At 34.9% G+C, this 55,862-nt stretch overlaps 1 protein-coding gene, 1 long non-coding RNA gene and 1 pseudogene across 2 annotated transcripts; all 3 read left to right on the forward strand.

Annotated features, from left to right (window-relative positions):
• Nucleotides 1-6,643: 6,643 nt before the first annotated feature.
• Nucleotides 6,644-7,710, forward strand: LOC132045565 (uncharacterized). Its single transcript, XR_009412464.1, has 4 exons — nucleotides 6,644-6,761; nucleotides 6,841-7,046; nucleotides 7,232-7,295; nucleotides 7,541-7,710. It is a non-coding gene; the product is annotated as an uncharacterized LOC132045565 (long non-coding RNA).
• Nucleotides 7,711-25,658: 17,948 nt separating this feature from the next.
• On the forward strand, nucleotides 25,659-28,313 carry LOC132045564 (ankyrin repeat-containing protein ITN1-like; annotated as a pseudogene).
• On the forward strand, nucleotides 28,220-50,777 carry LOC132045563 (uncharacterized). Its single transcript, XM_059436157.1, has 2 exons — nucleotides 28,220-28,341; nucleotides 50,159-50,777. Exons 1-2 carry the CDS (start codon nucleotides 28,257-28,259, stop codon nucleotides 50,572-50,574), a joined length of 501 nt encoding a protein of 166 aa, XP_059292140.1. The 5' UTR covers nucleotides 28,220-28,256; the 3' UTR covers nucleotides 50,575-50,777.
• The last annotated feature ends 5,085 nt before the right edge of the window (nucleotides 50,778-55,862 follow it).

Consider the following 55,862-nt stretch of genomic DNA (forward strand, 5'->3'; position numbering starts at 1 on the left):
TGTTCGATTTAATCGTTTTGCTACGGGGATAGAAATATACCCTTTAGCCACTTAGTTGAATACGGAGAAATAAATGCGTTAACTTTACCTCGATGACCATAGAGATATAGGCGTTATAGTAACATCTACAAAGCTTGTGAGTAGTTCGAGAGAATATCACAAAGTATAATTAACCGTCAACTAGTAACCCGGAAATAAAATAGGTGGAATTGTACGAAGATCAAGCTGGATTGTCGAAAGCCATGACCTAGATCTTTCTCTCGTCGATAATTCTTACAATCTTTGTCAAGATATTCTCCACTACAAAACACCCATCACAAATTGTTTACTTTTCGGTTTAGTTTAGTACAATAAACATCTTGATTTTCATTTTCTTGAATAGTTTTCATTTGAATTAGCTTAACGGTAGAATCTAAGTCTTTGTGGGATCGATATCTGGACTTAACAGTCTATATTACTTGTACGACCACGTATACTTGCGTGTGCGTTTGGGAGCAACAGCCACCATATGTGTCTTGGTACCGAAGTCAAATTAACCTCAGAACAAACAAAATTAAGAAGCATACCTTTCTTTGCACGCCAGGCGTGATAGTTAGAGCACGCAGCTTTGCGGCTCCGTAAAAGAAACAACCGGTCACGTAGATGGTTCGCATGTTGTTTCTTCGTGGTGCCATATCCGACTTCGTTATTCTTTCTCTTCTTGTCTTTTCTTTTGTCCTTTGGAACAACGACTAAGTGAGCACTTTCTGTCTTTTTTGCTTGATCTATCCTCTTCCGAACACTGATGTGAGATGAGCTCATTCGGAGACCGAGTCTCTTTACGACGATTATAACTCGCCTTAAAATGACTAAGCTGTGATGGAAGGGATATTAAAACTAGATGCACTAGAAAGTCCTCAGAGAGTTCTAGCTTAAGTGCTTTCAACTTTGAAGCAAGATGAGACATCTACATTATGAACTCCCTGATGTTGCCTTTTTCTTGGTATCTCATTGAAATCAGACTTGTCAAAAGTGTACCAATTTTAGCCTTTTCACTCTTGACAAATACTTTTTCAATTTCAGCGATAAATTCCTTAGTTGTCTTAACCTTGTCAGACATACTGCCCCTAAATGATTCTGGAATGGCCTTCTTCATGATCATCATACATATGCGATTTGATCTCTCCCACCTTTCCATCTCTCCCTCTTTTCATCGGATGTACTTGTCACACCAACCTTGGGGGAGTGGCGGCACCCCGCGCTCTCGGCACCGAAGGGTCGAGCGAACCAAGCGTGATATCTAAACTGCGTAACGTGAATCATAGGCCGACAAGGCATTTGAATAACAATAGTAAGAAGTATATCATAACAACTTTCGCAGCGGAAAAGGCCCAACAACACATATATGCATAACTAGGGCCAACAAGGCCACAACCAAGAAAGACAACTAGTCGGAAGGCGGCAAGGCCAAACACAATACCCGTACACTAGGCGATAGTCCGTAAGCCTCTAAGAGCACTAATATGCATCAGGCGGGTCGGGACGGTGGCCCCGATGTATTCTCTCTCTCTCTAGCTCTCTCTCTCTCTCTCTCTCTCTCTCTCTCTCTCTCTATATATATATATATATATATATATATATATATATATATATATATATATATATATATATATATACACACACACTTGCATTTAATGACTCGACCAAAGCAACTCGGAGAATGGGTGCGAACATCCTGTTTCGAACTTTGGTATCCTATCTGAAAGGTACAACAATCCGTCTATGCACCGTGGGCATGATCACGAAAGACAAAATACGTCGGTACGAAAGATGTCCGAGTATGTAAGGCAAGAAGCATAAACATAACATAAGCATAAGAGATACGGATAACTTGGGAAAAGATATAGAGACAACACCGAAACTCTCAACCGAGGCCACCGAGGGCGACCATAATCATGATATAAATATAAATGCATGCCCGTAAAATCATTCCTCACGCAGGCATATATCATATCATATAACAATAATAAATCCCTCGCGTAAGGGTGAGCTCATCATCATAACATCATCTCTGCCCAACAATGCACGGATGCCTAGTGGCAACAAACAAAGAAATAAATACAACGTGCCTACCGGCCGCCTACAACACGGCTCGGTAAAGAAAGAACATGTCTAGGTGCACATATAAGTGCCACGGCCGACTATAGCACGGCTCGGTAATGAAAATAAATACATATATATATATATATATATATATATATATATATATATATATATATATATATATATATATATATATATAGAAACATATATATATGTGTGTGTGTGTGTATATATATATATATATATATATATATATATATATATATATATATATATATATATATATATAAAGTACATATATATATGTGTGTGTGTGTGTATATATAAGTGCAATGCAAGACTGACCTCAGAAGAGACATCATAGAAAGAGTCGGAGTGACTTGTCGTCGTTACCCTCCGATTTTCATTATTGTCGCTACGTTCTTTAGCTTTCAATCAAGAAGACCATAAATGTAAAGAATATGAAATATACTTGATACGGATTACACGTGAGGTAAAGATCAACTCAAATGATTGGAAATACAACTGCCTCAACTTTGACGTGAAGAGTACCATAATGAACATCATTCTTCAATTGACAAACAATAGATACGAACTGCGGGAAAGTATTCCACTATAAGCTATTCATGAGAAGAGATGATCTTAACTATTTCGGAATGTGGTTGATACAAGTTAACGGAAGGTCGTTAATCGTTAACCAAAAGAGATGTGGAACCATAGAAAGTACTTTGACACAAGTCATATATGAAATAGAGATTAGCTCGATCATTATTGAACGTGGTCGACACAAGTTAACGGAAATAACGTTTCAATGAAAGCTCATTTGAATTCTAGTCATACACATACCTCGTCGATTGGAGTTATACACATTTCCATAAGCCTTGAACACTTTATACCGACTTCCTACAAGATACTAACAATTTGAGATCAACTTTTGAGCATATAGCCAATAAAAATCTTCATTTAGGCATTTTATGGAGCAATTAAGTAGCACGAGTTTGTAAGATCTTTTATAGTGTAGCTTATTGTAAAACACTACCAAAAACCTACTTTTATACTCCTCCTTACTACCATGATTCAATCCATACCATCACGACTCCAAACAATACAACAAACCCAACACAAATAGCTCAACAAGTTAGCCATGTCCATGGAAGCTTCAAGTTTTAACCATAACTTATTCATATGGGATTTTCCCTCTATTTTCTCAGGTTTAAAAACTTATAAAGCTTAAGAAGAGGAGAAAGGGATCAAAACATACCTCAAACTATGCAAATCACTCCAAACTATAAATTGCTTCTTGATGAAGTTTTGCTTCCAAAGATCGAATTAGCAAGAATTTACCGATTCGAAGATCACTACCTTGCTCCTTGTGTTAGACTTGTATAATTTGCCCTTTGATTATCTTGTGTTTGATGGGGAACTATTTAAGGATGAATTCTAGGGTTTTGAGGTCTTAGGAAGAGGAAAAATAAGAGACAAGTCGTGGAAGGGGTGAATATATACACAAGGACAACTTTGACCACCGACTATGTCCACTCTTCCCGCGGCAGTTTATGTCCCTGGACGGAAATGCGAATATCTCTCTACTCTGATGTCGTATCGACGAACGAAAAAATGCTCTGGAAACTAGACTCGTAGACCTTCGATTTGGTAGGTGGATCACCCCGTAACTCCAAGTAGATTGAGAGAAAAGCTCCAAGACATCTGATCCAAATTTCAGTAAAATTTACAAACTTAACTTGCGACGCCCTTTGTCGACTTTCGTATTACAACTCGTTTGACTTTCAAACTTGACAAAAGACCATTATATGATTAAAATACTTCATATAATTACTTGCTTAGCAGGTGGAGCACTCCTAATCTCACCCAAAAGTACAAGTTATCGTATTCCCAACTTGCCGACTTTTGACGAAACTCATGCTTCTTTGATTCATTCACCCTCCAAATCTTCCGCCACTTACTAATATTATTTATAGACTCTTGTAACCATTTTTATTAATAAACTCAATCCCTTTTATCCTCAACATAATTTCTTTTTGAACTTACATCGACTAACTCATGATGCGACTTTAACGTCGAAATCCGAGGTGTCTTGATTTTGTCAGAAGAGGTGGTGGAGAGTTAGTCCTTAACGCAAGGTCAAGATCCATGACTCCGAGAACTATGCTAAGGTTCTCTTGCCATGATTTGAAGTTGGTGCTATTTAGCATGGGAATGGAATTGATGTTGGTAGTAATACTTGCTGGTGTAATTTCAGCTGAATCAAAGAACAATTACAAAATAAACCCACATAAGTTTTATATCAAAACTGAAAATAAATTTGAATAAAGGTAAACCCCATCTCAAGATACCTAGCACTCCATTAACATTTCATCTTTGGACAAAATGTTAACTTGTAAGTGATATCTTGTCGTAGTAATCAAATACTGATAATAAAAGAACATGCCGAATGGTAAATCTTCCTTTGGGCCGATTTAATTATTCACACGTAAAACCAAATAATTATTACACGTTTATTACCACAAAATGCACATGTAATTCTGTTAAACATTAATCTTCCTTTGGGCCGATCAATGGTCACATAGGTTACACACAAAACTTTTTATATTTTAAGACAAATAAATCTTCACAAGAGAGGTCACTTTGGCGACATCTAGCTTTAACTTTTTCATCTCAAAATATATTTATAACTATTCCAATATTCAGATTTAAATTCACAATACGAGGAACATATAAATTTCCAAGCCAGATGTTGAATACAAGTATATTTAATTACTGAACTACTACCAAAGGAAATTATCTAAAAAATTATCACATTAATAGTTCATGGCAGCAAGCATATGTCACAAAAGAGACACTTAAAACCAAAAAAAAAAAAAAAAAAAAAAATTTACGTAGTTGTAGTTTCACGTTTGTCCTTAACCAGAAAGTGGTGGCTGCCAATTTTTTTTTTTTTTTTTTTTTGTTGATTATTAATATAGTCCACACAGAAAATCAAAATATTTGAGAAAAAAGATTCTCCTTTAACCAGTATTTACATGCTGCAAAAAAAACAATTCTTGGTAATTTGCTGAAAATCAAAATTAGATAAACCTTAAGCACTACAAAAGCATTTTAATGGCTGAACATGATTTAATACCCCCCACCCCCCACCCCCCGCCCAAAAAAAAAAAAAAAAAAAAAAAAAAAAGAAAACAACGAATGAATCAAGTAGTACTTTTGTTAAAGTCATACCACACCACATAACTCTGTAACTGAAATAGCCATGTAATAGTGCCGGAAGAATTTTTCAGAAACTTAATAACTTTTTCTCAATGATTTAACGTGATAAAGGCTCTTGATACCAATTGTTAGAACTAAATAACTTTAAGATGAAATTCTTCATCTTTTCCCAAGAACTATCATGTCAAAACATCAAGAATGTAAAACTAGATGCGGAAGCGTACCTGAATCCATGACAAAACCGGATTTGGTCAACTAGCGGTCTTTGGCCTTCCAAACCTAGATGTAAGCCGTTTATTCTTTACTGAAGACAGAAAATTAGAAAAGAAGAAAAACCTAGGTCTGGTTTGGGGACCATAACCTCTTATTTATAATTGCACAAGTTATGTTAATATCTAGTTTAGCCCATCATTAAACTAGAAACTACAACTGGATTTCTACACATAGTAACTCATACTTTATGAGGTATTTAATTAGGCCCATATATTTTAGTCTTTAGTAGATCACTTTTGATGAGGGCCAACCTTCTAATGATAACTAACAACACACAACTATTATTCTACTATTCTACTATATAATAAGTGTGAGCCCTTGGACGACCAAGGGCAAATCCGTCATTTACGACCAAGGGCAAATCCGTCATTTAGCTCAAGGACAAAGAGATATTTAGCTTTTCTCAACAGAAAAATTCCAGAAGAATCTTTCCACTTCTTTCATCTTTTGTTCCAACTATGGAGAAAATGGGGTTGGACTTCGGCATTCTCTTTTCTCCAAACTTTAACGTTGCTCTTCGACATCATCTTCTCAACTTGATGTGCAATTTTAGGTCGATTTTTTGTCTCAATCTTTGTTCTAATCAGATTTTTTCAATTTCATAGCTAATGTTATTCTACCTAACTCTCTCTTCGTGTTCCTCCGAATTCATTTCATTCCTTTTATTTCTCAATTTCGTCCTTAATCTCTTTGCGAGAATGTTGCTTTTTTTCCGGACTAATACTACTTTAATTGACTTTTCTATATAGGAAATATCTCATACTGATTTTATGGATTCAAAATTTAGTCGGTGTAGTCTATGAACAACCAATGACGGGTTTTCTTTTTCGGATTTTATGGTAGTGATATGTGTGTGATTTATTTATTATATTTGTTTCAATTTTGTTTTCATGCCATTTATAGCATTTGGAATGCTTTTTGGAACATACATTTTCACATGAAGAGCTCGGCTATTTTCCTTAACATTCAACAAGCTAGACACGTAAAGCTTACAAATCAAACCAAGAAAGATTCGGGTTTTGTTTGCCTACCTCCTCCGGGACCTCTGAGTAGTTGTATTCTCTTATGTTTCTCTTTGTTCTTGATTCGCTTGATGTTACTTCTATGCGTAATCGAGGTGTTTCATGGGGTAATTTGTTTTAATTTATAATTTTATGCGGGATTTTGGGATTTGAACTTAGGTTTTGAAATTGGAGGTTTCTATATATTTACAATGCAAGATTTGAATCTCGTACGTGACTATTGATGATTCCATACGAGCCCAGGATTAGATACAAATGTAGTCGATTATCAATTTTTTTGGGATTTAACTAGATAAGTCCTTTTCCCCTTATGGATATGATTATAATCAACTATGCATGTCTCTTAGTTTCTTTTTGAGTTTCAAAGAGATAGAACTATGAGCGTGGAACTCATTCGGAACTTCACTAGATATCTTCACCATCAACATGGATAGCTACAGACAAGTAGGGAAATGGATAACTTCTTAGTGTTTCTTCAGATTTTTCACCCATGCATTTGTTATTTTACAGTTAGAAACACCAATTGAACCTCCATATTGCAATTAGTCCTTATGAACGTTGTTTTGGTGAAAATTTAATACATGAGCCATTACCAAATATAATGCTCTCAATTTTTTTTTATTTCATAGGTCTTTGAAAGTGGAAATTGCTCGTGCATTGTGGGGAAAAAGGGACAACGCTTCAACTATAAGAGTTAATTTCTATACTCTTTTATTATGATGTTATGTGTTTAATTATGATGTTAAATTGTTGTACTTTATATTTTCTATGCATATTGTACAGATGTGCCTACTTTAGAAATAAATTAAATGCTAGCTTAAGATTAAAAATTTAGACTTTAATATAGAAATATCATGAAACACGCGAGATTGTTTATGGTTGTATTATTCGTGTGATTCAATATAGTTATTTCGATTTTGTCTTTCATTCCATTTTAGCGTTCGAGGGGAGCTCAATTTATAGATGTTGAGTCTAGCCATGTGCTCTATTTGGAAAGAGTCACTATTACCGAAGAAACATTGTCTAAGGAAGCTAGCCTACTATCCCAAAAGAGAGAGGGAGACGAGAAGAATGTGAATGCAAAAGGAAAGTTAAAAGTCCCGAGCTCTGCTGGTTGCGAGTCTTCGTGATCTCTTTGGATTTACTTTCTTTTTTATCATTTATCACGTTCAAGTAATGTTATTCTTGAGATACCTTGATGAAATTTCCAAGGAGCTATCATGGTAAGAAATTTTGGTGTTAGGATGTCTCATTAAGGTACCCTAATGAAAATGTTTGGTAAATGTTTGACATGTTACCTTCGCAAAAAAAAAAAAATGTTTGGTAAATGTTTGTTGTTATGTCGCGTGTTTATTAGACCATAATGCCATGATGAGAGCCTATTTGTTTACCACGGTGGTAATCTACAAAGGAGGTTAATTACATAAAGATAATACGTAATTAACCTTATACAAGTTATGTTGCCTCAGGAGTGGTTTTGCTTTGTTTGTGTGAATAAGGTTGTTCTCGTGATTTGTTCTTTACCATTCTCACTAAAAGAGGGAGGTTTATTGTAAATGAGTGTGTTTTCATAATCGGAGCTTTCTTCAAAAATTACGTTCAATGACATATATTTATCACACATTCATGATTCACCCTTCAGCATAACATTTATGTTCAAAATTGAGCTCGTCAGGAGGTCCAAGTAGAATAGAAAGGTTTGTGTATTATTAGTTGCATCAAAGTTCGGGGAAGTGAATACTAAGTTATCTTTGTCAGGAAATTATGAAGAAAGGACTAAGAGAAATTATAGAGAAAAGAGATTCCATTAGTGAAATGGCAAAGTGCTTCGGTGAGAAACATTTATAAGGCACCGATTTGATAGTCAATGTATCAAGCATCATAAAAGCTGAGAGGTGCGGTGAATGTAGCCAGTGGTCATAAGTATAAAAGTTTCTATGTCATACTTCCCTAATGATTCACAAAAGAAGAGCCTTCTAGACTTTTAGGCGTTTTGAGTTTTTAAATTACATTTCGCTATTTTCCAAAATATTCACTTTTTTTTTTTTAAACGTTAAGTGCATTGCAAGTAAGATATGAAGAATTGAAATGGTAATGTCGATTTTTATCCGATACTAGATATATAAACTCCTCCGTAAGGAGTCTTTAGATTTTCTACTCACGTTATCGCCGAATTCATGGGCCATTACCACAAAATGAATGTGATAATAATTTTGTGTAGTGTTCTCGTCATTTAATAAAATAATCGGTGATAATCGCTTTGATAATCAATCTTTGTTTTAGAATTATGGAGCTTCTTGATAGTGCTCCCAAACTCAAATTCTACTCGGGGCGCATCATCGCTGAGCATAAAGAGAAAATTTACCGATGTATTCGTGCCTTACTTCGGGAGAACCTAAAATCTAAAACTACGAGAATGGGTCGCAACAATGTCACTTTTCTCGTTCACGGGTTTGTGTGTCTCTCTTTTTGAGAAACATCATGAGGTACATGGTACATCTACAAATAATTTTTATGTCGTGTTCTTAATTTTATTGGTTTCATGGACACAACAAAGACGGAAAGAACTAAAGAGGACAAAGCTTGGTTTGCTTTTTAGTAAAAGCTCGGTAGACTTACAAACTAAGGCCCGTGAAAGAGGTTGATGTGAAGAACCATTCAAGTGGATTTATATAACGACATCAAGTTAGCCACAAAAGGTGAGTTATAGAAGGATAATTATCTTATCCGTACATGGATGTCTCGAAAATAGATGTTGGTGTATTGTAGTTCTATATTATTTTTATTACTTTTGTCGTTGATGCCTTTTCAATTTTTGGCACTAATTAATTACGCAAATCGATATGCCCATGCAAAAATCAGTATCAAGCTTGTTCTTGGTTACCGGGTTGATATATGTGCGGCAATGCAAGTTTTCCTTCTTTATTTGTAGATACGAGTTTCGAAATATATGCCTAGATGCATGTTTTTGGTTCTACAAAAATCAAATGGTATTTGAGTATGAAAATGGGTCCTTTACGGTCTTATTCGAGGGTGAAATTAGTGTTTAGCAATACAATCTATTTTGGGGGATAAATAACCATCGAGTAGGTTAGTGTCGGAAGAAATTGAAATACATTCGTTTTAAATGATGAAAAAAATATTCTTTCTTTTCAATAGCACCTGCCTTTAATATTAATCATTGGGACAAAGAAGTCCCAATTGTTGAAGTGATGCAAAAAAAAAGATACTTCCTAAGATGAACACCTCAGTTTCGAAATGTATGAAGTGGTCGATGGTGTACAAACAAAAGCTTGCAATGATGTTGGCCATACCGGTAAGAAGAGCTTTGTAGGTGTCGAAACTATGGGATGGTATTGGCCATAATAGGAGTATTCCTAATATTGATGTAGGTGATTTCTGTCCTTTAAGAAGTGTATGTTAAGACTTCTCCGAGAAATTGTTACAAGGGTTCTATTTGGTGGTTTCTCTTGTGCATATGCATTAAATGATAGAGGACGGTAGTTGTGGTTAAAGAAATTTGCTTATATTGACTAGCGAGGTCGGGGTAAAATAATTTTTGTCCTCCTAAATAAAGAGTTGTTACTCTTTGAAAGAACTCAGTGAGTGGGAACTGGGAAGTATCTTCTAATTGTTTCGGCTTATGATACGGAGAATCTTTACAATGTCCTTTTTAAGACATCATGCTGTCGTTGATCTGCTGGATCTAGGTGTGAGGAGCGACCTTGAAATACTTTAATGTCATAGTAACAACCATGGGTACATTTTGTTAATGTGCAAAAGGTTATGCTTAGCGGTACTACGCTATGTGCAAAAGGTTATGCTTAGAACTTTCTTGATCGTGGTTTGTTGTTTTGCTTTATTAGTTCACTATTATGAAGTGGCGGTAATTTGTTTTCTTATCTAGATTTTTTGGGTGTTTTATTGAGTTATTGCTTATTTGGTGGACTATCATGAAAACCAAAAAACCGAGATGCCTATGGAAGGAGATTTTGGTGCTTTAGCTTTATTTATGAGTAATTAAGTATTTTAGGACGATTGAAGTTATATTGGAACGGATCCAAGAGAGTGAATGCAAAGATATAGTAGGATCATGAACAGTTGATCTCTAATTTGGGATGGCGAGTAGTCGATTAATTACCTCAAAACCGATTCGGGCTCTCGGTGGGATTTGTTGTCATTTTTTAATATCTAACCGATATTTGCTCATTTACCATTGCTAGACGTTGGAATTAAGGCGAACCGCGTTCAGAGAAAGTTATTGAGGAAAGATGAAAAATACCGCGAGAATCAACACCGCAATGTCCAGGAACAAGTCCTAAGCAACAAAAATCTTAGAAAGTTCGAGGTCGAATCTTAATTTGAATGTACGAGGCGGAAATACTACATTATTTGGCTCTTCTAGAGACCTCGTGTGCTTAAGCCTCGTAGAAGAAAATCGAGATTCCCATCAACCTGCAGCGGGCATAGTTACACGGCACTGGTGGTGACAGAGGTAGTGGTATTCAGAGAATAGTTGATGTGCGTGTAAATTGCGCCGAACACCACCATTGTCAAAGAAAATCAAAGTTTAAGGGAGTTGGACCCTCATGTGGAGATCAGAGATGTTTAACGTTAACAATAACATGGAGAGGAAGTTCCTCGGCAGCCCCGCAACGATGTAAAGAAAATTTTGGCCAGATTGATGCACATGATACAAGATAATTATTCCTTGTCTTTAGCCTATAGTCACCCTCATTACTGCAAATGGCTATGTTTCGGTTATAATGTAGCTGATTGTACAAAAAAAAAAAAAGGAAAGATAAAATGATAATTCATGTAATGTTGCGTAAAAGTAACCTCTTCATGATGACTTGCATGTATTAGATGACACTATAAGTTTTTAAGCATTGAAATTATTCCTTTTGTTAAATATACTATAAGTTCTTTTATCCGATACGCGATGGCCGTGTCAAATATATTTCTCACGAAAGTTGAAGAGTTCCCGAATCAAGCGGAACAAGATTATTTATACGATATGTTGTCGATTTCTTCTTTTGGGTAGCAAGGCTTTAGTATTAACTATTAATTCATTTTTACATTTGATATTTGTCCCAACAAATTCAATCTTTTTTGTCTTTATAAGTTATGTTTTTTAGAAAGTGAAGAATGATGTGATATATTGCATTCCTTTGTAGCTTCAACTGTTCAACAAGGGGAATTTTTCATGTTCCTGTGCCGAATACTAGTCTCAAGGTGAATGAATCAAGATATCAAAGATATATAATTGATGAAGTATTATGATGTATAGAATAAACTTTATATATAAAAGATATAAGATTTCCCGTTTTTTTTCTGCTTTTAAAAAGGTAAGTTTTGCCCCTTTAATATATTGAATGCGGAAAGAGGGATCTAGATTTTTACATAGCACTAGGTTGATATTCCGTAAAAGATAAATTTCGATGTGTTGTCTAAACTTCTTATTTACACAGACCGCAATGTTTATTTGTGTTATAACCAAAAAAAATTGCTTTTAAGAGTTAATTCTTCGGGAAGTGTGTTTATTCTCACATCAAAGGCTTGAATCTATAAGAAGAAGCAAGATTCTGAAATTGAGGGAGCACAGGTGTGTACTGTCATTTCTCATTACTTTTGACTGAATTTCATATATTCAATGGTTTTGATTTAAAAGATTAATTAGTGTTCATGAAATTATTTGTAATATCCATGAAATCATCTAATTGAATAGTTTTATTACTATTTAATAATCGCAGTGGATGCCTACGGAGGAATTGTGGTCACCGATTTGGTTTATTGTTTTCAAAAAGAAATTAAAAAGTAATCACTGGGATCTATCATTTTTTGGTACAAGAAATTTCCTTTCCTTTCCTCTCATTGTACTTCTCCGAAAGTAATTAACGACAGTAAAGTAACATTAATAGGAAAAAAAAGTTTTGTGGTTTTAATAATACAACACCGTAAAGTCTAGTGACTTTAGTGAGACAAAAACGATAGGCATGGAGGTAACATAAGTCATTGATTTCTCCCTTTGAAATTCCCGTTTTTCTCAATGTTTTTCTTAAAAGTTTAATTGTGTATTTAGTTTTTATCCTAGGGATTTGAGATTTTTTGTTTTTGAATTTATTGGCTTTTGTTTGATTCGTATATATTTGTTGATTTGTTTTTGTAAGTCTTTATTGTTTAATGTTCGTCTTTAATTGTTGCAGTGGATGCCTTATGGTGATTTGCAGTTTCAGCCTTTTTAGATAGTTCATGAGGGTTTCAATAAAATAGCATGTTTGTACATTTTCCAACAACACAGTGCATGTTCGGAACTAGACACTGGCATGATTCTGGATTTAAAGATAAGATGTGTGATCTTTTGTACTTCGAACCAAAACAATTTTTTACCTGCTCAAAATAATGCAAAGTACATCTTATCAAAGAAGGCATTAACATTGGGACTCAAAAGGAAATTTTCACATGTATATGCTCATGTGACTTTGTCATCGAACACATAACTACGTGATCCTTAGAACTCAATGAGTATACACAAAAAGTCTCCCTAAACATATATTTTAAATGAAAGAAATGTACTTATGCTCCCTAGCATATTTATTCTAGACAGGAGTTTGCTTCAAATTCTTTTGTATAAGTTGAAAGTGTTATTTTCCCTTTTTTAAAGATCAACAAAAGAGGCTTATTATAAGTTCGACTTCACGAGACTTAACGTGACCACCAAGCAGAAACAATTTTTTGTCTTATTTAATCTTCTTTAAACTGTAATTAAAAGTTACAAAGCATGTTCTGCAAGTTCAATTCAGAAAAAGGCCATTTTTATCTCTCTTATTCGTTCAAATTGAAAATCGTTGAGTATAGTAATAAGAAGACCGAGGGACCAATTGCCTAAATCAATGTTTTAGAGATCATCTAGGTAATTGGAGTAGAATGTTCTATTTATCATGCCCGGCGTTAGCCCTAGGCACGAAAGTTCTTTTTCATTTTTTTTTAAAGAGAAAAGTCCCAAAATGTGATAGGTCTTGAATTATTCAATGAGGTTGTTTTTGGTTACATTTACAAGCTTAAAAGTTTTCAATGAAAGCGGAAAAAACCGAGGAAAGGTAATTGCATCATTCAACATTGTTATAGAGAAGGAAATCAAGTGGGTGAAGCTCGAGCAAACCAAGTTTGATAATACCAAACTAAGTTTCTCATGGCGTGGTAATGAAGGACTAGCTACGCTAAAGGTCCTTATAGGCTTGACCGGATAATGATGCCATCTTTTAGATACATGCCAACAATGACATTTTTTTTGCTTTGTTTAGAATTGTACTAGTTGCCCCTATATCCTCTACTATTTTTTGTATATGTTTCGAATGAGGGTAATTTGGTTTAGAATGTTATTCCTTCTTATGTAAGACAAATTTTTTGTTGGGACTTTGTTGATTCATTATTTTTCGCGTTTTGGATAATTTTTGGTAATGATATAAAGGACATCGCCACCACGGCTAACCTGCATTAAAATAAATCCGAAAAATGGTTTAGTTATTCGTTCAATCTATTCCACCGTATGATATAGTTGGAACTTGGAAGTTAAGTTGTTTCAGAGTGTATATCTTTTCACCATTTATATATTAATGGTTGACAATATTAAATATTCTCGTTAGTCAAGTTAAGGCTAGAAAATGCCCATCAACTACGTTAAATATCTTTACTTTATCCTTCGTGCTTTTAGTTGGTGCATTTTTAAAGATAGAGATCAAATGAGACCAATTTGCTCTTGAACTATTTAAAATAGGACAACTTTACCCTCTACTTAAACTCAAGAAAAACTATTAAGTGTATAAAAACTTGAGCAAACATTTATATGAGAGATTATGAGTTTTATATTGATTATTTTATCAATCATTTGAAATTAATAGTACAAACTTACAAAATGCCAATTTATGTGATATAAGGTTTGATTGCCTAATCATTAATCTTTTATATATATGCTTATTCTATTAATTCTCATATAACTATTAAAACCTTGTGTGCAGATACATAAAGCAACTTACAGATTGTTTACCAAGGTATACATGAAATTTGATTTCTTTTATATTTAATATATATCTATAGATTTAGTAATTAGTTAATATAATCATGTTATTATGTAGAAAATAGATTTTTGCCCCTAGTCCAAAGTTATCCAAATATATATAAAGACAAAACTTAGGTAGAAACAAAAAAGAGAATATAACTCATTAAAAAATAATACTACTCTCGTTTGACTGAAGGATTTGTTAAAATATGTCAATGTGTTTTTAAAAATTCACAAGAAGATAATTAAAGGCATTGAATAGGTCAAGAAGAGTTCATAGACCTGAAAGGAAAAAACAAAGTAAATAAAAACATAGTGTACTTGATATTTTTTACGTAGAATCATTCTCCAAGACCATGGATGTAAAAGAGAAAAAAAAAAGGTTCAAAATTACTGCATAAAGCAAAAAAAAATAAAAATTTTTTTTCCGATTAATCGTACTAAAAAGGAAAAAAACAAAACGTAAGAATTATCCACCTCTTAGTTTTACTTTTGATTCCTTCAATTTTTTTTTTTTTTTTTGAAATATCTCCCCATGTAAAGCTTTAAAATACATACAAGCATTAAAACCCCCCACAAAAACTCAAAGGAGAGTATCTGAATTCCTTAAGAAATACAAAAATGAGAAAATGGGGATAGGGAGAATTATTCATCTATATAGTATCTATTTATAAAAAAATAAAATTTATTGAAGAGAAAAAAGTATTTTGCTTTAATTATTAAAGTAATAGACGTTAATCACATTAATTCTAGGGGTAGAGGAAAAAAAAATTCAAGACTTCTGGTTTTAAAAATTAAAAAAAGAAGAACTGAAACATGAGGAATAAAACAAAAGAAAAATAATAATTGTACCACGTCACGTTCCTAAGATCAGCAAGCTATCAACAAAATTTAGACATTTATACTACTTTTTTGTGAAAAAAGGCTTACAAGTAAAGTTATTTATAATACAAATAGATAATCTTTTAAGAATTTGTTATAGAATATACCTCTATTTTTATTAATTATTTTGTATTATCTGCATTGGAATATAGTTATAAAGTTATTATTACCTATTATTTTTATTTGTATAAATACAGATAGAGTTTTGATAATTATTTATAAAAGAAGTTCTTATTCTTCTCATTTATTTCATTATAGAACGATATTAAGTTATATACTCAATTAGTATTTTTACTTTTTGTTTTCGGCCTCGACAATAATATTTATTTCCTTATAGGAAATTTGTTACACAGCTTAAGGAGATAAAAAATATCATGATTTTAAAGAAATAAAAGAAGAAAAAAAGAAAAGTTGATAATGTAAGGTTAAAATTGAAATTTAAAAAAGCTAATTAGGATAAATGGGGGAGAATGACTATTGTTCAAAATTGAGGGGAAATTTAATGTTTAAAGCAAAGTTGGGGACTGAAAAATGATTTTCAACCATTGCTTTCGACACTAGAGTGCACAATTCATTTGCCCCCTTGTGCTAGCTATCACTTTTTACCTTAAATATATACTTTCTTCGTTTTAATTTATGCGGCACATTTTAAATTTGAGAGTCACATAATTTTTTTTTTATCGGATCTTTTTATACATGTCTTTTAAATATTTTAAATTATTAATTATTGTGACATATAATTCTTTTTACGTAGTTTCAAAATATGGGGGAAAAAAATCTAGGAATTACATGTCTAAATTTATAGTCAATATTTAAATGTTTAAATCTGAACGATGCCACATAAATTCGAACAGAACCAAATCTAAACACAATACAATGCAGTGGTAAAAAACTAGACCATTCTTATACTTGCATTTGTGTATAAAGTACAAAATCTTTGCTGCTTAAACAATCAGCACATACCTATTTATGATCATTAAAATTTATATGAAATTTCACCATATGTTTTCAACGTCAATAAAAAAAGTGCTAGATACCATAACTAGCGTGAGTATTTTGTCAGACAAGGGGGGGTTAAATGATAAGCGTTCTTCACTTTCAAATTCAACATATTTCGAACAGCCACCAGCTTAAAGGAAGCAGCTCCTGGGGGAGGGATTAAAACAAACAAAAAAAAAGGTATTTTGTCTATCTTCTCTATTTTAAGAGTCAATTCCACAAACGGCCATTGGACTTGTAGGAAAGTCCCCCTAAAGTAACTTTTGAATTTTTTTGGACAATAAAGTCATTAAATTATGTCCATGTTTCCAAAAAAAAAGTAAAACGATCCATTTTTTGACATAAAAACCCCTTAACTCATTTTTAAATTATAAAACCCATTTGAATATTTCTATTTTACTTTCAAAATGTGAAATATTAATTTGAATAAAACTTTCTTAATATTGCAAAATTATATCTCAATGGACAATAAGAGGATACGGTTGAATGGTAATAGAACCGAGCATACATAGCTTAACTATAGGTTTTTTAACTGATTGTAAACTATTCTCCCTGATATATAAAATTTTCAATAATAAAAGAAAATATATAGTATTTTTATTTTCTTGAGGTGAACTTGTAATATTTTGATTTTATTTAAGTTTTATAAATAAGTGGATTACAATTAATGTAAACATTTTATATTTTTAGAACGCATATATACAACTAATTATAAAAGTGTTTTCATTTTTGCTACGTTGTTATCCAACACGATTTTTTTCTTGAGAAAATCTATCCAAATATTTTACCAATAAACCAATCTCGTTCTAATCTCTCTCTCTCTCTCTCTCTCTCTCTCTCTCTATATATATATATATATATATATATATATATATATATATATGTATATATATACCGAAAATAATATCTACATGCATCATGAATTTATATAACGTCTCATGTGTTTCAATTATGTCCAAGCACTTCTATTCAATAAAATATTTAACTTGACTTGAACAATAGAAAAATATCAAAATAGTTCAAAAGATGTTGATATAACAAAAAAAAATCAACTTATAGCATTCTTAAAGTTTGAACGATTATATTTTATTCTTATAGCTTGAAATATTATTTGAATATTTCTATTTATTATTAAAACTTGAACAAGAATTTTGGAAGTATCTAAAAATTGTGCCTAGGTAATAGGTTTTATAATTTATATATGGATTAAGGGATTTTATGTCTAAAAATTAGTTAATTTAATTTATTGGAAACAAGGACATAGTTTAATGACCTTATTGTCCAAAAAATTCAAAAGTTGCTTTAGTAGAACTTCTCTATAAGTTCAATGACCATTTGAGAAATTAACTTTCTATTTTAATTCCTAAAAGATATGGGAAAATATGCCCTGTACTGCCGAAAAACTTTACAATGGGTGAGGCATAGATATGACATGGTATGTGAGGGAGTATTTTATTATAATTATATTGTGAGCCCCACCACTTTATGCTCTTCCCTTCTTTTTCCACGTTTTGTTTTGTCATTTCTGTCTCCTCTTTTCTCTTTTTTCTCATTTTTTTCATCAATTTTAAAATCAATTCTATTAAATGCAGATCAAATTTTTTTAAGATATTCTTCCATTTTATTATTTACCTTTTTTTCTTAAAAAATCGTTAAACTCTCGTACAAGTTTAAAAGAAAATAATTGGCACAAAAAAAAAAAAATTAATGTAAAACTGATAACAAAAAATGAAGCTACATTCTGTACCCGAGAAATTCAAAGTTCTAAGTGTCACCGAAGTAGACCCTGAATTTAGTGGTGTGCAAAAATAGGTTTAACCTATAAACTGAACCGAAAAAAAAATTATTGATTTATAATCTATTTGGTTAATGATTTTCTAAGTTCTAAGTTTTATGAACTTAAAATTTGAAATCGAGCGAACTTAGAACTTAAAAAATCCTTAACCAAATAGATTGCTAAACCAATAAAAAAAAATCTGTTCAGTTTATCGGTTAAATCGATTTTTGCACACCACTAAATTCAGGGTGTACTTTGATGACACTTAGAACTTTGAATTTTTTGGGTACAAAATGTAGCAACTTTGAATAATATATACCAAAAGAAAAAAGAAAAAAAGAATTCTAATAAATTTTCTAAGGTGATTTTACTTTTAAAAGCATCCTACATTCATTTTTGCTTATCAATTTTTGCATTAATTTTTTTTTGGAGTGCCAATTATTTTCTTTTAAACTTGTACGGAGTTTAACTGATTTTTTTAAAGAAAAAATGGAAAAGATAAATAATAAAACGGAAGGATATCTTAAAAAAATTTGATCTGCGTATAATAAAATTAATTTTAAAATTGATGCAAAAAAAGAAAATGAGAAAAAAGAGGAAAGAGGAGAGAGAAATGACAAAAAACGTGGAAGAAGAAAGGAAGAGCAGGAAGAGCATGAAGTGGTGGGGCCCACAATATAATTATAATAAAATACTCCCTCACATATCATGTCATATCTATGCCTCACCCATTGTAAAAATTTTCTGTACTGCCTAGTGCCTACTGATCCTCTTCATTTTCATTTCCAAGAAACCGTAGCATTTATCGATTCCAAAAATGTTTTAAAAAAAAACAAAAAAACGACACTCATTGACAGCACCCATATTCAATTTGGGAATCAATTGAAAAGGAGGGGAAAAGGACAAAGAATAACAAATAGACGTACACCACTAACAAAGTGTTTACTTTATTCGAATTCCCCACTAACACGTTGGAAGATATTATCAGAGTTCATCATTTATTTAATGGATACTTGTGAGAGGCTATTATTTGTAAAATAGAACCGTTGTGGGTTATGGCTTATTTGTAGTAGACGTGTGATTTTTAAAAATATTTGGTAAATGGGCATTCTGCCAAGTTTCGCATTGATTTGTTGTCCATTAGAATAGAATCATTTTTTTCCTGTTCAAATGGAATGTTATTTAGAATTTTCAAATACCTGAAACTCGGTGACAATGTAAAGGAACAACATAATGACCAATTTGACTAAGACAAACATATATATATATATATATATATATATATATATATATATATATATATATATATATATATATATAGATTGAATAAATTATGTTAGATCTTACAGTATACTATAATTTGGTCTAAACCTGTTGAAATGCAAGGAAATATTTGCAATAGCGACAGTTAGAAAAAATTCTCTCAAGTTGATTTAACCCATTGGCTTCACATCACATGCCACTTTTTTTTGTCCAGCATTGTGATCCCATGTGTTCCTATCCGCCGGTTGTGTATCATAATCCTTCAATGAGAATATAAATAAAACATTAGCACATCTCATTTACTTTGCTCCATGACCATATGTTTTTCTTCGCGTAAATGAAGTTGATCAGTTCCAAACATAAAAAGAAAATTTATCACTTTTCTCGCGTTAACCTTCAAACTTTAGAGACTTCATGACCATATTCATTCTCCAATATATTGCGGCAAGTAGTTTGAAGAGAATAGCCCCCGCCTTGATTAGGACTCACATCTGAAAGTTAATAAGAAAAGAATGAATGCAAGGGTTCTGACGGTTGGGTTGAGCGTATGTGTCATTTTTTTTTTTTTTTAATTAATAGAGTACTAGTGCACTTGAATGCGCGAAATTCTCATACAAATACAAAGATAAAAAAATTTAATAAAAAAGTACAAAATAAATTGATGATGAGTAGTATAAATGGTATAGACATTAATTCCTACATTTAATTTAAAATATTTTTCTACCAAAGAAATAAAATTTTACAATTTAAATGCAAAAATGTAGAATGAACATGCTAATAGAAATTGTAAATCTACTGAAAAGAAAGAAAAAATATGGATAAAAGGATAAAATAAAAGGACAAAAAAAATATAACACGTGTTTGTTAGCCTCAAGCATCTCACTGAGAGTATTAACTTGATACAAAAGCAAAAATATAAATCAGAACAGTTAAAAGCACAAAGTAAAAAGGTTTAACAAAAATTATGAAAACTACATGTTGATTAACTAAACAAAAAAACAATATAACTCACTAAAAAATAATACTACTCTCACTGATGACTGAAGAAGGATTTTAAATATGTCAAATGTTTTTAAAAATTCACAAGAAGATAACCAAAGGCACTGAATAGGTCAAGAAGAGTCTATAGACCTGAAAAGGAAAAACAAAGTAAATAAAAACATAGTGTACTTGTTTTTTTACCCGTGAATCTTTCTCTAAGACCATGGATGTAGAGAAAAAAAAATCAAAATCACTGCATAAAGCGAAAAAAATATTAAATTTACCTTCCGATTAATAATAACAAAAAAGGAAAAAATAAAGACGTAAGAATTATTCACCTCTTAGTTTTACTTTGGTTCCTTCCATTTTTTTTTTTTTGAAATTTCTCATGAACTTCAAATACATACAAGCATTAAAGGGATGTTAAACTCAAAGGAGAGTATCTGAATTGAGTCAGAAATACAAAAATGAGAAAATAGGGAAGGGGAAAAATATTTTGCTAAGTACAAAATACAAAAATGAAAAATAAGGGGAAGAGAAAAAGTATTTTGTTTAATTAGTAAATCTAATAGACGTTAATCACATTAATTCTATGGGTTGATGAAAAAAAAAATATTCAAGACTTCTGGTTTTAAAATGAAAAAAAAAAGTGCAAAAAGGCTTATAACTAAATTTATTTATAAAACAAATAGATAATCTTTTAGGAATTTGTTATAGAATACACCTCTATTTTTATTAATTATTTTGTAAAAAAAAAAAGTGCAAAAAGGCTTATAACTAAATTTATTTATAAAACAAATAGATAATCTTTTAGGAATTTGTTATAGAATACACCTCTATTTTTATTAATTATTTTGTATTACCTGTATTGGAATATATTTATAGAGTTATTATTACATGTTTTTTTACTTGTATAAATAGAGATAGAGTTTTGATAATTATTAATAAAACAAGTTCTTATTCTTCCCATTTATTTCATTATAAAACGATATTAAGTTATATACTCAATTAGCATTTTTTACTTTTCGTTTTTAGCCTCGAAAATAATATTTATTTTCTTATAGAAAATTTGTTACATAGTTTAAGGAGATAAAAAATATCATGATTTTAAAGAACTAAAAGGTAAAAAGACAAGTTGATAATGTAAGGTTAAAATTGGAATTTAAAAAATTTAATTAGGATAAGGGAAGAGAATAACTATTGTTCAAAGTGGAGAGAGGAGTTTAATTTTTACGGCAAAGTTGGGGGTGAAAATCATTCCTTTCTACACTAAAGTGCACAATTCATTTGCCCCCTTGTGCTAGCTCTCACTTGTTACCTTAAATATATATTTCCTCCATTTTAATTTATGTGATACGTTTTAAATTTGAAAGCCAAATAATTTTTTTTGTCGGCTCTTTTTATATGTCTTTTAAATATTTTCAATTATTAATTATTTTGACATATAATTCTTTTTACGTAGGTGCAAAATATGGGAGAAAAAACTAGGAATTACATGTCTAAAATTACAGTCAGATTAGTGTGGAAGTGAGGTTGATCAAGCAATGGAGCAATAAAGGGCCAGTGCAGTTTGCTCACATTCTGAGGGAAGGCATCCCTCAATGCACTGGCAGATTATTTAACTAACTTAGTGTTTGATTTTGCAGGCTCTATTCGCCTTTGAGCAGTTTATGGAATTGCCAGTAGGTGCAAGGAAGATCCTTAACAGTGATAAGAGTGCGGGATGATACATCAAATTTTTAGAGAATAAACCTAGGGAACCAGACTAGGTATTGACATGGACTACACAGTGTGAATGACAACACCTGATAAACTATAGAGTTGGCTAAGATTGTATCTAGTGTGTGGTGTTAACAGTTTATCTGTTCATCCTACTAGAAGGGATCTGTTAGATAATTTTGTAGTTGTTTTATAGGATTCAGGCTGGTGATTTCCACTATAGCAGTGCATGATTGAAGGCAGAAGTTGCAAAGTTACACCTGTTGAATAGTTTGTCATACTGATTGCTTGAGTTATTCATTTGGATTTGATAACATAGCACCTGGTGAGAGCTTGGGGTGACTGATAGTGACATCAATCCAAGGCAGCTGTTAATGACTACTATGCATTTAGAGTGGAGCTTTGATAATTTCTGCATCACATTGTATATAGTTTAACTTTAGATTTTAGTTTTTGCTTTAGACTTTCTTCCTGTAAATATTTGTTTTGGTTAATAAAAAAACATCACCAGCTGCTGCTGTGTGATCCTTTTGCTTAAAAAAAAAAAAACCTAAATTTACAATCAAGATTTAAATGCTTAAATCCGAACAATGTCACATAAATTCGAACAGAACCAAATCTAAACACAATATCATGCAGTGGTAAAAAAACTGGACCATTCTTATACTTGCATTTGTGTATAAAATACAAAATCTTTGCTGCTTAAACAATCAGCACATACCTATTTATGATCATCAAAATTTATAAGAAATTTCACTATATGTTTTCAATGTCAATAAAAAAAGTGCTAGATACCCTAACTAACATGAGTATTTTGTGTATCTTTTTCTATTTTAATTCCTAAAAGATAGGGGAAAATATGCCTTGCACTGCCTAGTGCCTATTAATCCTCTACATTTTCTTTTCCAAGAAAACGTAGCATTTATCGATTCCAAAAGTGCAAAAAAAAAAAATAATAAAAAAAAAAAAATACCCTAACTAACATGAGTATTTTGTGCATCTTTTTCTATTTTAATTCCTAAAAGATAGGGGAAAATATGCCTTGTACTGCCTAGTGCCTATTAATCCTCTACATTTTCTTTTTCAAGAAAACGTAGCATTTATCGATTCCAAAAGTGCAAAAAAAAAAAAAAAAAAAAAGAAAAAAAAAAGATGACACTCATTGATAGCACTCATATTTCACATCTTCAAGTCCAATTTGGGAATCAATTGAGCGGGAGGAAAAAAGGACAAAAAATAACAAAGACATACACCACTAAAAATAATGAAATATTGAATATCATGCCGAAATATTATGATATAAATAATAATAATTTAATTATTTTTAATATAAAGTAATAAAAGGTCCAAAATTCTGAAATTATTCCGTCTATAAACTTTTTGCCTTAATTACGTACTAAATATAAACCGAAAAGGTGCCAAATATACGGCTCTCCATACTTTGGGTCCAAATATACCCCTGCCGTTATACTATTCGTCTAAATATAACCCTCCTTGTTAAGTTGTCCAAGGCGGACATTCAATCCTACATGGCAGCTAACATTTTGATGAAGTGGATGCCACCTCAGCACCCCTAACTCATTTTATTTTTCCCCTCTATTTGTTCTTTCATCACTAAAATGTCCTTTCTATCCACCACCATGGCCACCATTACCGTCATTTAATTGGTTGATGGGGAAAAAAAATTCCAACGGATTGGGGGAAATGACTTGCCGTCGTAAGAGCTAAGATTACGCGTCGTTCTCTTCGCTGTCTAAAGACATTCATCCTTACTTTCACACACTTTTGCGATTTCTTGTTTTTATGCAGTAAAATTATACTTTTAAGCCCTACAACTAGACAATCAACTGTGCTAGTGCTCACGATCATGTTTTCGATACCTGAAATAGTGCCATTTAGTGTTTATTTTTATATAATTAGTGTGTTGTTATATCGGGATCTGTAAACTGGCTGAAGAACCATTTTAGAATTTGTCGTTAATAAACCCGTAATTTGTTTGTTTGATCTATCTATAACATGAATTTTAAAAAGGCAAAATACTTTCTATTGTTCTTTTGTGTAGATCTATTTTGGAATACAAAGAAGAAACATACATATGTTGGAGGGGTGGGGAGGGAGGAGAATTAGAAGGAATTTTTTTTTTCCCGATCAACCAACTAAATGGCGGTAATGGTGGTGGTGGCGAAGGATATTTTAGTGGTGTAAGAACAAATAGAGTGGAGATGTAAAATGAGTTAGGGGTCTTTGAGGTGGCATGCCACGTGGCATCCACCTCATCAAATGTTAGGTGCCTCATAGGATTGGATGTCCATCTTGGACAAACTTAACCGAGGATGGGTATATTTAAACCAATAGTATAACGATCGGAGTATATTTGGACCCAAAATATAACGAAGGATATACGTGGCCGTTTTCTCATAGTACAGGGGTATATTGTCCCTTTTCTGAAATATAAACTAGACACTTGCTTACATAGTCGTATACTCATATGCAATAAAAATTATTCAAACATGCATGTTGTTTCCGGTTAACGAAAAACTTTTCCATCGTTGTCAAATTCTTAATTCTCTGCTATCCACGTAAGTCGAAGTCGAACAAATTTTGGTAACGGACTTACCGTACCGCACAAAGCAAAACATAAACTTAAAAGTACCAAATCAATAGAACTAATTCAATCTGGTAATGGTAAAGCATCTTTAATAAAAAAAATCGAAATTACCGAATCAAAATTTTAAAAATTATATCGTACTATACCGTACCATGAACATTCCTAATTGTGACTCTATCCTAAGATAAGTATGTACCGAAGTCACAATCCTTTTTACTAATGAACTTGGGCTCTGTTTTTTTTTTTTTTTGAAAAAAAAAAAGAGATACAGAAGAACCCTAATACATAATTAGTGCACGTAATTAAAATAAAAATGATGAAAAATAGCAGTTTGTATGTTATTCCTTTTGCCCCAATTTATGCAGCACTATTTGAATCAAAACATTTAAAAGACATAAAAAAATCACAATAAAAAAAAAATTCATTTGAATCACAAAATTCGAACGATGACGCATAAATTGGGACGGAGCGAGTAATCAAGTGATAATGAGAAGAGGACTACTCTATTTGTACTTTAAATGAGGTAAAAGTACAATTAAAATAAGTTATAACATAATTTAAATTATAGGTAAAACACCCAGGTGAAAAAATATCATGTATAATTTAAAAAAAAAAAAAATGACATTGAGGGTAACTGAAAATACTAAGAGCAAAATAGACATTGCCAACAATAGGAAGGAAAATCTATTAATCGTCGAACGTTGGAGACCAGATAAAGAGCTTTGGAGACCAGATAAAGAGCATCTAAAGCTGATGTGAATGTCCATTAAGTGACTTTCTCTGGCAAATTTTATTTGTCGACAAAAAGTTCTTGTTATTTTGTTCTGATAGCAATAATGGGAATCATATTCTCAAGCGGAATTAATCTTTCATTTCTGCTACTTCAAATTCAGCATCTTGACGAAGACTTCTACAAAGAAGCACAAAAAAGTTTCTCCTATAAGTTAACGCAATCTCTTTGAAGTTGGATGTCAAGAATCTATTGAGGGAGAAAAAAGAAAGAAAGAATATGGATATTGAGAAGAGACTCTACAAAGCTGCAATTGAAGGTAATGTTGGAGTTTTACAAGAATTACTTCAAGAAGATGCTTTGGTTCTTGATAGACTTACCTTAAAAAGCTTTAAAGAAACTCCCTTGCACATAGCAGCAATGCGCGGGCATATTGAGTTTGTGAGGTTAATTCTTAACGGAAATCAACATCTTGCTGCTGAACTGGATTTCCAAAATTCATCAGCGCTTCACATAGCTTCGGTTAAAGGGCACATAGAAATTGTTAAAGATTTGTTGGTGGTGAAGCCTGAAATGTGTCTGGCTCGTGATCGCGATGGTAGAAATCCTCTTCATCTTGCAGCCATCAAAGGTCGAATTGAAGTCATCAATGAACTTATACAAATCAAACCAGATGAAGCTCTACGAATGATCACTTAACAATGGGGAAAACATTTTGCATTTGTGTGTCAAGCATAATCGGTTAGAGGCTCTCAAGGTGCTGATGGAAATTGGATTTGATCATGCATTTTTGAACGCAAAGGATAGTGATGGCCACACCATTCTGCATTTGGCTGTTGCTGATAAGCAAATTGAGGTATGATATTGTCCCTTTGGAAATCAATTGATGACTTCCTTTCTCATCTGCCACTAAATATAGAAAGGTGTTATTTTTTAAGACCGAATAAAAAGAAAAGAGTGTCACATAAACTAAAAATTTAGATAAATAGTTATTAAACCTACCAATCTTGCTTTTTAAAAGCTATCAATATACATGCTAAAGACCAACGAAGTAGACATTGAATGCTAGTTCTGATGTACGTCGCTTTTCAATTTAGCCTCTCTAGAGAATAGCAAAAAATAAATTGGCGAAATCGACTCAATGCTAACCTAAGATTGATAAATAAGGTACGAAGATTCAACTAAAGAAGATGAAGCTTTGAAAGGAGAAGGAAGATTTGAGATGGAAAACTTGGTTATGGAAAAAAGCTTTCTTAAATTGGCTTGGTTATAAATACCTAAAACCACCCCTCTTTATATTTGCCTTGGGATGATTCAAGACAACCAACTTAGCCCCTCTTAACTCTCCTATACTTTTTATTACTCTGTCCGTCTCATATTAGTTGTCTTGTTTCGCTTTTTGAGAGTCAACTTGACCAATCGGTGGAGTTAGATTGGATTAGATCAATTCAATATTTTAAAATTATAATTTAGATATTCAAAAACTACAAGAAAAGTACTACAAGTTGTAATTCTTCTCATATCAATGTAGTGAAAAATATTTCTCAAAATATTGGTCAAAATTTATATAGTTTGATTTTTTTTTTTTTTTTTTTTTTTTTTAAAAAAAAGAGGACAAGTAATATCAGACGGAGGGAATATTAAAGGCTTATCTGTCTTCTACTTTTGGTAATTTCTACTGCACTCACTTTTAGCTCTAATATTTTCACTTTTTTATTCCACCGTCATGTTTATTGAGGTAGATGTCTTAAGCCTTTATATACACCTAAAACTAATCTTTCACTCATTATTATGTTTAACGCAAAAAACTAATCTTTCACTCATTATTATGTTAACGCAATCTGACATTTTATTACACAGTGATGTCTGCCTCCCCCTCTAAGCCACATCCTCCCTCTTCCACTAGTTTCTCTCTCTCTCTGTCTCTCTCTCTCTCTCTTTTTGTTTTTTCTTTTTAAAAAAAAATAAAAAATGGCATAGTTACTATTTGGACAGTCAAACATAGAGATATTACAATTATAAAGTCTCGTGTTTCTCATAGAAAACATGTAGCTCAGCAATTTCAAGATTTAGGAGAGTATAGGTTATGTCTATCAAGGAGCACCTGTTAGTCTAGTGGCCAACAAAGGAGAGTTTAGGTTATGTCTATCAAGAAGCACCTGTTAGTCTAGTGGCCAACAAAGTATAAGGTGCAAACCTTAGTTATCCTAATGTTCAAATCTCAGCGGAGATAAAAATATTACATAATTTTTTCTCATATACCTAAGTTGTAGTAAGCACTGGATGGATCAATTAGACGGGGTGCACAAGCTGGTAAATAAACCAGCTGTCTATCCACTACTGAAGTTCAACACTTTTGCGTGCAGACCATAGAGTTTCTTAGGAGGCACCCAGCATTTGATCTGAGTGCACTGAGTGGATGCGGATTAACAGAGATGGATGATCAAATTCAAGTCCATGGTGATATTGAAGACATTGAAAGTGGAGAATCCAGTCGATTTACAGGGCCACGTTGAAAAAAAGTCAATCATACTTCCCGGAGCGAAATTAGTGAATCTTCAAAATATACATCACAGAAAAAAAAATCGAAGCCATTACAAAACGAAGATTGGATAGAAAGGGACAAGAGTACTTTAATGATTGTGGCTTCGCTTATTACAACCATGTCTTTTCAAGCTGGTCTCACCCCTCCTAGTGGATTATGGATAGAGAATTCAAGAGGTATTTAGTAATTAATTTTAGCTACTAAAATGATTTCTGTTTTCTAAGTATCTTTTAACATCAAGTTGATCGAATTTCTTCTTAAAAGTTTACAAAAGTGTGACTGCTTGTTTGGTAGTATTATAACTATATTACAAGTAATTCCTCTAACTTTAAAGATGTCCTTCTCCTACTTCTCACTTATTCTTCCCTTGAATAAGTAATCTTTTGATGAGCTCCGTTGGACGTTATGAGTCTGTTACTTAAAAAATCACTCAACTATTGGAAATTAGTTAGCAAAGTCATTTTTCTTTATTTTTTTAAATCGAAATCTCACTTATCTTTATTTATATCACTTCAAAAGCGCTACGTCGGATTTCACAAACTTTCGGAAATTTCTTGGATTATATGCGTGCAAGATTGAGTGGGGGAGAGAGCCAATATTTACTGAGGGGAAGCTAAGGTTTTTGAATTATATGTGTGCATGCATGAGCAGCACATATATAGACCAAAACACCTCATGAATCAACAGTACAAATCATCACAATGACGACAAGAGAGGGTTGCTCAAGTAGTAAGCTCTTTCCACCTCCAACCCTAAGATTGTGGGTTTGAATCACCGAAGCAAAATGAGGGGAAGCTCGAGGGAGGGATAAGAAAATAAAATAAAATAAAAAAACCCATCATGATGAGAGAGAACACAAAATACATATTTCATATTCTCCTTCCCAAGATAGTACTTGAAAATTAGGACCCCAAGTTTTAATATTTAGGTATATGGACACCTATTAGGATTAGTGCTAATTAACTCAAATCTAATTATTTGACCTTCCAAACCAGCGCTAAGTTTTAAAAAATATAATTTGGTCAAAAGTAATAAAAAATAAAATAAACCAAAATAATAATAACATAACAACATTTTTCCTCCCTCATCTCTTCCCCATTTCCACGTTTTTTAAGACATTGAGAAATCGATCGTTGAAGCTCTCCAAATCGAGCTCTTCCCTCTCTTTTGCTCTTAACCTAGCAGCTGTTCTCCACTTGTTTCTTCTCTCACTCTATCTGTCTCTCAACTATCATTGTTGAACCCTTGAGGCCTTTGAAAATAAAAAAAATCAGACTCGGGTACTGCTTTCTAGGTTTATTGACTTGGGCATTATTACTCGTTTGAGCTTTATTTGGTGATTTTCGATCTGCATCTTGGGTTTATAATAGACTATCTTTGGTTTCGTCTACTAGGCTAAATTATAGTATAGACTATATCAAATTTATCGAGGGTAAAATGGTAGCAGTTGGTAATTGGGCAATTTGTAGGATTGCCCTTCGCTGGGGTGGTCTTTAGTTTTTAACCCTCAGTGGTCTTTAAATTTCGCCCTTCAGGCAGAAATTCTGCCTTCAGGCAGAATTTACATGGCACAGGCAGAATTTCTGCCCAAGCAAAATTCTACCTGCCTGTGCGGCCCAAATTCTGCCTTACACTGAGCAGATTTGCAAAATTCTGCCTTGAGGCGAAATTCTACTTTGTGATTTTTTTTTTTTGAACTGGGCTGGGGTTCGAACCCACAATCTCGAGATGTTAGGCGAGGGGTAAAAGTTAAAGACCACCAATTTGAAGGGCAAAAATTAAAAACCACCCCAAATGAAGGGTAATCCGCGCAAAAAAAAGTTGGTAATTATAGTGGTCGAGTGGGTTCATACCCAAAAGACCTGGAGGTGGACTTCTCCACAAAAAACCCAAGCTATTGAATTGGATAATGACTACACCTATAGAGATTCAGTGCATGAGGTGATTCTGTCCGGTGATATAGATCCCAAGCGGCACAACGTGTCCATTAACTACATAGTTGGTGTTGCTCTTAATTGACGAACGCAAAATACAACTTTAAATTAAGCACTTCTGTAGTCAAAGATAGTATAGATAGATTATCATCTGTACAGGGATTGATGCAAATAATATCTCAAAAGAAGCTCGCTCAATACTATTAAAAATGATATTTATAATTGAGGTGGTTAAAACCACAAGCGGTATTGAAGAAGTAAATAAAAACAAGGATCAAAGAAAAGTGCTATACAAAATATGTATTTACTAATAAGAGAAACAAGGGCATATGACAAGACATATGCAATATTTCTGCTATTAGCTCCTATTATTATTTAAGATTCTCATCGAAGGTTTATTGATTCTTTTGAATTCAATAAGTAATTAGATTATTCATGAACTTGAGAAACTTCTTTCGAATGAATTCAAGTTCAATCAAATAAACTAATAAGGACCTCCTGAGAATAGCAAAAATCTATTGACAGAAATTTTTTTAGGAACGATTCCTTCCGAATATCATTCTCATATAACTCAAGAAAATAATTGAAGGGCTCTTTCAATTACTTAAGAGAATTTTCACAAGAATAACTTAAATCATTAACATGAAATACTTCTTCCTTCAATTAAAATACTCAAGAATATCTCAACAATCACTTTAAACTTCCATCAACAAATTCACGTTGCTCTTTCCTTACCCAAGAGTTCTATCATACATTTCTCCAAGATCACCCTCTGACAATAGGTCTTACAGCTTTTATATCTCGTCGTGGCCAAATGACCAAAATGCCCTTAAGTTTGAGCTTTTCAGAAAAATTGCTAAAGTGGGCGATCGGGATCTATTGAACGACCATTTTCCAAAACAGCCGGGGGTTGAGCGATGGCTTTGTAATGCCCCAACCTTGAAGCAACTTTCGATTTTCACCGTTTTATCTCTTTTCACCTCGAAGCATCTCCATAAGTTCATCCTTGAATTCTTTCAAGCAAAAACCTAATGAAGATCAAATTAGAACATTCCATCATGTAAAATCTCCAACTTTATATAAAATCACCACAAATAAACTCATAAAACTCGAGGGATAGACAATCATCATTAACAAGTGGGCAAAAATGGGTCCTACGTACATCAAGAATGATGTGTAGGTGCGCCTATATCTTCTTGATTTTGGTAAGGATGTTTCCAGGCCTCTTATATGTAAGTATGTCCAAGAGGTCCGACGGAAGTCCAGATCCATCAGGAGCCGCCTCACTGCATTGATGAACATTCCAGGACTTGATGGTCTTGGGAAATGTCCAATGAACAATGATTTCATGAATTTTATGGACATGATGTTCATATAGATGATTTGGAAAACAGTGCTGATGTTTCCAGCAATTTATCTACTGCAACAGAGTATGTCATGTTCCTGTAGAGTTCTCTACATTGACAAGATCACGCCTCACATGCCGTGGTAGCTCTAAAGAGAAAGCATGTCCGTGATTTTAGAGACAGTTTATAACTACTCTTCTCCATATAACACCGCATATCCATACTACAAATCTTACAAATGTGATATTATCCCAATTCTTCCTGAAGGATAGTGTGTGATTCCTCTGAAGTTGCAGGGCATACAAATTTCCCCACCTAAATACATTCCTAAAAAGGCCGAAGGTAGACTAAGTGGTACAACCAACCATGGAGGAACCGAAATCAAACAAAAGGAGAAATAAATTCTCCACCCACAAGAAATTTGGCCAAAAGAAACCACCTATAGTCTGAATTTGTGGTTGATCTATACATAAACATTTCCATTTTATCTTAGCTTTTAATGAATGTCTTATATCTATAATAAGAGTTCAAATGGTCTATACATAAACGTTGTCCTTTTGTATTTGCTTTTAACGAATGTCTTCTATAGGTAATAAGAGTTCAAATGGTCTATACATAAATGTTGGCCTTTTGTCTTTGATTTCAACGAATTCCTTCGGTAATAATAAAGGTTCGAATGGTGTATACATAAACATTGCCCTTTTTGGTCTTTACTTTTAACTAATGCTTTCATTCTATAATAAGAGTTCAAATAGTATACACAAATGTTCCTTCCGATCCATTATAATATTTATCACGTCTATACCTAATTTATAATTGACGCAAGTGAAAAGTCTAACCAAATATGCACATAGATCTGAACATGGATAACTGATTCCAAAACATAATTAACAATGATGTAATTCGACTAAACAATAAAGTTAATAGTTCTAAATTATTCTCAACTAAAACAACAACTAAGCAAACCTACCCTAATTCTTAGCAGTTGCCTCATCTCGAATCTCAATGGGATCAGCAGCCACAGGAGCATCGCCATGATCGACATCTAAATAGGCAAGAGTTCCACCAACTTGTGGTTTGATGGATTTTTTATGCTAAAAAAATGATTTATCAATTGATATTAGTCTATCAAGAATTTCATTCGTCCCCTCATCACGCTCCTTACAAAATCAACTACCTCTGTATGAACCTTATCCATATGTTCTTCCATTTCTAGCATGGTCTCCAAGATCTCCAAAAGTCACATGCTTCTTCTATGCTACTGTAGTGAGACGTCATGGGCTAGCCTCTCCTAGCATATTGATCTCTGTGGGACTTTCAATATCCTTTCTCTTAATGAATTGCTTTCCTCATCCACCTCCTCATTGTCATAAGACATAAGATTCTTGTCATGACCTAATTTGTGAGAGGCGACGGCACTAACTCACCCGAGTCCGTAAGCCATCCACAACCCAATTAAAGCAATTTATTAAGGAAATAAGTGCGGAAATAAATCATACAAGTCAATTTCAAGTCTTAAAGCCTTTATAATCATAAAATGCCAAAATAGGTACGTTCCCCCAAGACTGGTGTCACTAGTACAAGAACTTGCTAAATACGCATACAAGTCTGAAATGATACATAAGTACATTGTCTGGAATGAAAAGACAGAAAATAAATGATAGAGGAGAATCCGGTGCTACAAATTTGCTTGTATCCCAGCCTGAACTCTCGAGATGGTGTCCTCAATTAGCCGAACTCGCAAAGGTGTTGCTCGAACTAAGGACAAAATACGACACAAAAAGGTGCAGCAAATGTAGAGTGAGTACAGGAATAACATGTATTCAGGCAGCATCGTCAACCGACCCTAACTTAACATGGAGACTCGTGCTGGTCTTCCGAATACTACTTCTACACCTAACCACGGTAAGTTCATCATAATAACCAATGCAATCTCTGAAATCATAAGTTATAAGCCTAGGTTATATCATCTAGACCCTTAAGTACAGTCCAATCATCCTAATCAAGTAGCCAAAGGAGTCAATATCAGCTTAACACAGCAAAGTATAAGAAAATGGTAAGAAATGCAAGTGACATACAATGCAAAGGCTTTCCATCTCCGGTACACACACACCCTTTCAATAGGAGTGCGACCCATGAAGCACTTGCCAGGTCCATATACCACTCGGAATCATTTCCCTTCGGGTTTTTTCACTATATTTGTCTCTCAATCATATCATCGAGCCATTCTTAGGCTTACATTACCTGTCACTAGCCAATCGAGCTCATATCAATCACATCACTTGGCTTATCGGGCTATATACTTGCGTCAACCGTCCAAAATCATTTTCCCTCGGACCCAACATATGTATCCTCAAATGTAATATGCATAAGATACCATATGAAAGCATAAATATGACATGCACACAACAAGAAATCAATGCAAAACAATAAAGACTAAATCTTTAATCTCTTTTCCACCTTTAAACGAGTAATTATGAGTTATGAGAACACATGAATCACAAATAAGATAGGTAATAAGCATATAAATAATAAATAAGGGACTTCATATCCTAATCAGGGCACCAATCAATTTATGCTATCAGTTAATGCCCAAAGCATGGCATTCAGACCGGACTATACAATTATACACAAACACCCATATCATGGCACAACCGGGTGCCGACTAAGTGCTCGTAACCTCACAAGTATCGGGATCCCCTTTAGTTATCCCATTATCTCTCTTATTAGTCTAATTAAACCAACCACAAATCTTTAACATGAGGTTAAGATCCGACCTTTGCCCTCGAATTTGGAGCCCGACAAATACAACGAAGACTTGCCCTTCCATAGAGCCTCAAAATGATCCCAGTCTATTCAAATATGATATCTAGGTAAGAGTATGAGACTAATGATACCCATATTGCTATACTTTAAATCTGAAGCCAAAAAGTCACCTAAAATAGGATTCCGAGCCTCAAAGGGCAAAACGGGAAATTTAATCCAAAATTAGTTTACCCATCAGCTATGGTTTCTAAATACTAGAAATCAACTCAGTCCAATATCAATTCCATGATTTAATCGAGCATCCTTATTTTTGACTTAGGGTTTATAAACCCCCGATTTCCCAGCCTTAATTCATGATTTCTAACGTGAAAATCCTTACTAATCCATGATATAATCTAAAAAGGAAGGTTTAGGAAATTACCCAATCGATGAACCTTGCAATTTCTCCTATAATCACCTTAAACCGAGCTCTCAAATATGTGAATGAAATGTCTAAACTCGAATTGGGGAAATAAAATAGGTTTCTAATCAGCGATCTTTATAGGTGTGCTCATTTTCTTGCACCAGCCCTCCAAATCTCGCAAGTGCGAGATTTCATTAATTCGCTTAGGTCCGCAAAGCTCTGACCCATAGCCTAAGCCACCCCTCTCGCACTCGCGACCCACCACGCGAAAGTGCGAGCCTAACAAAGTGTGCGACACACCAAATTTTAAAAATCATGCAAATTTTCAAACTTCAATCTGACACTCGAAACTTATCCAAGACATCTCGGAAACAAACCAAATAGGCATACCAATCCTAAAACACGCTACAAACTCATCGCGCCCTCAAAATTTATAAAAGATGTAATCTTGACCCGGTGTTGACCGATGTCAACTCCAAATCCTTTAAAACTAGATTTCCAACCAAATGACCATAATACCTCGAGTCTCTCGGGAATCGAACCAACTACTCAACCAAGTCATAATTGATATTTTGGAACTAACGAAATTGACAAAATTCTCAAAATCACTCATTCTATCGCCGATGTTGACTTTGGTCAACTTATGAATTTCCAAAATTCTCATTTTCTGACTCAAATCACATTAAAATGCCACGGAAATCACATCACCCATCAAGTCAAATATACTCTAAAGTAGCTAGTGGAAGGGTCAACAAGGGTAAAATAGTCAAAATAGCCAAAACGACCTAACGGGTCGTTAAATCACCCACCACTTAATAATATTTTCGTCCTCGAACATGAAAGAAAAGGGAAATACCTGAATCACTGAAAAGCTGGGATATCTAATCCGCATATCTGACTCGGTCTCCCAGGTAGCCTCCTCAACTGGATGATGCCTCCACTGAAGTTTCACTGAAGCAATCTCCTTGGACCTCAACTTCCATATCTGCCTATCCAAAATAGCAACTAGCTCCTCCTCATAAGTCAAATTCTAATCCAGCAACATTGAATCTCACTAAATCACATAAGAACCATCGGAATGATACTTCTTGAGCTTGGAAATATGAAACACATAGTGAACACCTAATAAACAAGGAGGCAAAGCTACCTTGCCAATGTGTTGAACAATCTCAAAAGGACCAATATACGTACCTAGGGCTCAACTCTCCCTTCTTCCCAAATCTCATCACACTCTTTATGGATGAAACCTTCAACAATACCCGCTCACCAACCATGAACTCTAAATCATAAACCTTTCGATCCACATAACTTTTTTGTCTACTATGAGATATCAAAAGTCTCTCATGAATCAACTTGACCTAGTCCAAAGAATCACGAAGCAAATCTGTACCCCAAGGACTAACCTCGAATGCATCAAACTACCTAACTAGAGAATGACATCTCCTACCATACGATGCCTCAAATAGGGCCATTTCAATGCTAGAATGATAACTGTTGTTGTAAGCAAACTCTGCCAAAGGAAAAAACTGATCCCAATGACCACCAAAGTCAATCACACAGGCCCCTCATATATCCTCAAGGACCTGAATAATCCGCTCAGATTAACCATCAGTCTGAGGGTGAAACGCTGTGCTAAGCTCCACCCGAGCACCCAACTCCTTCTGCATAGATCTAAAGAAATGAGATGTAAACTAAGTGCCTCAATCCGAAATAATAGATACAGGCACACCATGCAAACTAACTATCTCTCAAATATAGATTTTGGCTAACTTCTCTGAATCGTAGGTAATCTGAACCAGTACAAAATGAGTCGACTTCGTCAAATGGTCCACAATCACCCTAATAGCATTAAACTTACCCAAAGTCCGTAGTAACCCCACCACAAATTCCATAGCAGTCCGCTCCTATTTCCACTCAGGTATAGGCATCCTCTGAGTAATTCCACCTAGCTTTTGGTGCTCATACTTCACTTGTTGACAATTCAAACACTTAGCCACAAATCCTGCGATATTTCTCTTCATACTACATCACTAATAGTGTTGCTTCAAATTCTGATACATCTTTGTAGCCCTCGAATTTTGAGCCTCCTCCATGATCAATCGAGTCAAATCACCCAACCTGGGGAACACATATGTGATCATTGATCGTTAAAACCCCCTCATCATCAAGAATTGCCTCTCTTACCTTTCCTTTTCTTATCACGAATTTTGCACAACTTTGCATCTTCAACTGTTGGGCTCTAATCTACTCCATTAAGGAAGACTGCACCTCCATATAAGCCATAACCTTACCAAGTTCAAAAATATCTAGTCTCACCAATCTATTAGCTAATGACTGCCTATCCATAGCCAGAGGTCACTCTCTAACTTGTAAACATGTTAGGCTACCCACACCGCCTTGCAACTCAAGGCATCCGCCACTACATTGGCCTTGCCCGGATGAAAGAATCGACATGTCATAGTCCTTGAGCATCTCTAACCACCTCTGCTACCTTATATTGAGTTCCTTCTGATTGAAAATGTGTTGAAGACTCTTATGATCAGTAAACACCTCACAATGCACACTATACAAGTAGTACTCCATATCTTCAATGCAAATACTACCGCTGCCAACAACATATCATGAGTGGGGTAGTTCTTCTTATGTATCTTCAACTGCCTTGAAGCATAAGCTATCACATCCCCTTTCTGCATGGACACACACAATAAAGCCCTCTCCTTACATGGGAAGAGTCAAAATCAGAATTGTAGTCAACAAAGTCTTGAGCTTTTGAAAGCTAGCCTCACACACATCCGACCACTGAAAGGGTACATTCTTATGAGTCATTCTGGTCAAAGGAGACGCAATAGATGAAAATCCCTCTACAAACGCCGATAATAACTAGCAAAGCCAATGAAAGTCTAAATCTCGGTATCTGAAGTAGGCCTGACCCAATCACGAACTGCCTCAAACTTCTTAAATCTACCATGACCCATCCTTGGCCACCATATGTCCCGAAAAAGACACAAAACTGAGCCAAAACTCACACTTCGAGAATTTAGCATAAAGCCTCTTCTCCTTCAAGATCTCAAGGACAATCCTCAAATGCCGATCATGCTCCGGTCCACTACGTGATTATATAAAGATATCATCAATAAAGAAAATCACGAAGGAATCCAAGTTCTGTCTGAAAACACCGTTCATCAAATCCATGAAGGCTTCCATAGCGTTAGTCAACCCAAATGACATAACCAAGAACTCATAATGCCCATATCGTGTCCGAAAAGTCTTTAGAATATCCTCAAATTTAATCTTTAGCTAGTGATGGAAGGATCTCAAGTCAATCTTGGAAAAGATGGAAGCACCCTAAAGCTGGTCAAACAAATCATCAATGTAAGGTATTGGATACTTATTCTTGAAGATCACTTTGTTCAGCTGCTTAAAATTATTACACATCCGTATAGACCCATCCTTCTTCTTCACAAACAGCACCACAACACCCCAAAGTGAAACACTAGGTCTAATGAACCCCTTACTCAACATATCTTGAATCGTTCATTCAACTCCGCGGTACCATCCAATATGTCTGAATAGAAATGGACTTAGTGCTCGGCTCGCATCAATGCAAAAATTGATAGCATGATCCGATGGGATACCTGGTAGATCAGTCGGAAACTCCCGAACCATTGTTACTGATTTAAGAGGAGGAGTGTCAACACTAGTGTCCTGAACATATGCCAAATAAGCAAAACATCCATTCTCAACCATCCATTGTGCCTTAAGGTAAAATACTACTCTCTTCGGCGCATAACTAGTCCTACCCTTCCATTCCAACCTAGGAATTCTCAGCATAGCTAACGTAACTGTCTTGGTATAACAATCCAAGATCGCGTGATAAGGAGACAACCAATTCATCCCAAGAATAATATCAAAATCTACCATGTCTAGTATCATCTAATCCACCCAAGTGTCATATCCCATCAAAGTCGCAGAAGACCGGATCGATGACACCCGATCCACCACTATGGAATCCCCAACAAGAGTAGAAACACTAAGAGAGAAATCAAGCCACTCACACATCATATCCAAACCTGAAGCAAAATAAGTAGACATCTATGAATATGTAGAGCTTGGATCAAATATTTCTATGTCCTATCGGCGATAAACTGATATAGTACCTGTACTGACCGTATCAAAAGCCTCTGCCTCTAGTCGACCTGGGAATGCATAGCAATGAGCATGGACACCCTCGGCCTGAGAACCTCCACAACTACCACCGTGACCTGTCTGAGCGTCATCTCTACGAGAAGAACCACTTTTACCACTTTGGCGAACCACCCCACCAGCCGTGTGCACGCATCTATCTTGTGAACCGGAGTGTGTCCCACTCTGCCTAAGTCTGGGGCAATCTCTCACGAAATGCCTTAAGTTTCTATACTCATAACACCCATGTCGAGTAATAGGCTGTTGAGAAGAACTTAAATAACCTGAATCACTGCCTCGATCTCTGGGTCGATAAAAAAAACTGTTGGAACCCTGTCCCAAACTGTGAGAGACACAGACTGAAGAACCACTTTGCGAAAGTATGAATCGCTGCCTGAATTGGCCTACTGAACTGGGGACGGAAACCCCTACCACGATGGCCCTACCTCTAGATGAGGCGCAACCAAAACTGTTAAAACTGCGGCCTTCTTGCTCGGTTTGCCAAACTCCAGATGCCTGATAGACTTAATACCCCTAGCAGCATCCACCACTGCTTGAAAGGTACCTCCTGAAGCTACCACTTGTGTCGCTGCAACCTTAGGGGGATAGGTCAGCCCTCTCACAAACTTCCTAACCCTCTTTATCTCATCGGGCAGAATAGTCAAAGCATGGCGAGACAAGGGGTGGAACCTAATTTTGTACTCTATCACAGTCATACCTTCCTGATCCAACCTATCAAACTGCTCACACCTCTCATCTCTCAAACTACGGGAAACCCACTTCTCCAAGAACACAAGAGAAAACTCAACAAGTAAGTGGAGGCAACGCAGTTATCCTAGTCTCAACTAACACCCTACACCACTTCTTGGCAAGGCCAATCATCCAAAATGCTACAAAATCAACACCGTTGGACTCAACCAACCCCAAATTTTTAAACCTCTCATGACAACTCACTAGAAACTCATAAGCATCATCATCAAAGGATACCCATCATACCGTGGTGGCTTCATCTTCTCAAACTTATCCCACTTCTTTTGCTCCTTAATAATCATATTAGGTTGGGCAACTGGGTGAATAGCAACACCCGAAACTGGCAAACACTAAAACTGAGGAGCCACAATAGCAACTAGCTGTGCCCATGGAGTCTTATACCCTTGCAGCAACCATCGAATCGAGAGTCTGAGCTCCAACTCTAGTCTGGGAACCCTCTGGAATAGCGTAGTATGACCGCCTAGTGCTATACCTTCAAAGAAGCTCAAGATACGCACCAAAGTGTCCTGAAGAACAGGAGTAGAAATGAATCCAGCTGGTGCCTGAGCAGGTCCGACCTTATTCGCCTGAACTAGTCTCTCCTCCCCGAATCCTCTCGGGGTCCCTGGTCACATCTCTAGATGTGATTGAGTTGTACCGGCTCGTGCCTCCCGGCTTGTGTAGAACGTGGTATCTAGGCCTACCTCACCCTTTACCACGCCCCTCGCCTCTCCCACGAGCAACAAAGCAGCGTGGGTATGGGGTGGTGTGTGTGCTCTCCATCTCCAACGGCAGCCAAACGTGTCCTCGCCATCTGTGAGAGAGTGAAACAATGAGAATTTTAGTATCCAATAGAATCAAGTATGCATGATAAAGAATTAAAGATTAGATTTTTCCGAGATGTTCTATAGCCTCTCGAAGATAAGTACAGAGCTTATCTTACGAATTTCCAAGACTCTACTGGACATTATTTTTGTACTTGTGAGACCGGTTAACCCTAAGCTCTGATACCGATTGGTCACGAACAAATTTATGAGCTGTGAAGGCACTAACTCACCCGAGTCAATAAGCCATCCACAACCCAATTAAAGCAATTTATTAAGTAAATAAGTGCGGAAAATAAATCATACCATTCAGTTTCAAGTCTTAAAGCCTTTATAATCATAAAATGCCAAAATGAGTGTGATCCCCCAAGACTGGTGTCACTAGTTCAAGAACTTGATAAATTCGGATACAAGTGTGAAATAGTACTTAAGTACACTGTCTGAAATGAAAAGACATAAAGTAAATGATAGAGGGGGATCCGATGCTACGGATTTGCTGGTAGCTCACCCCGAACTCTCAAAATGGTCTCCTCAACTGCGGCAAACTTGCCGACAGTGCTCGAACCAGGGACAGAATCTGCACACAAAAAGGTGCGGCAAGTGCAGAGTTAGTACAGGAACAACGTGTACTCAAGCAGCATCATCGACCGACCCTATCTTAACACGGAGACTAGGGCTGGTCTTCCGAATACTACTTCTACACCTAACCACGCTTAGTTCATCATATAATAATAATAACTAATGTAATCTCAGAAATCATAAGTTACAAGCCTAGGTTATAGCATCTAAACCTTTAAGTATAGTCCAATAATTCGAATCAAGTAACCAAATGATTTAATATCAGCTTAACACAACAACAAAACACAAGTATAAGAAAAAGATTGCAAATGATATGCAATGCAAGGTCTTTCCATCTCCGATACACATACGCTCCTTCAATAGACAGCGTGACTCATGGGGCACTCCCAAGGTCCATATACCACCTGGAATCGTTTCTCTTCGGGTTCCTTCGCCATATTTTACTCTCAATCATATCATCTATCCATTATTAGGCTTACATTACCTGTCTCTAGCCAATCGGGCTCATATCAATCACATCATTTGGTCGATCGGGCCATATACTCGCGTCAACCGTCCGAAATCATTTCCCTTCGGATCCAATATATGTGTCCTCAAGTGCAATATGCATGATATACAATATGAAAGCATAAATATGACATGCATACAACAAGCAGTCATTGCCAAGCAATAAAGAATCAATCTTTAGCCTCTTTTCCACTTTTAAACGAGTAATTAGGAGTGATGAGAACACGCGAATCGCAAATAAGACAAGTAATAAGCATAGAAAAAATAAATAAAAAACCTCATATCCCAATCATGGGCACCAAGTTGTCACGCCCCGAACTATAGCTTGGGTGAAACACGGCACTCGGTGCCTTACTGCATATGACCGAGCTAATCATATGGCTTGCTAAATCATCATGAGGCATACATGAGCGGAATATAACATAAAACATGATGGGCTTTAAGAAAACACATGAAGTCATAATAATTAATAAAATACTCGTTTAAAACATGAATGCGGAAATACCATGAATTGAGCCAAAGATGGCTAAACGGCTCCGAATATACGACATAACATAACTGACTAGTCTATAAAACCTCTATCATGAGTCTGGATCGTAAAACATACTTGCTGGGACAAGGCCCCCAGCATACCTTTAATGCATGACTAACATAAGGAAATAGATGAATGACTAAACCCCGAAGGAGATGGGGCTCACCAACAAGCTGATACGTGAAGAATCCTACTGAGCAGATGCGTCGTCCTGTAAATCCGTACCTGCATCGTGAAATGCAGGCCCCCGGACAAATAAAAAGGGACATCAGTACATTCAATGAACTGGTATATAAAGCAACTAAATGAAATAACATGGGACATAGAAATAACATCATAAAAACTGAAACTGAAACTGAAACTGAAACTGAAGTCTGGTCATGAACATGAATACATATAGATATAACATGAGTAAAAACATTATAAGTAGGGAGAGCATAAATATAACCGATAATATGGTTCTGGTTCTTGCACCCTACCAGTAGAGCTCTCATACCCTGTCAGGGATATGAGATATAAATGTAACATGAAAGGATCCAATCATTATTAAGAAATCGTCCTAAATATGGGCGGAGCGATCCTCATCCTACGGTGGCTAACATAGTTTTCAAAGCAGTCAAGCCTTCTCGGTAATCTGTGCAACTCCCAAAAAATATGAACATGAAAAATAGGTGGCACTTGAGCCCATGGTTTTCATAAATCATAACTTGCATGTACATGGATATCACTTCATAGTATTCTTGCATGAAAATGTGTAAAACATGTAGAGTATTTTCTTGAAAATAAACATAATAAATTATAACTTGCATGAAAGAACCCGTGGAATGCAAAGTATGGGCTTTCATAGATTACAGACAGATTTTCAATAATCATAATGAAATATCAAGAACTTAATAAGGGATTAATAATAATTCAATACTTAGTATAGCATGGTACATGGACCTAGGGTTATCATGAGCATGGTTAAAAACCCTAGTTTTCGTATAACTTCATACTTTATGAAAGAAGTGGCGTGGGGAAGAGCAAGGATGTTCTCACACATAGATAGTAACCCTACATATCTGGTAATACTCCAACCTCGTAATAAAATCCAAACTTTGTAGAAGAATCCCAAAGCTTTAGTTTTGAATCATTTAAATGGGTTTTCTTGAAAACCCTAGGTTAAGAATGATGAATTCTTGCTTAATGTTCATTAACGTATGTTAGAATCCAATTGAAATAAGTTGGGATTGCTTACCTTAATGTTCTTGGTGATGGAGAATGAGAGTTGTTCATTCTAGGGCTTGGAAATTAGGGAAAAGTGGAATTAGAACTAAACCCCTCGTATTTATATGTTCTGGCCACGGCAGGAGAAGTATGGCCTCAATGTACAGCCCGTACTTCAAAGTACGGCCCGTACATCATGGCCGTACATTGGATCAAATTTCCAGTGATAAATCAATTTTGACGGGGGAAGTACGGGCTCAAGGTATGCCCCGTACTTCAAAGTACAGCCCGTACTTAGGTTGTAAACTCTCAGTGCTATGTGCCGATTCCCCTCGATATACGCCCACCATTGTACGGCCTGTACAATTCTCGCAACTCATACAATCACCGATTCAGAAGGAGTTTTCAGTCCCAACATACTTCGTCTTGGTTTCTAATTCCTAAATCATGAATGTAGCCTAGTTTGATGTATGAGGTAATATACAAGCATTATCAGCTAATGCTCAAAGCATGACATGCAGACGAGACTATACAATTGAAATTATACAAACACCCATATCATGGCCTTTGGTACCCGATACAAGTGCTCGTCACCTCACAAGTATCGAGACCACCTTTAGTTATCCCATTATCCTGTCATGACCAAACTAGAGGGGACATGACCACACTCGAGCCTACTGTCGAGCAACGCTAACCATGCTTTCCTACCATGATCATAAACAAGAGTAGACCTCGGGGTTACCAGGTGAAAATTTGCTAAATTGTATAAAAGATAATCTAAAAAGGGAAGAGCCCAAGAAGACATGCTATGCAACTATCTTTGGACAAAAACGTATAAGCCGACCAGGCTGTCATGAAAAAGCCGTACGGTAAAATATAGACCGAAGGGACCACGCAAGGCTAACCATACCATGGCTTCTACAAGCTCTCTTTGAGTATACGACACTGAGAGGTCGGAACCAGGCCCCGCAATACCTATATGTGCACAAAAGAATAATGTACCAAAAGTACAATAGCAACTCCGGAACAAGAGGAGTGCTCCAATGTCGATATCTGGCCGGCCCTACGAGAGGCGGTCCGCCAAACTTCCTATCTATACGTGCGGGCATAAAATGCAGCGCCCCCAGAAGGGGAAGTCAGTACGGACAAAGTATTAACTATGTAAGGCATGAAAGTTACGTGAAAGAGACATAAGAGAACATAAAATGTAATAAATGCAACTTGTATGTCTGAACTGCCTCTATTGGCCAATGATGTACATAAATACTGTGCACGCATGCATGAGGTCACACACACGCACACGCACACACACACACACACACACACACACACACACACACATATATATGTGTGTGTGTGTGTGTAAACGCCTATCAAGCCTCTGTGGGCATCCCATCATATTATATTAGCCTCTGCGAGCATCATCATCATCATCATCATCGTCATCATCATATGACCAGCTAATTAGGTGGTAGTGCGTATATAGTGCCATCACCTTCCCCACTATACATATATATATATATATATATATATATATATATATATATATATATATATATATATATATATATATATAATAATAATATACGCATATATAACGCCTGAGGGGTCACAGGTCTGTACATGCATACATATATAAATGAAATGCAAGGCATAAACATGATAAGAGTACATTCTGAATCAGTCGGAGTGACGTAAGTTATTCCTCTGAACATCCTTATGAGGTAGCATTTTCATCAACAAATACTCCAGGGATCATACTGAATCTGGAGAAAGACTTTCTGAGGACAACATTATAGAACATGAATCAACATGGAACATTCCTAGCTTCTAAGAATAGAATCATTATGGATTAACGTTACGGGTACATTTAGTTCATAAGGATCATGCAAAAAGAAGGAAAGTTAACTTTAACATACCACAATTCGTCTAAATAATCCAAAAATAAGCTTATCACCACTAGAGCACCAATCCTATAACAAAGGAATACATATACAACTTAATGGCGCTAATATATATTACGTATATCAATGATAACTCGATTCTAAAGCGAAATGGGCAACATTTTTCTATATTTCTTAATCATCGTCACAAAGTCCACAACCAACAATTTGCATGAAAACCTTATATGAGCTTCTTTAAACTCATATTCACAACATTTAAAGATATACAATTGAGCAGTCCCATATTTGCTTATATACAATACCTTCTTCTTCCAAATACATCAAGTATAACAACCTTAAGACATTCTCAACATTAACTAGTATCCTCCATAACAATATTTTGCTCAAAATACACTAACAATCATGACTCAAGTTAGATTACAACTCAAAATAATCATCAAATTCATATTTGAACCTTTCCTCCAATTCCTTTCTCTCAAACCTTAGGATAACTATTACATAAAGTTATAATCATGGAAATAAGGTAAAATCTTACCTCAAGAACTCAAGAACACTTCAATTCCAAGATCACTTCACCTTGAAGTATCCTCCAAAGCTTCTACAAGAAGAAAAGACAAGCTTCAACAAGACTTTGACAACACTAAGCACTTGATTCTCACTTTAATTTTTGATTTTTGCTTGGAAGAGTGATTGAACATGTTGGAAGAGGTTTCTAGAGCTTTCATGATCTTGGGTTTGGGTTAAAATGACATAAGAATGAAGAGGAGTCATAATATATAAAATCAGCAAAAAAATCCACCGACTCTAGAATACGGTCCGTATATACTGGCCATATAATTTTATACGGACCGTATAATGGTCCGTATAATTCAACCCAAAAATCTGCCTACTCTGTTAAATTTTTTAGATTCTTAAATACGGCCAGTATTTCAAGATACAGTCAGTATCTCAAAAATGCGATCCGTATAAAGCAATTCTAGAACAAAACTTGCCGAAACGTATTTTCTTCAACTCACTTATTCCCTAATCCTTCCACAACTTACCAAACATAAACTTAAACCCCTTATAAACATAAAATAGGCATGTCCAGCCTCGTATAACCTCAAAGATGGCCTCAGTGTCCAAGACAAGGGCAATTAACATACGACGGATCTCAACGTATAAAACTACGAGGTGTAACATATCCCCTCTTATTTATCAAATTAAACCAACCACAATGCTTTAAAATGAGGTCAAGATCTCAACTTGCCTGAATTTGGAGTCTGACAGTCACAACAAAGCCTTGCCCTTCCATATAGCCTCTAAATGATACCAATTTGTTCAAATATGGTATCTAGGTAAGAATACGAGACTAACAATACTCCTATTGCTATACTTTAAATTCGAACCCAATAAGTCACCCAAAATAGGATTCCGAGCCTCAAAGGGCAAAACGGAAAATTTAACCCAAAATTAGTTTATCCATCATCTATGGTGTTTGAGTGCCAAAAATCAACTCAATCTAACATCAATTCCATGATTTAATCAAGAATCCTTATTTTGACTTAGGGCTTATAAACCCCCCAATTTCCCAACCACAATTCATGATTTTCTAACATGAAAATCCTTAATAATCCATGATATAATCCAAAAATGAAGGTTAGGAACTTACCCAATCGATGAACCTTGCAATTTCTCCAGAAATCACCTTAGGCCTAGCTCTCAAATCTCAAATATGTGAATGGAATGGCTAAATTTGAAAAGAGGAAACAGAATAGCTAGGTTTCTGATCAGCGATCTCGCAGGTGCGATCAATTTCTCGTACCAGTGTTCCAAATCTTTTAGGTACGAGATTTCATTAGTTTGCTCAAGTCCGCAGATGCGGATAAAATCTCGCAGGTGCGGCTCCGTCCCTGTGGCCTTCACTTTGCAGGTGCGACCATAGCCTAAGACACGTCCCCTCGCACCTGTGGCACCATAGGTGCGACCATGCATGTGCGGGCCCAATCTCGCGGATGCGAGACACCAGACACCAGAAAAATCATGCAACTTTCAAACTTCAATCCGACACTCAAAACTCATCCGAGACCTTCAAGACACAAACTTGATATGCAAACCACTCTTAAAATACGCTATGAACTCATTCGAGCCCTCAAAATTTCCAAAAGAGGTCATCTCGACCCTGTGTTAATCGAGGTCAACTCTAAATCTTTTAAAACTAGATTTCCAACCAAATGACCAAAATGCCCCTGTCCCTCAGGAACCTAACAAACTACTCAACCAAGTCATAATCCATATTCCCGACCTAATGGAATCAACGAAGTTCTCAAAAAAACTCATTTACCCCCCATGTTGATTTTAATTAACCAAACACTTATGAATTTTCAAAATTCCCATTTTCTTACTCAAATCACATCTGAATGCCTCGGGAATCGCGCCACCCATCCATACATGTCAAATATACTCCAACGAAGCTAGAGGAAGGGTCAATATGGGTAAAGTAGTCAAAATAACCAAAAAGACTTAATGGGTCATTACAATTTCTTATGTGGTTCTTCTCCATCTCCCCAACAGTTGGGTAAAGAAAAGGGTGCATCCTCTTAAGTTTAACAAAAAACAATTGGCAATAAGATCAATTCATAGAATAAGGGTTCATGAAGCGTCATAGTTTATAACGTACCTATATGGAGATTATAATAGACAGGAACTGTGCCATCTCACCATCCGTGGAGTCAAAAGTGGAACATCCCATGATTTGGCATACTTACGTCCAACTAAGGGTACTGCTTCATATGTTCATGCTTGTAACGAATGCAACACACGATACAATCAACTGAACACTTATGATCTGCAGTAAAATGCTATTGTTATGCAATACTAATAGTCTATTCCTAAGGGAATTGTAAAAGACAGTAACAAGTGTTTTCTGATCTGTAGGAAAATGCTATTGTTATGCAATACTAACAGTCTATTCCTAAGGGAATTGTAAAAGACAGTAACAAGTGTTTTCGTGGGTTTAGTTTGGAATTTTTTAGTCAATTTGAACATGCTAACCCCGTTATCCAATGTCAGATCAAAGCATATCTTTACCCAGGGATATTAATTGAACGAAGCAATCGTAGATATCCATTTCTTCTCAGTTTGTTTAAACTTATCATGCACCAATAAAATGATGTGAAGAAACCACAACAAGGACACCTTCAGCTTCTCTTCCCTGGAAAATTCCTTGTTATCCAGGCAATTCACGAGCACATCCTGATTAACCCACCTGTAATCAAATTTAACATTAATATAGAAATTATCTCCTTTTTATGGACCTTATTCAACTCATCTTCACTAGGAAAGGCCTCACAATTCAGTCTAGTGACCAATGCAAACTCCCTTAGCCAAAAACGTGGCATATCCCCAATCAAGAACTACATCTCATGTTTTTCTTCTGATACTTTATTCAACTTCGAAGAAGTAAAACAACTAATTGTCCACTGAGTTGGTCCCAGTTTAAGGCAGGTCCAAGAAGTGGAAAAACAATTTGTTCGAAAATAAATTAAAAGTTTACGCTTTCGCAGTTCATCTTTGAAAGCAAACCATAATTCCAATAGACCTCACTCGATCCTGGAAGGGAAATCAACTCTTTCAAGTAGCCATATAACAATTCGAGCCTTTTCACTTTCAACTTCCACAGACTTAACATTTTCAGGATTGGATAGACGATCACTATTTTCGTCGTCATCTTCCGTACCCTCGCATTTGCCACATTCCTATTTTATTCCACCAGAAATGCCTCCTTTGTCGTCTTCCTATTCTCCAAGACCACAATTGTCTCTTCTTCTTAAGTGCATTCTAGATATGCATCAATCTGTTCAATTGTATCAATAGACATGGAGTCCGCCTCTTCTACATTTCTTCTATTAATAAACTCATCTAGTTGATTGCGTAGGGCTGCAACTTAATCTAAGTCAACAATTTCTGTTCTTACCCTGTTTTTAAAGTAAAAGGTCTGTAACATACTTTCCAAAGTGATATGGCACGTCATCTTGTCAACACTGTGACAGTAAACTTAGAAAAATCAAAATAAGTCAGGCAAGACAATATGGAACTCAAGAAAAAAATCAGAATAAGAATAAATTAGCTGTAAACCCAGAAAAAATAAAAAAATAAGGCATGAGAAACAACATATTGAACTCGAACAAAATCATAATAAGAATAAAATAGGTGTTGCCATGACTGTACATTTAGAAAATAACAAAATAAGATATTAAAAAAAAAACATTTGAATTTGAATAAAATGAGAGTAGGAATAAATTAGGGCTTCAAAAGCCTGGAACTGTTCTTCAATTGAAACCTTCAAATCGGGGCTCTTAAATGGCAAGAGTAGCTTCAACGCTAATTCAATCTTGACCAAATAGAGAGGTGTTGTTATAAGCAGATATCGTTATAGAAAAGTCTAACTGTTATAAGTTTTTAAAATTACATAGAAACACCCGCGTGTTAGCTAAGCCCGGATTTGGCATTGTTTTCCGCCAAAAATAAAGAGAAAAGAAATAGGGGTTCTGATCTTAAGAAAATAACTCAAGTGGCTCTGCCAAATAAATCAATACGCCTTGTAAATTTTTGTACTTATAGACCAAAAAAGAATTCAGAGAAAATTAGAGAAGAAAGTGCGGAAAGTTGGGCTATGTTGAGGATATAATTAAGTAAGTAATTAAAAGTTTGTTCATTGTAAGGTAAAGGGCCTGGGATCGAATTTCAGTATAACTCATTATCAAAAAGAAGTTCCACGTCCTTGGCCCATCAAAAAAAATTCAGGCACACACGTCAGGGGGAGTGTTTAGCATATAATTATGTAAATAAAAGTGTGTACTATCTAACCACTTAAGCTTTTAGATGAGATGAGCACACACTTCAATATGCTAAAAACTGTGTTTGACGCTAACCTACTTCAGCTATGTAAACTTAATTTTATATACATCTCCGATTAAAAAAGATATGAAGCTAAACTACATTAATCTCGAGCTCTACATACGCTTCCCTGTTCTTACTCTATTGTCAATGTTGTTGACACATGATAATATTTTCTACAGATGCTGGAATAGCATCACCTAGTCCGAGTCCTCAAGATACAACAGATTCATCAGTGACGGTAAAGGTCCCGGATGAGGGTTATTACCCTTATATGGTGTCCAATACATTTGGGTTTGTAGCATCTTTGAGCATCATATTACTGTTGATAAGTGGCTTGCCTTTAAGAAAGAGAGGTTTAATGTGGATATTGAGGTTTATCATGTGGATTGCCATTTCTGCAAGCACATACACTTACAATATAACTATCCAAGCCTTTGCCGGAGACAGCGCGGTCGTTGACCTCGAATTCTTATCTTACTCACTAAATGTATGGATGGGAGTCATGGCCCTCATATTCATTATCCATGCAATCCGCTTGATGGTGAAGGCTGTTAGAAAGCTGAAACAATTTATTGCCAAGAAGAGTAATGAATGAATTCCAGCTAGTGTAATAGTAATGTCCTAGCTAGTGTGAACAAGTACAAAACTCTATCTCATTTATCTGAGGATTCATGATCTCCATGATTGTATTAGTACTCTAACAGTCTAGTACTTATTTTAAAATATTTAAGTTTTAAACCTCTTTGAATAGTAATATATTGGTTGACAGATTTAAGTTATATATATAGATGATATTTTACTCTATTAGTATATAATTTAAATTGTGATAGAAATCTCATTATTATCTTTTTAAATTGAAGTAATATATACCGTCAGCGCAAGGATTTTTATACCATCAAGTCATCTCTACATGTTATAGTGGGTAACTTATCTTAATTTCAAGATAAAAAATTTCACATTTTAAGCTGGTTTACCTGATATCCTTTGGATGATCTGATAGTGTAAAAAATTATTTACATCAACGGTATATAAAACTTTGCTTCCACATGCAACTTGCCCATACTATGAGTTTAAGTTTTATACATTCCATGCGTATAAAATATTTAAACAATCAGATCAGTTATTATCTAATTATAAGTAATCCCTTAAGAAATATCACTTGGTAAATTGTTAAAAATGATACCTAACCTTTAATAAAGTATTTAAAAAATATTTATACTACCGGTGTATATAACTTAAATCCTAAAAAAAAATAATTTTCCAGAGTTCTACATCTACCTTTATATCTTATGCAGTACTCACCCTGTCTCAATTATGTGGCACATTTCAGATTTCGAGAGTCAAACTTGTTAATTTTGACCATGTTCGAACAAAGAATCTTTAAATTTCTTAAAATAAAATTACATATTTGAAAACTACGTAAAAAATAGGAAAAGTCACAATAATTAACAATGCAAAATATTTAAAAGACATAAAAAATCATGGAAAACAAACTCGTTTGAATCTTGAATCCAAAAGGTGACACATAAATTAGGATGGAGGGAGTAACTTCCCAAGGTTTTGCAATACAAACGGTTAGGTCCTGCGCTTTTAGTTAGAGTTGTATTATTTTAGAGGGAAAAGATATTAAAAAAATGTCCTTAAATTATGTAAAATTGAACAACAATGTCTTAAATTAATAGTTTGGTCCAAAAATGCCCCTACCGATGTAACGACCCGTTTGGTCGTTTTAGATGTTTTACCTCTTTAACCCTGTTGACCCTTTTTCCTTCTTCGTTAGAGTGGTTTTTACTCGTAGGGATGGGTAGTGCGGTTCCCGAGGTGATCGGGATTGGTTTGAAGAGTTTAGAAGCCCTTAAGTTGAATAAGCAGTGTTGACCAATAGTTGACTTAAATTTATTTGTGTTCTTTTGTGAGTTTCGCCGATTCCATTAGGTACGGATGGTTGATTTTGACTTGTTAGGGTGGTTGGTTCGGTTCCCGAAGCAATCAGGGGTGTTTTGGGCTATTGGATGGAAACCTTATTTTTGGGGATTCGCGGATTGACCGGATCAAGATGACCTCTTTTAGAAATTTCGAGTGCGCGGGGGAGTTTGTAGCGTGTTTTATGACTGATTGGCATATTTGGTTTGTGTCCGGGAGGTTCCGGGGTGGTTTCGGGTTTTGGTTTGGCAAACACTAGAATTTTCTGGTGTTTCAGTTACTGAGTTTCTTCTTCGCATTCGCGGGGCTAGGCCGCGTTCCCAAAGAGTACTTTCGTACAGGTATCGCGTTCGCGATCACACCTTGCGTTAGTGATGGGCCCGGGTGCGGGTGACCCTTCGCGTTCGTGATGGGCTGTCACGTTCGCGGAGGGTAAATTCTAGATGGACAGAATAAAACCCCATTTTGTACTTCATTGTTCATATTTCAATTTTTGGAGCTTGGGAGCTCCGATTTGGGTGTTTTTAAGGGCGTTCTTCAAGATTCTTCGCGGGGGTAAGATTCTAACACTCTTTTTACCATTGTACCTTCGATTATTATGGATTTTCATCATAGAAATCATGATTTGAACTTAGAAAATTGGGGTTTTTCATGGAAATGGGTTTTCAAGTAAATTATCAAATTGAAGGTCGCTTTATGTATGAATTTCAAATATTTTTGAGATTCTTACTATATGGATAACATGATTTTATGCTTTAAATTCTAATTTTTCCCTTAGTGCTTGAGTTTGGTAATTTAGGTCCATTTATGGGTTTCAACTAAAGCATAGCAATTAGAGCTGTGAAAATGGGTTGGCGCAATCAACCCATTGACCCTCACGGGCTAGAGATTTAAACGGGTTAGGATGGGCCAGCCCTTTTTATTGAAGGGCCGATAAAATCCAAATTTTCACACTCCAATCCTGTTCGGAAATTGTAGGACAGTTAGCCCTTCAATAAAATTGAAGGTAAACTGCCAACAATATAAGTGTACAACACTTCAGATAATTAAACTGCTAGTATAGCACCATATTTAACTGAAAAAATATAAACCATTATGGCCTTCATTTTCAAATATAACATAGCATCAACCAAAATAGAACTAAGAAAGTGACTGCACTGGTCAATAATTGGCCAACACTTAAACACTTTTAATAATCCAAAAGGTACAATTCATGATTGTAGTAAAATTCACCCACTTGCAAAAATACTATTCTAGAGAGACTTTAGTTACATAACCTATGAACAAAGCCTAAAAACTCCCTTTCAGCAAAAATACTATTCTAGAGACTTATAATTACATAAGCTATCAACAAAGCTTAAAAACTCCCTTTCGGCTTGCCCCTATAACATTCCCAGAACCATCAAGCACGTTTGAAGAAACTTCTGATAAAGTTGTCTTAAGAACCTCATCTTCATCTACAATTCACATCACCTTCAATATTAATTAATTAAACATTAACCGGTACATAAACAAATAAATATGACAATATTTAGACCAAGATAGAAAGTTTTACCACTAACAGATTGGGCAAAGCCATGTAACCAATTTCGTGTAGCAACTAGAGTTCGAACATTTTCATGATGAATGCAACTTCTATATCACGACCACAAATACTAAATTATGATTCTGATGCTACGGTAGTAATTGGAATACCGAGTACATCACGCGCCATCATAGAAAGGTCAGGATATTTTCTCTCATGGTCCTTCCAGTACTTAACAACATCCATCTCAACAAACGTCTCATAATCAAGCTTCGGTTCTTCTAAATAAAGATCCAATTCGGACTTTCCAGCAACGCAAGCAGATTCACTCTCAAACATTTTAAATTCCTGATAAGTAAAAAACATGAAATGGAGATAATAACAATAAGAATAATAATAAAAAGAAGAAGAAGAAAAACAACAACAAAGTAAAAACTTACATCAAATATTTTGGAATCCTTTCGTTTCGATTGACTTCTTTCTCCACTTGGTGTACAGATATTAGTAGAAGTAGCTACTCCATTTTGATTGCCTGTACAATGATCATAAAGCTTGTACAATTTACTTTTTATAGCTACTATCTTCTCTTGTGCAGAAACAAGATCCACCTTAGAGTAACAATACTTTAAAAGTTGCAACTTGAAGCGAGGATCAAGGATTGCTCCAAATGCAAGCACTGTACTATATGTACTCCAGTAGTATCAAACTTCTTGGACATGATTGAAGCCATTTCCTTAATAACTTCATCTTCATTATGTAACTTTTTCTTCAACATGTACTCAATTTTCCAGACTTGCATAAAATACAAGTTGGAGGTTGGATAACTTGAACTAGAAATAAAGTTAGTTATCGCATTAAAGGGTTCCAAGAACTAGAAATCAAGTTAGTTATCGCATTAAAGGGTTCCAAGAATTCACAAATTTTCTATGCCCTTCTCCAATGATCAGATGTAGGACAATATGCATAATTTCTATCAATCAACTTCAGACTAGCAAAAGCATTTTCATATTGAAGTGCACTCTCGACATCAAGTATGTTGAGTTCCACCTAGTTGCCACGTCCAAACGTAAACCAAGATTTGTATCAATTCTAACTTGCTTAAGACATTGGTCAAATTTTCTCATTCTACTATCAGATTCTTTAACATACTTAACACTTTCTCTAATTCTAAACAGGGCATCATTAGCTGCTTTCAGATCCTCTTGAACAAGTAAATTTAAAATATGAGCAGGACAACGGACATGAAAGAATTCACCATCACATAACAAGATCTTTTGCAAACCAAGATGCCCTTTTAAAATTCTTTGCATGCTATCATTATTAGTGGCATTATCCAAAGTGATTGAAAACACCTTATTATCGATGCCCCACTCTTTCAAACAATCATATGTCGTTGCAGCTAATTTAACTCCAGTGTGAGGAGCATACGACAAAAATTCAGAATTTTACAAACTAACTTCCAATTTTCATCAACATATTGGGCAGTTAAACAAAGATACCCCTCAAAAGTACTTGATGTCCAACAATCAGAAGTCAAACAAACTCTATTAGGTATCTTAGCTAAGGCTTGTTTTAATTTTTCCTTCTCTTTGAAATACACCTTTTGGACATCAACAGCAGAAGTATTCCTAGATGGCATTATTAATTTTAGACTTACATAATTTGTCCATGCTCTAATTCCAACATATTCAACAAAAGAATATGGCAAATCATGCTTAATGATAGCTTCAGCAAGCATTTCACGAGAAATCAATTAGTCTATTTTTCTAGATTGTATTTTACCTTCTTGATCCATAAACATTTGACCCAAATCCTGATATTTAAGCTTTTTACATTTTGGTAAATGACGTTTTAAATGTGATGTCCCATAGTTCTTACCTTCAGGCCCAGGAGTTGAACCAACCCTATATAGTTCATTACACGCTTTACATACTACCTTTTCAACTCCATCTTCATCTCTACCAATCTTTTTGAGATAAGTCCAGATGTAGGATTTTAGCTTCTTGGTTTTTTTCTGTTTAGGTACTCCAGGGTCATTCACCTCTTCATGTGTAATATTTTCTTCATCAGACATTGAACTTCCTGCAATAAATAAACAAGAAGACTGTAAAGTCTGAGGATTATAGATAATTTATAACTCTTTGCAGCTAGACAACATGAAGAACAAGTTTGGAACACCATTGGAAAATTTCAGATTTGTGAAATTGGGGTTTAAATTGAGTGGATATTGCTGATCTTATTGATAAACCTAAGGAACTTAATCTACCACATTTCATACATATCCTTTTATGTAATATTAATTATATTATATTCAATAAAAAACATCTTGGATATAATATGCCTAGTTCAACAATATTATATGCGATTTGGGAAGAAACAACCTTGACGGAAATTGCGACAAGGTAACGGCGGAAAAAAAAACGCAAGTAAAACTT

The sequence above is a fragment of the Lycium ferocissimum genome, unplaced genomic scaffold (genome assembly GCF_029784015.1).
Source record: "Lycium ferocissimum isolate CSIRO_LF1 unplaced genomic scaffold, AGI_CSIRO_Lferr_CH_V1 ctg7077, whole genome shotgun sequence".
Taxonomy (NCBI): Eukaryota; Viridiplantae; Streptophyta; class Magnoliopsida; order Solanales; family Solanaceae; genus Lycium; species Lycium ferocissimum.

Excerpts from the sequence above, each read along its gene's own strand:
- LOC132045563 (XM_059436157.1), top strand. The coding sequence starts at position 28,257 with ATGATTGTGGCTTCGCTTATTACAACCATGTCTTTTCAAGCTGGTCTC. Across the intron at positions 28,342-50,158 it reads ATGGATAGAGAATTCAAGAG|ATGCTGGAATAGCATCACCT; the intron begins GTATTTAGTAAT and ends TATTTTCTACAG.